Genomic DNA, 72,089 nt, shown 5'->3' with positions numbered 1-72,089 from the left:
TCTTTTTATTCTGTGAAATTTCTATTGATAGAGTTCTTCAGTTCTTTCCTCCCCTCTAGTTTTATGTTTCTTCTAGGACTCTGTTAAGTATATGCTGGGGCTTTTCTTCTATCCCCTATATCCTTTAGCATTTTATATTTTCTACATCCTTATTCATTTCTTGGAAATTTACTGAAATTGATATTTGAACTCAGCAATTTGTTCTTCATCTATATTTACCCTACTATTTATTTCTTTATTCTTTTCTTTAACTTCTTAGCTTAGTAGCTCTTTTGTACCTGCCTAATAGTAGTCATGGGCACAGTGAGTGGCTTAGATCACAGCCACAGATTTCTGTGTCTATGAAATTAAAACAAGTGATAAAATGAATTGTGGGAAATGCAAGATCAGAACTTGCCTCCTGTCTACACTCTCATCCCCTCCCCTGGCAGCTCCCCTCTGGGGTTGCAGGCATTGACCACCCTCTGCCCAGTCCACTGTTCTCAGGTCAGCGGTCCAATCTAGGTTTCAATCTGCTCAGGGAATGGTCTCATTCTAATGTGGTTAATTCTTTGGATGCTTATTTCCCTTTTATCTATTATTTCTCCAGAGTTGATTTTGGGAATTGGCAGCCCCTGTTTGTTTTATCATATTGGCAGTAATAGGATCCATGGTATATAAAACAAATTGTCCTGTTGAAGAAGAAATATTTTGAGAAGATAATACAAATATTTGTCATTTTTGAGCCATACTACACAAAATATTGTTAATTAATAAATCAACTTACGGGCCGGAGTGGCTGAGTCATTTAAGCGTCTGACTGGATTTCTGCTCAGGTCATGATCTCAAGGTTGTGAGATTGAGCCCCAGGACAGGCTCCACACTGGGCGTGGAGCCTACTTAAGATTCTCCGCCCCCCACCGCTGCTGACCCTCCCCCACCGCCGCTCCACACACTCTCTTAAAAAAGAAAAAAAAAAGAAGAAGAGGTCAAATTTAGCAATTATTTACATCTTTCACCAGGCTATCTTCCTTCCTCACCACCCCCCTTAACACTAAATTTCAGCAAATGCTGAATACATAAGCTTTTGATAATAATGTTTTGGAGGAGGAAGCAGCAGCAAAATGTCCTCATTTGGTGAAATGGGACAGAGAGTGCGGGAATTCATAGTGCTTGGCTAGAGAAGAGTTAATAAACACATGCCTCCCTGGATGAGACTAGTTGAAAAGCAAAGAAGTAGTGTACGGAAACCGGGCCCCTTTAACGTTTCTGGGCTGAAAACAGCGGATCCTCGTTGCGGCTCAATGTACTCATCCAGGGAGTAAATGTTTGACTTAGGAGAAACATTTGTCTTTGGAGGTCACATATTCCACGCACTCCCTGTCTGGACACCCGTCACGAGCAGGGCTTGTTCTATTAACTCGATACTCCCTATACCACTGTCCTGATTATTACAGCTTCACGTTCCTTTTTGTTTTTCTTATCCCCTTGTTGTATTAATAACATTCACAATAAAGGTAGAGGCAGACTCTGGTTCGGGACCTTCCAACACCAGAACCTCTGGTTCCCAGGCCCTCTCCTTTCTCCCACTTAGGTGTCTGGAGTAATCTTTTCATTCACACCTCAGGGTTTGCTGGCCAAACCTGACAAGAGAGAAGATAAGAGGCATAGAGAAGAAAGGAAGAAAACAGATGGAGAATTCAGAGAGGAAGTAGTAGTTAGAGGGACGATAGCCCAAACACATTCAAGAACCATTAGAAATAGTAGGGACAGTATGCAGAGCTAATGATTCAAATCACTTCATTTCTTATTTTCCAAAGCCCTAGAGAACTTGGGCATGTTATATGTAAATGGTCTATCTGTCTCCAGCAGATGTGTGAGCTCTAATGATTTTCTCAGGAACCTCAGGATATGAGTAAGTCTGACCCTACTCGATATATCACATGTGATCCTGTTGACTTTAACACAGCAGGTCAGAAATAAAGGACTTCATTCTTTTCCCCTTTGAGGAATAGGCATACATTCAGATGGAATTTGGGGATGAAAGTAGACACTTTTTCCTTGTAAGGGTTTATCATTTGACTTTTCCAGTACTCCTAGCTTGACTCTAAGGGGTTACTTCATTTCTTCAAAACAAGTAATTCAGAGATACTGGTCTAGAGAGTATACTATATATAACAACTATTTTCCAAGATGTCATGCACCTGTTCTCACTTCCCCAGGCTATTGAAAAAGATATTGGGGATGCCAGAAGCTAGATTAGGGTCAGGTTTAGTGATGGTTGATTAGGAGTTGGGTCATTCTTATTCCCTCAGCATGTTACAGTCATGGTGAATGTGGATAGTCTTCTCAATTCATATCCTAGAAGATACCCCATCTGTGGGGTAACTTGAACCAATTTACATTTTCAAAGATAACTGTACTTGAGGACACAAGAAATAATATCTATTTTAATTAAACGTGTGTGTGCTATACCCAGTAACTCAACCATGAAAAGCCATATTGGGTTTGGAAGCAAGTTGAGGTTTAAGTATCTTCACAGCCGAAGTCACAAAGTTAACATAAAAACATTCTGATTCCAAGTGACTTTTGTACTTTACTATTCCAATTATGCCTCTGAGAAGTTTTCAGATTTATCTGTTTTTACTAAGAAATTTCTGAAACACCCACATGAAATCAAATTCCAGAGTCCATGGGGAAGGGGCTGAAATTATGTAAGAAAAGATGATGTAATTAGGACAGAACATTTCTGGAATATTCACATGTTTTCACTGTGATGTCATCTTGAGGAAAGAAATCTCAGACCTGGAGCTGGATTCAGCATCTCCCTCAGTCTGACCATAGATCAGTCACCTAGCATCATTTCACACAGGAGAAGAAAATGTATTTGGATTAAAGCAGCTTGGGCATGAATTCCATAAAAACAGTTTGTGTCAAAGTCTCTAGATATTCACAAAGATTTCTTGATAACACAGAACTGGTCTGAAATGACAATTTATGTAGAAATGGAACACAAGTCGGCACTATCCTATCTGGATAGAGACAGTGATATTTTCTGGACCTCTAGTCTTGACCAAAATGTAGCAGGAGCTTCAATACAGGCATATTTGTTCTTCACATGACAACCCAGAGGTGCTAAGCTCAGCATCCTCACATTGAAGCTCATCTTCATTCAGGAGTTTCTCCGCTCCCAGACATTCACCCCATGAAGATCGTGAAAACCAACCTGCAAGAGCAAATTTAGGGCCTAGTTATAATTATTATAACTCGGAGACTAAACAGAGCCCACTAGAGGCATCAGAATCATGAGCAAGAGGAAAACAGCATCCCTGGGGACCCAGTTGAGATAATTTCTGCACAACATAAAACACATCAGGGAAATCATCAGATACAAACTGTTGATTTCAGATCATTGTCTAGGATATATCTGTAATAGAGACTAAAGAACTCTGTGAAGAGTCAGTCAATATAAACTTAGTCGATATTAACAGCAGAGACAGGAAACTGAAGAAAGGAATGGTAAGTATCCTACTTTTCCCAATTAGATTGGCTGAATCACAGGAATTTGGTGACAGCAAGGTACAATTCTATTAACACCTAACCCCTGAGGTCACTTAGGGACCAGATTCTGATTTCCCAAATGTCCACAAGAATAATCCCAGTCTTTTCTGAAAGTCCTCAGATGGGTATAGCTGCTTCAGCTTCTACTGTTTTTCTCCTCCCAAGGAACCCCACCACCTTCACACAGGCTGTGGTAGCAGATGATCCCATTGGGACTTCCAACTCTGAATTGTGTGATCCAGCTTCATGGACATGTAACTCCATGCTCAAGAAGGCCCTATGCTTGGCCTGCTCTCACCATCTTCAAAGTCTTAATTTTGAACAAGGAATCCCACATTTTCATCTCCCATTGGGCCCTGAAAATTATGAAACCAGTCCTGCCATGGGTCTTAAGGAAATATGGAGTAATTCCTGCCCTTCACCCAAAACCTGTCCCCATGAAAACACATAACTTATCAGAGTAATCTTAATATATTAGTAGCCATAGAATATCAAAAGGTAGTCTAACATCAATGTTTTGACATTTTAACTACAATTCTCACTTTGTCACATTTTGCATTACCCCAAAAAATCTTTTGGTAATCAATGTGATTGTTGTGATTGGGAAAACAGGATCACAGCATCAAAAAATACATGCGTGGCTGTAACTGCAGGGAAGTCTCTTTGACAGAATCCAATCTATTCCCATCCTCCCTAAAGATACCAAGAAATAACTGAAATTACTTGGAAAGCTAATTCTGGTTCTAAAAAAGAAATATTCTTTTACTTGTCTATAAGGGACTATTTATTTTTTAAATTTTTTATTGTTATGTTAATCACCATACATTACACCATTTGTTTTTGATGTAGTGTTCCATGATTCATTGTTCGTGCATAACACCCAGTGCTCCATGCAGAACATGCACTCCTCAATACCCATCACCAGGCTAACCCATCCTCCCACTCCCCTCCCCTCTAGAACCCTCAGTTTGTTTTCCAGAGTCCATAGTCTCTCATGGTTCATCTCCCCCTCCGATTTCCCCCCCTTCATTCTTCCCCCTGCTATCTTCTTTTTTTTTTTTTCTTAACATATATTGCATTATTTGTTTCAGAGGTACAGATCTGTGATTCAACAGTCTTGCACAATTCACAGCACTCATCATAGCACATACCCTCCCCAGTGTCTATCACCCAGCCACCCCATTCCTCCCACCACCCCCCTCCAGCAACCCTGTTTGTTTCCTGAGATTAAGAATTCCTCATATCAGTGACGTCATATGATACATGTCTTTCTCTGATTGACTTATTTCGCTCAGCATAACACCCTCCAGTTCCACCCACGTCGTTGCAAATGGCAAGATCTCGTTCCTTTTGATGGCGGCATAATATTCCATTGTATATATATACCACATCTTCTTTATCCATTCATCTGTTGATGGACATCCTGGCTCTTTCCACAGTTTGGCTATTGTGGACATTGCTGCTATAAACATCGGGGTGCACGTACCCCTTCGGATCCCTACCTTGTATCTTTGGGGTAAATACCCAGTAATGCAATTGCTAGATCGTATGGTAGCTCTATTTCCAACTTTTTGAGGAACCTCCATACTGTTTTCCAGAGTGGCTGCACCAGCTTGCATTCCCACCAACAGTGTAGGAGGGTTCCCCTTTCTCCGCATCCCCGCCAACATCTGTCGTTTCCTACTTGTTAATTTTAGCCTATAAGGGACTATTTTTTTACTTGTCTATGAGGGACTATTCTTTGGGTTACATAATTTATGGGCCCTGGTGCAAAACAAAATACAGATCCTCTTATTCAAACACTATCAAGAAGTTCAAGATGGCAACAGGAAGGCAACAAACCAAGTGTGAGGTCCTTCTTCGTGTGGGGAGCTGGGCAATTGCAGAGATCACATGCCCATGAAGGTGACCCTGAGCAGGTCCATCTCATCCATTCCACATAAATAAGTCTCAGGAAGAATTTCAGGCACAGAAAACCCTTCATTTTTGTAATTGTATTCTAGACCATCTGTCTCTTGTCCTCTAATAGCAGGCTACAGCCTCTGGTGGAGCATATATGTGGAGCAGACCTACCCCCAGGAATCAGGATAGGGTCATTCTGTATCTAATAGTGACTTCTTGCGTGACTTTGAGAAAGTCACATCTTATCTACTTTCAGTTACTTTATTTATGTAGTAGTATTTGACTATACAATTCCTCTGATCCTTTCAAGTACCAATAATCCAGAGTCTACAATTAAAAGCATTCTGGATAATTGGTGGATATATCCACTTAAAAATCTGGTAGCATTATTCCCATAAAACACCAAAATGTTCACCAAATCCCAGTATATTTCAGTAAAATGATATTTCTCGGTTGTCTCTCACCCTGAAGTTTTACAATGTTTTGTTGAACCAGATATCTTGGTTTGGGAAATACAGTCACTTACCTATATATGAAATATGCCTGAAACTATCAGAGCAGCTATGTACACATAGCTCTCTAAGATCATGAGGCAGTTATTGAGGTGTTGGGGAAAAAGCAGTTTAAATCAGCTGGAGAGACAGTCATTCAGTTTCTCAGAGAATGGTCTCCAGGAAACCAGACTTTCCCTCTCAAAGGACTGAGGTTGCAATCTCCCAAAGCTCTATTCTCCCTTCAGTGTTTCTTCCAAACAGACCTTCCTACCCTCACCCCAAACCCAAGACCAGATTGGCCTGCCTTGCCTACACCATGTCCAAAACTAACTTTGTCTTCACACTCTTTGGCACACAGTGGCAGCTTGGCCACAGAATTATCTGCCAGGTAAGAAACTTTCCAAGAACAAACATGAAAAGATAAATTTGCACATGTGAAAACTAAATAAGAGTTCAGAACAGAACCTCAGGCTTGAAGTAATTTCTCTCCAGAGAGAAGACTTAGTGTTCACTGGGGATCAGAGAGATCTGCTGATAGCCTCAGAATGTGGAGAAAGGTATGGTTCTGAGGAGGGACGCAGGAATGCCATGTGTAGATGCTGCACCCACAGCTGCTGTGAATCACCCCAGATGGTGGCTTATGGCCAGAACATGATAGAGAGGGCAGGGACATCCACCTGACTCCAGCTGTTTCTCCTCCTTAGTTTCATGGTCATCTATATCCTCACATGTAGCCTCACATAGATAATATTTACAAGCAGGCAAGATTGATACAAAGGTTCTGAGTCAGACACTCACACCCTAAAACACCTTCATATAGAACCATCTTTGAAGTCTCCGAGGCTGCTTCCAGCTCATCAGAGCCCCTTCCTTGTTCATGCTTTATGAGCATATCCTTGTCCTGTCCTAACCTGTGTCTCTATCCCTGGTTCTGAACTTGCTGCTGTCATATATGATACCATATTTCCTTGGCCCTCCTAGTCCAAGGTCATCAAAGCTTAGAGTCCAGAGCAGTACATGTATCATTTTCCAGAAAAATGTAATAAGAACAAGAGGCAGCTTCAGTATCCCACATCACAATGGGTCCCTTCTTGTCCACTGCCACAACTCTTCCCATCCTCTTCTCCTTTTTAAAGCTTACCTTGGCACTTCATTTTCTTTCTGCATTGCTGAATCACCAGGAAAACGAGAAAAAGGAAGATGCAGGGTCCAAAGATGAAACTGAGGTTACCTATCACAAAGAAGATTCCAGAGCCAGAATTTGAGCCTAAATTGGACTCTGAAAAAAACATATCCTCGGGATGGGAAAGGACATGGGGAAATCCTGCCCCTACTGTCACTTGTTGGGTTTTCAGGATAGTGAAGTCATAGCCGAGGCACAATGGGTCATTGTGAGAGCCTGGAAGGTACTAACTCAGCCTTTGCCCTTCAGGGGCTCAACCCCATCCAATACTACCTTGTGAAGTTACATGAGGGAATGCTAAGGAATATAAGGAAGCTTCACAAATTACCACAGATTCATAGGCTCAGAAGGACTATATTCAACCCCCTTTTCAGGGATAGAGCTCACCCACATCAGAGCAGGGAGAAAGAAAGCTCAGAGCACTCTTGTTTAGGATAAGAATATTCCCAAAGCAAATAAGACCAACATGCATAGCAAATGGTTTGTTTTCCCAAATTTTCTGTCCTAAGTCAACCGAAGGAAGGGGAAAATTCCCAAAAGGGACTACTGATCCTTTTCTGAAGGGTTAAAGTTTCCTCAGGGCACATCCAATCTTGCCTAAAATGTGTGCACCAAAGAGAATCTTAGAATAGCTCTCCTGTCACATGGGACAAAAAGAAGGGAACACTATACCCAAGTGAATATGAGGCAGATTTCCCCTGTTTTCTGGACAGTAAAGAAAGAGCTTAAGGTTGTCCAGTTATCACCAGGACAACCACCCTCACTCCTTTACCCTGTTCCTGGGATGGCCTAGGTTCCCCTCTTCCAAAAGTACCTAGAGAAATCCATCAATTTAGACACAGAGCCTCAGCTGGTATAAGAACTCTTATAGTTCCATCGAAGCACTTTCTGAAAGAACATTTTTACATTCCTACCATGTTTCCTAAGGCTGACATAACAAATTGCCACAAGCTGAGTAACAACAGAAATTTATTCTCTCACAGTTCTGGAGACTAGAAGTCCAAAATCAAGGTGTCAGCAGGGCTATGCTCTCTAAGGAGGTATGAGGGGAGGATCCTGCTTTGCCTAGTTTCTGGTGGTTTTTGGCAATTTTTGGCATTCTTTGGCTTGTAAATTCATCACTCTAATCTCAGCTTCCTTTTTCACATGGCATTTTCCTTGTGTGCCTCTGATCTTTACACAGTGCTGTGTTTAAATGTCCCTTTTCTCATAAGGGCACCTGTCACTGGATTACAGCCAAACTAATCCAACATGACCTCATCTTAACTTGATTATATCTACAAAGACGTTATTTCTAAATGAAGTCACGTTCTGAAGTTCTGGACATGAATTTTGGGAGAATACTATTCAACTTACTATATAGTTCATCCCTAAAATTGTCAAAACTAATCTCCTTTACAGAGTTTCAGTCTACAGCCCAGGCCTTTTCACTCATCAGACAACCTCACTCCAGGATTCTCTTTCCCCTTAGGGTTTGTCTTACAGTGACTGCAAGCACTGGCTTGTGGGGAGGACTGGCTACCCCTGCACTGCACCTCAACCTGCCAGACATTTCCATTCCCCAGACCAAACACAGCCTCCCTAAATACCCAGAGGAGGTATATGCACACCATGATAAAAGTACAGAGAAGAGAAACCACATCTTCAGGAATCCACTGATTTGTATGAACACATCCTGGACAGCATCATGAGTTGTATAATAAAAAACTGTTCAATCCTTTTTGGATTCCCAATAGAATCTATACCAGGAGCCTGTGATCTGCAGTGACCCACATCTCAGGGTATAAATATTACTTTATAGCTTACAGAAATGCACACATTAGTAAACCCTGAGCCAAGTCTTCCAATGCTTCATACCTGGTACCAAAATAAGGACCAGTAACTAACACTTTAAATAGTCACCATGTTACAAGTTGAATACCCCCAGAAAACAGGTTTGAGATGAAGATTTGAGGACAGGAAATTTATTGAGGAATATTCTCTTAGGAGCTCAAGGGAGGCAGATCAGACAGAAGGTTAAGTTGAACTATAACGTAGTCACACAGAGGCTCAGGTGATACCACAGGGAGCTGGAATGGCTCTTCATAGTTGTCCCAAGTAGAGACAAAGGGACCCATGCACTGAAGAGTCACTGGATGAGGACTGTCCCCAGGAAGGGGACAGCCACCTACACCTACAGCAACTGGGAAATGAGTGCCTTAGTCAGAAAAAGGGTCACACCACAGCCTCCATCACAGCCACATTTGCACCTCTCCAGTTCATTTGCTTTATGCATTAAGTACGTATTTTACATTAAGTTATGAGAGCTTATTCTTGTTGGATTCTTATATGCTTCTTTTTCTGGGGTAATTTGCAAGAGGAAGATTAGTTAAGACAAGCTACAGACCCCCATCACTGCAGCTGGGTCTTGAGTCCACAACTATTAATCATCATCTCCCTCCTCTACCACATTCTAGATTTCCTTCATCCTTTATTAGCACCTCTGCTGGTCTAAGTAGTTTAGCTGGTGGGGTGATCCTGACCCTCATCCTGAGGGATCTAAAACTCTGGCCATCATACACTTCTCAGGCTGTGGTTGCTGCACTGGTATATTTATTATCAAAATGAGGCAAGGGAGTGCCAAGAGATACCCAAATATAGGTGTTAAGTATATTTTTGTCTGCACCTGTTGTACAGCAGTTCTCCTCTTCCTGATGATTGGGATCATTTACCCCAGTAGTGAGGTTATTGTTTTCTTGCTTATTGATAATTTGTCATGAATATCCTGATGTGATTGGGAAGCAGCCATAGCTTAAAGTTTAATGTGATGCTTACCATGACCCCTGGTGAAATCATTTTTCCTTCTAGGAACCAGAACTTCTAAATACACAAAGCCTGGACTTGGAAGATAGAAATCTCAAATACCTCAAGGGGACCACTGGGAATGAAGGTAAGCATTGCCTGTCCTATTTCTACTGATTCTTGGATCCATGTATTCTTACTTGTTGGTTATATCATGAATAACCATATAATAGTAACTGATTTTGAGAATATATATTGTAGTGTGGATGGTGGGCCCCATCCTTGCAGGGTATCATCTCCAAGCTGGTTTTCAGCTATACCTTAAATAGACATTTCCATCACTCTGTCAGTGGATAGGTGATAGGGCCCCTGGATCCCACAGTCACATAACCCCTGCCAAATCTCCTTTGCCATAAAATGGAACCCTTGATCTGAAACAATGTGGTGCAAAATCCAACATTAATGAGTTAAACACTTTATAGGACCCCAAATAGTGGTGCTGGCTGAAATCCTGCAGGATTTCTTGATACCCTAAACAGAAAAGGACATTACTGGAAAAGAGAACTACAGGCCAATATCCATGATGAATATAGATGCAAAATTCTCAACAAAATACTAGCAAACCAAATCCAGCAGCACATTAAAAGGATCATTCACCATGAACAAGTGGGATTTATCCTTGGGATGCATGGATGGTCAACACCCCCAAATCAGTCAATATGAAGCATCACATTAATAGAATGAAAGAAAAGAATCATATGACCATCTTAATAGATGCAGAAAAAGCATCTGACAAAATTTAATACCCATTCATAATAAAAATTTTTAACGAATCAGGCATAGAAGGAACATAGCTCAACGTAATAAAAACAATATATGACAAGCCCACAGCTAACATCATACTCAATGGTGAGTCTCTAAGATCAGAAACAAGACATGGGTGCTCACTCTGACTACTCCTATTCAACATAATACTGGAAGTCCTAGCTAGAGCAATCAAACAAGAAAAAGAAATAAAACATATCCAAATCTGAAAGGAAAAAATTATCTGTCTTTGCAGATGACATGATTTTTATATAGAAAATCCTGAAGACTCAACTGAAAAATGGTTACATCTAATCAATGAGTTCAGTAAAGTTGTAATATCCAAAATTAACATGCAAAAACTAGTAGTCCCTATACACTAACAGTGAATTTCCTGAAAAATAAATAAAGAAATGGATGCTATTTATAATAGCATCAAAACCAATAAAATACTTAGGAATAAATTTAACCAAGAAATTGAAAGATCTCTACTCTGAAAACTATAGGACGTTGATAAAAGAAATGAAGAAAACACAAACAAGTTAAAAGATCTCCTGTGTTCATGGATTGGAAGAATTAATATTGTTAAAATGTTGATACTACTCAAAGCCATCTTTAGATTAAACACAATCCTTATCAAAATCCCAGTAAAAAAGAAAAGAAGATGGTAGGAAGGGAAAAATGAAGGTGGGGGGAATCAGAGGGGGAGACGAACCATGAGAGACTATGGACACTGAGAAACAAACTGAGGGTTCTAGAGGGGAGGGGGTGGAGGGATGGGTTAGCCTGGTGATGGGTATTAAAGAGGGCACCTGTTGAATGGAGCACTGGGTGTTATATGTAAACAATGAATCATGGAACACTACATCAAAAACTAATGATGTAATGTATGGTGATTAACATAACATAATAAAATAAAATTAAAAAAAAAATCCCAATGGCATTTTCACAGAAATAGAAAAAACAATCCTAATATTCATGTGAAACCACAAAAGACACCAATAGACAAAGCAATTATGAGAAAGAAGAGCAAAGCACATCACACTTCCTGATTTCAAACTATATTACAATGCTATAGTAATTTAAACAGTATGGTACCATTATAAAAATAGACACAAAAAATTGATTAGATGTAACCATTTTTCAACCAATTTAAACAGTATGTTACCATTATAAAAATATGGTACCATTATAAAAATAGACACAATAACCTGGGTTATTCAATAGGTTAAGCATCTGCCTTCAGCTCAGGTCACGATCCCAGGATCCTGGGATCCAGCCCCATGTCAGGCTCCCTGCTCAGCATGGAGTCTACTTCTCCCTCTCCCTCTGCCCACCCCCCCAAATTGTGCTCTCTCTCTGACTCGCATTCTCTCTCTCTCAAATAAATAAAGAAAATCTTTAAAAAAAGAAAAAATAAAAATAGACACACAGACCAATGGAACAGAATATAGAGCCCAGAAATATATTTCTACATATATGGTCAACTAATATTTGACAAGAGAGCCAAGAACACTCAATAGGGAAAGGATTGTCTCTTCCACAATGGTGTTGGGAATACTGGATACAGGCAGAAAAGTGAATTTGGACCTCGGGCTTACATCAATCAAAAATTAACTCAAAATGAATTGAAAACTTTGACACAAGACTGATAGAGTGAAACTCCTAGAAGAAAAAATGGGAAAGAAGTTCCTTGACATTGGTCTTGGCAATGAATGACTTTTAAAATATGACATCAAAAGCACAAGCAACAAAAGCAAAAATTAACAAGTGAAACTACATGGTAAGAGGGCATTATGCTAAGTGAGATAAGTCAGAGAGAAAGACAAATACTCTATGATATTATTTGTATGTGGAATCAAAAAAAGCAAATTCCTATAAGCAGAGAGTATAGTGGTGCCTACCAGAGGCTGTGAGTTGGGAGAATTGGAAAGACGTTGTTTAAGGGTACAAACTTGCAACCAGTAGATAAATCCTGGAGAACTCATGCACAGCATAGTGGTTATAGACAACAATACTGTGTTATGAACTTCAAAGTTGCTAAGGATTAGATCTTAATTGTTCCCACCACAAAAAAGAAATGATAATTATGTGATGGGATAGGGATGTTACCTAATGTTATGGTAGTAATCCTACTGCAATATATAACTGTATCAAATCAATACATTGCACACCTTAAATGTACACAATATTATATGTCAATTATATCTCAAAAAATAACTTTAAAAAAGTGAAAACATGATGAGTACCTGTTTTGTTGATAGCAAGGGTACGATAAGCAAGTTGTGTAAAACTGACTTCATTTCCAAGCACTGTAATGACAGCCATCTTATTTTTTTTGCTCAAAGACCTGCGAAGAATGTGAAAGTAAACTAACTGGTTAAATGAAAATGGAAAGAAGAAGGGGAAGGGAGGCATAGAGACTGAAATGTTGGAAAGAGGACCTAAGAGTAGGAGGGCAAGTACCTTCTAACCACTGAAGACTAGATTGTCAGGAACAGAGTGCCACAGTGTGAAATAGGGATTCATTTTGTAACTGATTTGTAATCTGTAGGCCCACCATGTCCTGAGGAACACAGTTTAATCCTAGGTGACATGTCTATACTGGTCATAGTAGTCTTGGTGGCAAAAAGTTCTCTGTGATTGAAGGAAAGACATACTTCATACTTGTTGCCCTCAGGAGCCCTGGATCTTTACAAGGCTTTCACTCACCAACGAGAAAGGAGAGGAAAGCCCATGCTAAAACCCAATAATCATGTTCCCTTGATGACCATCACAACTTTTTTCATTTTCCTGATAATTTTTTTATCCTTCTAATCCCAATTTTCTACTTATCTGACTTTTTGTTCTGTTGGAGACTTCTCATTTCTTTGGAGCCACAATATGTTGGTCATTTGACATTGGAGACCTAGGCTTAATTAAACCAAAAAATCATCTTTTCTTAGGTCATATGTGGTAGAACTGACCCCAAAACAGTGCATCGGACTGTCAATTCCACCAGCTGAGCTGAACCAGCCATTGAGCCAGACCCCTGGGATGGAGAAAAGAAAGATATATATATTTTTTGATAGAGCTTTTCTGTAGCATCTTTGGAGACAAAATGACACCTAATGTTGGGGAAAACTTTTATCTCATATAAGGAGATATTTAAGATTCAGCATGCAATTGGTGCTTGTATTTCAGAAAGCTTTCTTTTTATATAGTCTCTGATGGAAGAGAAGATATTAAACAGGGTTTCTGTTGGTTTCCAGAAAATAGTGATGCCAGGGATGGGACTATATAATTCCCTTCCTGCTGTAGAAGTCCCACTGAGGAAGGGCTTCAGGCTGTTGCCTGAAGGCATGAGGATCTAAACAACGATGAGTGGATTCTGTTTTCTCCAAGGAATTCCTTTTCTCCTCTTCAGTGTCCTCACTAGGACAAAGCTCAAGGTAAGCATAGCCTCATTTCTTTTCTTTTTTATTTTAATTATTATGTTGTGTTAATCACCATACATCATTAGTTTTTGATGTAGTGTTCCATGATTCATTGTTTGTGTATAACACCCAGTGCTCCATGCAGAACGTGCCCTCCTCAATACCCATCACCAGGCTAACACATCCCCCCAACCCCCTCCCCTCTAGAACCCTCAGTTTGTTTTTCAGAGTCCATCGTCTCTCATGGTTCGTCTCCCCCTCTGATTCCCCCCCCTTCATTCTTCCCCTCCTGCTATCTTCTTCTTCTTCTTCTTTTTTTTTTAACATATAATGTATTATTTGTTTCAGAGCTACAGGTCTGTGATTCAACAGTCTTACACAATTCACAGCACTCACCATAGCACATACCCTCCCCAATGTCTATCACCCAGTCACCCCATCCCTCCCACCCCCCACCACTCCAGCAACCCTCAGTTTGTTTCCTGAGATTAAGAATTCCTCATATCAGTGAGGTCATATGATACATGTCTTTCTCTGATGGACTTATTTCACTCAGCATAATACCCTCCAGTTCCATCCACGTCGTTGCAAATGGCAAGATTTCATTCCTTTTGATGGCTGCATAATATTCCATTGTATATATATACCACATCTTCTTTATCCATTCATCTGTCCATGGACATCTTGGCTCTTTCCACAGTTTAGCATAGCCTAACTTCTTAAAATCAGCAGAGATATTGGACTAGCTCAAAGACTCGGGAGATGATCCCTGGGATTGTAAAGACAATGCCTTTTTATTGACCATTTGGTTCTGACCAAATGTGATCTTCAGTGACAATGAATGTTGATTTTTCTCTTGTGGGGAAGGACTCTGTTTTTCAAGTTCAGCCGTGAGATGTTGCTGGCATATAAACTTTGTTTTCTGAATCAGCCCCACTCCACTGTATATGATAGGGCAGATATGGAAACCTTTCTGCCTATAAAGAAAGTCCTCCCAGTATGAATTATAATTATACTCCCAGATAACCCTGTACTTGCAATATAAGCCGGATTTTGACTTTCTTTTTCTTCCCCACAAACCTATAGCTCAGATTTTTTTCTGCTTTACTGTGATCTTTCCCCAGCATTGGATTCTTGCCAGAACTTTCTCTTCCTGCTTGTGATGTTTTCCCTTCTTACCTCTTGGACTGATCATCCTTCAACCTCAATTGTGCACCAGAGAAAAGTGATGCCAAACACAGGTGCTCTTAGGTGGACTGATATTAGCATAGAAGGAAGAAGAAGGATCTAGCCTTAGAGACTTCAGGATGTGCCTCTTTGGTCAATTTTCCCCTGCCCTAGTGAGGTATACAAGCTTATTTTGTGACATCCTAATGGATCTGCTATTTAGGAAGAACCCTGTACTTATTAATGTCCTTTGGCAAATTTTCTTTCTTGTAGTTTCCTCAGATCCCATATGAAATCTTGTCTCCATTGGGCCCCTGACTCAGGAGAATGCAAGGTATCAGGGCTTAAGCTCCTGAAATGAGAACAATCTAGTCACACGGCTGGAGAGCCAGCTCTTCCAGGTGTGGGCTTTGGTCCCTGGCTACTTTAGCAATGCTCCTCATCTCTCTGTCCCTTCCCTCAACCACATTTCCTCCTGTTTCAAAGCCCTCCAACCATGAGCCTCTGTCTCTCTTGTTTGGGAAATTCTATGCCTCCAACAGGAGCAAGAGGTTCTGCTCCTCATTTCCTTGTTATATTTCTTGGAACTTCCAGTTCTTTGGGTTTGGGCCATATGCTAATGATAGTTGTCATTTTTAAGGCTTTGCAGGCTCTTAAGGGTAGACTCAAAATGAAATATAATTGATGCTCTGATTCCATGTTGGCCTCTCCAGCTCTGAGAACAATGAATAAATTTCTCATTAGCCTAAGAAGAAATCACATTTCATCAATCAATTGTATTTTTTTCTTGGAGAGAACTTTTTTTGAATCATGTTTTTAGAGTATGTTCACATATTAAAGCATTCAGTTCACACGAGTTTGCCCCATCTACTTGTGGAATTTCAACCTTGTTATCATGGTGTCAAAGAGCATCAACTATTTCCCGAGCCCTGCCACACATTACAGAGTCCCTACAGTACAAGTCAGGATCTGCCAGCTCCCTTTAGATTCTTTCTGAACATACATCTCTGCTTTAATTGAGGGCATATCTCAGTCTCTACACACACATGTGTGCATGCACACGCACACACACACATACGCATAATTGGATCATAAAGTTCCTGTATGCCATTTTATATACACTTTCAAAATTAACAATATATTTTAAAATTCTTTCTGTCTTATTAGAACATCTTCTATGTTATTTGTATGGTTGCCAATATTTCCCTGTATTATTGAATCATAACTTATTTATCTAATTCCATTTGTTGTATATTTATGTTTTCAATTACAATGTTGTGATAAGGTTTTTATGAACCTAATACATTGGTTCTACATTGACCGAATAGAGAAGTCATTATTATTTTCTCAACATAACCATTCATTTTTTAAGTTTTATTTTATTATGTTATGTTAGTCACCATTCATTACATCGTTTTTGATACAGTGTTCTATGATTCATTGTTTGCATATAACACCCAGTGCTCCATTCAATACATGCCCTCTTAATACCCATCACCAAGCGAACCCATTCCCCCATCCCCCTCCCTCTATAACCCTCAGTTTGTTTCTCAGAGTCCATAGTCTCTCATGGTTCGTCTCCCCCTCCGATTTCCCACCCTTCATTTTTCTCTCAACATAACAATTCTGAAGGCCTAATAGCCCATCAGAATAGTTTTCAGTAGCTTTAATTTTTGATAACATTTTTTTAAAGATTTTATTTATTTATTTGACAGAGAGAGAGTGCACAAGCAGGGGGAATGGCAGGCAGAGGCAGAGGGAGAAGTAGGCTCCCAGCAGAGCAGGGGGAGCCAGATGTGGGACTCGATCCCAGGACCCCAGGATCATGACCTGAGCCGAAGGCAGTCACCTAACCAACTGAGCCACCCAGGCACCCAATTTTTCATAACATTAACTGAGAGTATTCTCTTCTTCATAACCTTGCCATAGTGCATTATATCATATTGACCCTATACACAAAAATATTATCTTCTTTCTTATCTTGTAACCCTAAAATGTCTGTCATACCATTTCTATTTTTTCTCTAGAATGTTTTTCATTTTCTTATTTAATTATAGGTATTCTTTATAAACTAACATCATTTACTATTTGTCTTACATATTTTCAAAATATTTCCCCAATTTTGCATATTAATATTTTAAGAGTTATAAATGTGTTATAGGGGCAGGTTATGTGATCAAATCTATAATGCTTTACCTCTAGGATTTCTGCCTTTATTTATTTATGTATTTATTTGTTTGTTTGTTTGTTTGCTTTTGAAAGAGAGAGAAAGAGTATGAGCAGAGAGGGGCAGAAGAGGGAGAGAATCTTAAGCCCGATGCAGGACTCAATCTCACAACCCTGAGATCATGATCTGAGCGGAAATCAAGAGTTGCCCACTTAACTGACTGAGCAACCCAGGTGCCCCTACGATTTCTGCCTTTAATGCAATGCTTCAAATGACATTGTTTATCCCACAATTACTTTTAATCAAATTTTATTTTGTGTAAAGAATTGTATAGTTTCACTAGAGAACATTCAAAACCTTATTGTGTCTGAATTTATTTTACTGTGTGTAATGATGTTGTGTCAATTGCATCAAATAGGAATTACATTTAAGATATGTGATGTACGAACTTATGAACTAATTATTTCTTAATATGCAATATTTATTACCACAAACCATTACCATTAATTTATATTTCCTTTGTTGGGTATCAATTTGTATTTCCTTTATTATCTTACTTATTAGCAAGAATTTAAAGGAATTATGTTTTACTGGATTTTATTCACCCATTCATTCAATAAATATTTATCAAGCCCCTATACATAGTATTTATAAAAGGTTCTCAATGCACACTTGTTGGATGAATACATACAATGTGGCAGGCATGTCCTAATAGCAGAAACACAGAGGTGAATAAGACATGCAAGGTGTTTCCTTTTGTGGAACTTGTGTGTGTTTGTGTGTGTGTGCACATGCACACATGTCTGTGTTTTATTTATTGTGGAATGTGGAAAGTGATAAACAAGTAAATGGATAAAATAATTTCAGGTGGTGATATCGGCTATGATTTAGTGAGTATCTCAGTAACTCAGCCCGTTAGATTAATTACGAAGCCAGTTATTTTCACTTGTCATTTGGACTGAGCCAAGCACTTTAAATAATCTTGTTTGGGGCAAGACCACCCCCAGCTGTCCCTGATCTAGCACTTCCCCCTTGTCTGCTTCTGCAGGAGTGAGACCCAAGAGCTGTCCAACTGCTGCCCCCTGCACAGGTACATCAGCCCTCCTGCCTCCCCTGTTGGCTCCCAAGAGCTCTTTCCTTCCCAGCAGGGGCAGTAACAGAAGGTGCTGCTGCCTTTTCAGACAAAGAGAAGCTCCGACTGAGGGGAGGAGACACGGTGTGCTCAGGGCAAGTGGAGCATCTGGCTGGATGAGGTGCAGTGCAGGGGCAGGGAATCCTCCCTGTGGGCTTGTAGTATAGATCTCTGAGGGCAGAGCAAATGCAAGCAGGAGACAATGCTGGAATGAGGTGCACTAGTGAATGGAAGGACCAGGGTATTGGATTAGGATCCAAGGACACGTGAGCTTGTATCCAGAAGTATTTCCTGGACTAACTTTGTATTGTGCTCTGGCTCCTGATCTGCTGGGATCCGGGAGAGAACAATGTGCCATTGATGTAAGTGCAACCCTATGGCTTTTCTAGGCCAATTCAACACAGTGATCCCATTCTCCTTCTCTTCTCTCCAGGTGAGAGGATAATAGTCTCCCCTTTCATGGACATAAGAGGTTCTTCTACTCTGAGCCATATGATAGAGGAGACACCCTTATTTTCAGGGACTTACACTATGGAATCTACATATTTCTGGAAAAATTAACCATGTCAGTATAAGAAAGGCCTAATGATCAGGTGTTCATAGTCCTATTAAGTTGTGGCAGCTGTAATGCTCCAAAGATTTACCAGCTTTCATTTTCTAAGAATCCCTTAGAACCAGATTCACAAGAGAGTTGACACAGCTCAGGGCAGGACCTAGGTCAATCACATCTTGAGATTCAGGCAAACCCATTGTATCTGAATGGTGACTTCATGGTCTTGAGGACTTGGGAGATGACTGGGATAAGGGGGGGATTCTCCTGGGCTTATGTCCTCTCTAAAATCTCATGGCCCTCTTTTCTCCTCAGGCACCAATTCAGGCTAAGCTCCTATCCCTGGCATCTTCTCCCTACCTAGGATCCTCTCTGTATCATCCTGGGGGACCTTCTTTCCCTGGTCTGTATCATCCCAGTGATTCAACTACACAGATGGAGAGCAGAGCACCAAGGTGGGCCTTAGGGATGCTAAATGATCTGAAAAGTAGTGGGAAGCTTATTAAGCCAGTTGTGATATCAAGAAAAGTGCACAAGTATTGGTCTCCATCCTCATTAACTAACAAAACTCCACCTTCTCTAGAATAGACTTCAAGGCTTGAAAGAATTGAATCCTTGGTCCTGGGTTGAATATAAAATCTCTCAAATATAATGACTTAAGTGAACATTTAGTGGAAACTGAAAAATCAGTGGAAGTTGAAAACTCATAGTAACCAGCTTTCTATTTTGGTTTTGTTGACACCATGCATCAGAAGTAAAATATAATAATCTTGGTGGGTACACTTTATTCCATCATTAACGTCATTACTTCCCTATGGCAAATGGCCATGTATATTGCACTGAGAGAAACCTTGATTATCTTCCAATCCCCATGCCCTGCCAAAAATTATGACAATTGCAAAAGTGATTTTAGGTTGGAACCCCCAACAACATCCAGAGCCATCAATTAAGTACTAATAGGTTGGGCTTGGCTCATGACCAGGTCACTACTCTCAGTTCAGTAACCCCACCACACGTTCACTATATGATGGGATGTTTTGGAGACATAATCTTTCCTTGGCTACTGCTACAGGATAGCTCTCTCTATCTTGAAGAATCACACTTGCATTGTAAATAGTAACCAGATCAAAGGAATCTTGGAGCAATATGTTTTCAGAGAAGAAGCCCACTGGTCTCAAATTCTTCCTCTAATAGTTCAACCATGTCACCACTCCATCCACATCTATAAAACCCATGTAGCCAATAGTTCCTGATTTATCTATCTATATTCCTTCTGGATCTCCTCTGCCTGGGTCTCTTCTTTGCCTTCTTGTCCCACTTGGATGCAGGTCTGTCAGTCAGTGCCAATTTGTCCTTTATCAACTTGCAATAAAGAAAGATATCAGTTGATATAATTCACTTAGAAGGCTTTATAATTGGACAGACAAAAAATGACAATGTCCTGAAGAAATAAGAAGTGATGGAGAGGAAAGGCGGAATTTGAAAGATGATAACTAACTAGATATGAGAGAAGAGTGAGAAGGAATCTGTATGGGCTTGAGTAATAAATGGGAAAAGTAACCTAGGGAATAGGAAGAGATAGTAATGGAGAATTGGAGTTTTAAAAAAATTTTTTGAGAGAGTGAGCAAGTGCTTGAGTGTGGGGGAGGGAGTAGAGGGAGAGGAGAGAGAGAATCCTAAGCAGGCTCCACACTCAGCTCAGCGCTGAGCCCAAGGTAAGGCTGGATCTCATAACTGTGGGATCATGACCCCAGCCAAAACCAAGAGTCAGACACTTAACTCACTGAGCCATCCAGGTGCCCCGAATTGGATTTTTAATTGATCCATGAAAATTTGAGCAGGATAGGAAAGCTGTATCCATTCTCTCTCCTAGCCAACCTCCCACCCTCAACTTTGAAATTCCTACCCACGTCTAGTACCTAGGAATTGTTTAAAAACAGATGATACCACATCTCAAGGAAGAGCATACATGAATGTTCAGGATTGGTTTTTTCCCTGAGTTCATCTTGGTAGGAATGAGGGCATGAGTGTGGCCCAAGGTTAGAGTCCCTTGTCTAAGAAAGAGAGACTGGAACATTCATGAACTCAGGCAAAGTAAGGCCTTGAGTAGCCTATAGGGGAGGTAAGAAAACAGGTCAGTATACTCACCTTATATTTCCTTGGAGGGAAACTGTGAATCGAGATAAAATTGCTAAATAATCAACAAAGCAAAAAGTACTTTATTCAGAATATTTAATTTTAAGTAATTTCAGACGAGATCGGGCGCGCTCAGGGTGGGATGACCGTAGACTAAGTAATTTCATATAATACAATTATAAGTCAGCACTACTCTATTGAAATACAGGCAATTAGAATATCCGAGGCCTTATCTCATTTTTAATGCAACATCATGGGAAAACCATAGTGGATGTTCCAAGGGCATTTAGTTCAATGTCATCATACCCAGAGTTCACTTCTTCCCCCTGGAGCAGCCAGGGATTAGATTCTTCTTTCCCGGGACCAGCAACCCCTCTAGAGAACTGTAAAGAAGAGCCTGAAGCAGTAAAGAGAAGTTTGATTAGAACTGGGACGAAGGGACAGGACAGTGCCCCATGGTGGAAGCAAGTCAAGTAAGTGGTGATGATGAAGCATCAAGTAATGTTCAAGGAGACTCAGACAATTTAATATAGTTACAGTAAAGATATATCAAGGTCATCCTATCAGGATCCAGTCCATGTGGGTCTCTAGGAAACACTGTTATCACAGGAGATCTATGGCCAACACAGGTGCTCTATGAAGACATGTTTCTCAGCAGAGATGGCCCAAGAATGGTAAGAATCATAAGAAGGGACATGAAAATTTCTCCTTTCACAATTTACAGATCTGAATTCAGAAAGAGAAGGGCACAGGAGACCTGGAGAAATCTCAGGTCCTCACTGACAATCCCACTCTGCTCTTGATGGCCTTGACTTGTGTTCCCAAATGCCCACAAAAACAATCACAGGATCTCTTCCATACTTGCCACCTCCCCTGTGTCACACTGGCCCTCAAATGGAGAAACACTCTTCTCTGGAGAATGAGTGTCTTCATTTGACCACTGAAATGTCTGGAACAGATTGGCCCTTAACTGCCCAGAAATTCAGACTCTATAATCCACCATCATGGCTTTAATTTTCAAGGCTACCATATATCACAGACTTCGTACGTATTAGTGCTAACATATGATTGCAGTGCATCTCAAATTATTAAATGCCTCACAAATTCCAATATTGCAATATTTCTTAAATCTCTAAATGCCTTTCACATATGAGACAGCACAAAAATATTATCAGAACAGTCGTTCTATTTTTGGACTTGGTAAACTAATCTGTGTCTTAATGCAATCACCTCAAAGACGAAGTTATGGAGACGCAGATACCAAGAATATAGTGATGCTCCCCCTCCCCAAGGAATGTGAGAGCATGAAAGAAAGGAAGATGGTCAAAGGATATGAGATCATCTGAATTTTGAGATCATTTGAATTTTGAATCTATAGGAAGGATGAGCAATAAAGAGCTCAAATTCACCCTTTCCAGGACAGAGACAAAAGATTACAAGAGATCAACTAACCCCACTCACCTGTCTGAGAGGCCTTCATCCCATTCTCCTCCTCTGGGGGCACTTCCCCCTCACTCATCCAGGAGGCAGGAGGAGGCTCAGGCCCTGGTACCTCTTCAGCATTATCATAATCCTCACTAGGGGCATCAGTCCTCTGAGCTGGGGATTTTAAGGGCAGACAAAGGGGTCAGATGAAACCACAGTAAATGGGTTGGCTAGGTAATACCTAAAATCCCTTCTGCCGCAGAGATTCTGATGGCTGCTAAACAGAGGCACTATTCATTTCGTGTTTTAACAGGTCTTTTCCAAGGTCATATATTTCATTTTATGTGTCCATAAACCAGAAAAATAATCCAAACACCTCAATATTTCCTGATTAAAACTACATATTTCAAAGAAACTCTTACACCATTGTGCCTTACTAAAATATTTGGTCAATTACACTTTCCAGATGTTATTTTTCAAAACAATGTGTATTTGTTGCAACTGAATGAGGGTGGTTCTGGACACAGAAAGCCCAGCCTCACCATGAGGCACATCAGAGCAACCAGAGAAGGAGAGAAGAGACCCCTCTAATCCCAGTCAAAGGAAGACTGTCCCTCTTGAATCTCATCTCTATGAAGGGAAGTCCCCTGCCCCCAATACCCAGCCAAGGCAGATTCACCCCTACTACCTGCAGCAGATTGAAAGTCACTATTCTCCTCACCATCCCCAATGTAATATGGCAGTTTAGTCACGGAGTCATCTGACAGGGCCCCTAATGTGGAGAAAAAACATCACAAAACAAACAGAACACACCCTCTCACACCCATGGGACATGTGGTGAGGCTGAGAAGAAATGCTGGAGCATGATGTGTGGCTCCTGCAGTACAAAGAGAAGGCTCAGAGCTCACAGGGGCTCAGTAGGAACCCATTCTGCTGCCTTTGGAGGAGCTGCTTCTGTGAGCATGAGATAGGTATGGGGTCTGCAGAGAAGCCTTGGCTCACAGACAGTGGGGGGCTGACAACTAGAGGGCACAGGAGGGCAAGGCAGGGATACACACCATTGCTGCCCAGCAGATCTTCCTTCGTTGTCACAAGATAATCAATCTCCTCGTACACAGCCTCATTGAGAACATCTTCAAAACTGGGTAAGGCTGAGCAAACCACCAGCAAGTGAGAGATTGCCCCCTGAGTTCATCCTGAACCAACAAGCTAACCATTCTTCCCAGTGCTCACACAGGGAAAAAGCCTCAGGGCTGCCAGGACTCCTGCAGAGTCTCCTCATACCCCATGTACCATGTCTGCACCTCTCTCCCTTGTCTGACTCTGTGTCCACAGCTCAGCCCCTATTCTTTCTTGTCTCACAGAGAAGCCATGACTTATGAGTGTTCAATCCTAAGAGACTCTATAGATTCAGCCCTTAGAGTTTCATGTGGGGCAGATGGAGTTTTTCAAACACAGTTTCCCCCTCTCACACCTGGCCCCATCTCCTGCCTCCACACACTCCCCATGTCACCCTGTACCCCCCATAGCCCACCTCTGCGCTTTGCTCTCCATCTGTACGTCTGAGTCACCAGGATGACGAGGACCAGGAAGAGAAGGGCCCCCAGGATGAGGCAGAGCATCTCAGACAGGGAGAAGATGCCACGGACAAGATTTGGGCCTGGTCTGATCCCTAAGGAGAAGAAAGCAATAGGACTTGGAGTAGGGCACGGACCCAGGGAAACTCCTTTAGCATTTCCAGAGCACCCTGGACAAGTCCCAGCCTCAGACGTAACAGGATTGACTCTGACCCTGCTGGGCACTCCCCCAGGCCTTGTCCTGAGACAAACTGAACTCCACTCCAGTGAGGTCCAAGGGAGTGCTGGGCCAAGTCACACAACTGCAGCCCCCTTTCTTCGGGCTTCCCCAGACCAGAGCATCAAGCGACTCCTGGGATAGGCATCTAGCTGCAGAAAGGTGACACTCATGTTCTTGCTGTGGAGGAGTGACATTCATGGGCAAATGGGAAAACCTTAGGTTCTGTAACAGGAACCAGCCTCCCTTGGCCCAAGGGCAAGGGAAATTTGAAGGGAACTAGGGGAAGCTTCCCCAAGGAAAGATGCCCTAAGACCTCCCCACCAGCAGATGGTTCTTCAGGATCTTTCCTCTTCTGAGTTGGCTAATTCTGTCGGATTCCACAGAATAGGTCCCGAGAACCTGACTGTTCTGCCCTGCCTACAGATCGTGGCACTGTACCTGCTGTAGTAGACAGCAATATTGTTCTTCCACCTAGAGAGAAAAACAGGAGTGTGCAGTACAGTAACTGGTCAGAGTGCAGGGCAGCCCATTTTCCCTACCTGAGCCCTGAAATCACCCCTCAACTACCCCAACATTAATGTTGAGACCTCCTCCTCTCCTAGATCCAGGGCTGACAGCACCTAGATGCTTTCTGAATGCAAACTTCCCATTTTACCCTAGCCCACCCCATTGCCCCACCCTTGCTCCAGCTCAACCAGAGCCACTCACCAGAGCACCGCACTCCAGCATCCTCCTTGTGGTTGCAGTTGTTCTGCCCCCAGGAATCCGCAGCACAATCCCACAGGGAGGATTCCCTACCCCTGCACTGCACCTCATCCAGCCAGATGCTCCCATTTCCAGGCCCAAATGCTGCATTCTGCAGGGCCTCCAGGGCAGAGCCACAGCCCAGCTGCTGACACACCACCTCGGCCTCTGCCAGGCTCCACGAGTCATCACACACTGTGCCCCAGGAGCCCTCGTGCCAAACCTCCACTCGCCCTGAGCACACCGTGTCTCCTCCCCTCAGTCGGAGCTTCTCTTTGTCTGAAAAGGCAGCAACACCTTCTGTTACTGCCCCTGCTGGGAAGGAAAGAGCTCTTGGGAGCCAACAGGGGAGGCAGGAGGGGCTGATGTACCTGTGCAGGGGGCAGCAGTTGGACAGCTCTTGGGTCTCACTCCTGCAGAAGCAGACAAGGGGGAAGCGCTAGATCAGGGACAGCTGGGGGTGGTCTTGCCCCAAACAAGATTATTTAAAGTGCTTGGCTCAGTCCAAATGACAAGTGAAAATAACTGGCTTCGTAATTAATCTAACGGGCTGAGTTACTGAGACACTCACTAAATCATAGCCGATATCACCACCTGAAATTATTTTATCCATTTACTTGTTTATCACTTTCCACATTCCACAATAAATAAAACACAGACATGTGTGCATGTGCACACACACACAAACACACACACACAAGCTCCACAAAAGGAAATACCTTGCATGTCTTATTCACCTCTGTGTTTCTGCTATTAGGACATGCCTGCCACGTTGTATGCATTCACTCAACCAGTGTGCATTGAGAACCTTTTATAAATACTATGTATAGGGGCTTGATAAATATTTATCGAATGAATGGGTGAATAAAATCCAGTAAAACATAATTCCTTTAAATTCTTGCTAATAAGTAAGATAATAAAGGAAATACAAATTGATATTAATGGTTTGTGGTAATAATAGTGGGTATTTTGTTAATGTCCAGAATCACAGAAGCAATTTGCATTCAGTATTCCATTTATATTTTTAATGGGAAATTATATAACAGATTATAAACTTTCCTTATCTATTTTTCGTTATGACATGTGCACAAGCAAAGATTACTATATTAAGAGGATACTTTTTGTAAAGAACTGGAATAAGGAGGACTCAGAGAAAAATGGTTAAGTAGACAAATGGCTAAGTAGTAAGCAGAAATGTTTGCATGATACTCAAATATACTGACAAAAACTACATGGAGAGGGGACACAGATAACAAACATGGGACCAAAAAATGCATAAAAAATTGAAAACAAAGGAAAAACAGAAATTTGAAACAATACAAGAAAACAGAAGTATACGTGGTACTTGTCATAAAATATCAGAATTGGTATACTCTTTCCGTATCATCCTATCCAACTTTCTACCCTATGAACATCTCAGAAAATGATAGCAGGACCCTTTTTGGGTGGTTGCTCACTTTCAGGACTGGAGACTTCACTATCACTCAACTCATTGCGTTTAATTGTAGAGAATTATCATCAATGTAAGGTCTTATAGCTTAATATCCGTTTGGCTTTTCACAGGAACAAGAAAAGGAGGTGAGGAAAGAGAAGCAAGGAAGAGAGTGAGCCTCTGCCTTTGAAATATCTATCACCACGCTCTCCCTTGGCTGTGGACTTCAGACAACTCCCAAGATATACCTGAGCTGGCAGGGAAGGAGGAGGGGGAAACAAGGAACTGGAAAAGAATGTTGAGGGAGGGGAAAACACCGTAAAATGCAAAAAAAGTAAGGAAGGGAGGGAGGGAGGGAGGCAGAAAGGAAGGAAGGAGAAAGAAACCAGGAGCAAAGCAACTGTTATCCTTATTTCAGAGTTCAAATATTTTAGCATGAGACATAGGTTTTCTAAGCTTATTGATTTGGGAGCTTCTATATCATTTGGCTTTAGTTTAATACTCCAGTTTTTTATAAACCCAAGCATTTTCTCTAGATATGAAGAAGACAATTGAAAAGAGTCCCCAGAAGTAATTTGACAATTCTATTAAAATTTATGTGTGTGTGTATTCTTTGATCTAATAATATCAACATTGAGAGTAATCCTACAGTAAAAAACTCACCTGTATGTAGAAATACATGTACAAAAGGATTATTATGGAAGAGGGAGGAGAATCACCATGAGCTGCTCCAAGGGTAGGACTCTCGCTGATGGATGAAGGGTTTAAGGAGGCAGATTTATATTGTTTATAAAAAGGGAAAATCAAAACCAATCAGACTACCAATAAATAAGTAAATGATTACATGAACTGGACTAGCAATCTCTGATGACTGGAATATTATACCACTGATTTACAAATGAGTTAGATCTACCTGGAGGAATAGCCATGATATATTAAGCAATAGAAGCTAATATAACAATAATGTGTGTGATATAATCCCAATTTTGTAAAATCAAATAACAAGATACCATCAACATAAACCCTTTAAGGATATATGAGTTTGGATATGTTTCAATGAAAATGGATGATTTTGGAAAACAGTACTTACCAGTCCATTAATCCTGTTTACAACAGAAGGGTATAAATAGACAAGGGGTCATGGGCTGTGATTCATTTCTCTTTCTACATTTTTTGTATATATTCCCTGCTTACTATAAGTAAGCAGTGTTTTTGTAATTTAAGCGAACAAGAAAGGACCTGGTCTCTCTCTCTAAGCATAAAAGAAACTAGTGGAAAGAACACAATTTCCCTAGTGCCAAGCATGGTACAACCCCAGCAGGAGCAGATGTCACTGATTCAGGAAAGAAACACAAAGATAGGCAAAAATGGATATAAGGGAAGGTGCTGTCCATCCCATCGTGACTCCAGTGTTCTATTACCTGACAGTATTGTTCATTCCCCGAGGGGCCATCACAAGGTGAGATACCTTTATGGACCCAAATCTGCCTCCTTGCAACCCCCATCCATCAGCTGGTGTCCTGTCCCCTGGATCAGCTACTTCATGGTGATTCTTCTCCCTCTTCCATGGTAAAGTCCTTCAAAGTTCAACAATCAAGTTACATTTATTCTGGCATTTCTGCTAATTAGCCTAATTACAGACTTCTTATGACATGGTTTCTGGTTGTTTTTGCACTGGAGACACATGCCCTCAGACAATGAAGTGTGCCTGTGTCACTTCTCAAAGTAGATCACCCTATTACACAACAACAAATTAATCCACTTGGCAATTAAAATAAATCTATTTCCAGCATCGAATACTACACTTCAGCACCTTACTTCTCACTCTTTGCCCTTCACTGTTTCTCAAAAGCGTTGTATACAGTTCTAACCATCACCTTATTGATATTTTTATTTCTGGTTTCTACCCCACCTCAAAAATGTTCTCATTAAACAGTCAATAACATACAATGCCCAAAATCTATTGGGTACTTTTCAGCTCAAACGTTCTTGAAGCCTTAGTAGAATTTAATATATATCACCATCCCCCTTTCCTTGAAACTATTTTTTTAACCTGAGTTCCAGACATAGTATTTTCTGGGTTCTTATCTCTCTGTCTGCTCTGCATCCGATTCCATGTCAGTTCATAGAGCGTACCAGCTTTTAAAAGTTAGTGTTCCTTGGAGCCTGTCTTAGGAGCGTTTATATTCCCAGTGATCCCAACCACTCTTATCTAACAATGAGGTGGAGTGACTGCCAAGGGAAAGCAAAATGAGAAGGAATGAGAAGTGAACCTGCTGAACACTGCTAAAAGTTCATGAATACTGGAGAGAGAAAAGTCTCTTACCTTACCAATTCAGAGGAATGGTGGACCCTAACACTTAACTGGATGAGTTTAGAATAGTAGAAGAGGGAAAATTGTGAAGACTGTGAGTGGTTACTGACCATAGTTTCAGAAACATAGCTAAGGAGGAGAGAGAAGGGGGATGGGCAGTAGCAAGGAAGTCAAGGAAAACTGTTTGTTCAGGTATTTTTCAAGATGTGAGACACACAAACCCATATATATGAGAATAAACCAAGAGACAGGGGGCAGTCAATGGTGCAAATTAGAGGGAATAGAAGTGAAGACTTGGACAAGTGCAGTTAGGATCCACAGCCTCAGCAGAAGAGCTGGCCTAATACTAGGACTGAGGTCACTGATCCAGGAGGCCAAGTGAGTACAGAGTATGTGCAGAGACCACAGATAAGTAGACTTGGTAAAAAGGAGATGAGGAGTTGGCAGCTGACTTTTCTAGTTTTTCAATGAGATAAGAAGCAGATCATGATTTGAGAATAGATGGTGGGGATCAGGTGTTGACAATGTGAGGAGAGCAGAAAATATGTAAAATATAATTTTAAAGACAGGGCAAGCACACACACACACAAAAAGATAGGGCAAGCAAACATATTGAAGGAGTACAGTAGTACTCAGAGACACTGTGGAACTCCCATTAGAGATTGCGTCGGTGAATTCAAAAGTAGGCTAGCAACTTGACTATGCGTTATTTTCCTGCCTTTGCCTTAGTCCAGTGCAGACAAGGAGTACTCAGGCAGTTCACGTTAACCAGGTGAAGTTTGCCAGGTGCAGTTGACAAAGAGGAGGCAAGGGAGTTGAATAAATTTAAGGAGAATGATTATAATGTTGGATCATATTATCTAATCTGGCTAAGAAAAAAATGTGCAGACATGAGGGAAGTAGAAAAGTAAGAAAAACTGATAGGGGAAAAGACTGGGTATCTCCGTGGGGACAAGAAATTATTTGAAACAGAGCATTCTGGGTTAGGAGCCATAAAGATAGGAAGCATTGGTCAGATAACGGAATAAAGGAATCAAGATTTCAAGTTGTACAGCTACTGGTGGTCAGTGGTATATGCACAGGCAGAGATAGGATGGAAAGAAAGGTGCTTAGAAATGAGGAAGTCAATGAACTAAGAGGCCAGAATGCTGTCTCAGTTGTGTTTAAGGAGGTTGTAGTAAGTACCAATGGTTCCAGGAGTAAGACAGAGATGAGGAACCTGATGAGTCTGGTACTGCAGTCTTCAGTGGACAAGGGGAGTGACCAGAAGATTAGGATGATGACAGCAACAAGTACAAGTACTAGGCGGTATTGTCTCATGGCATGAATTTCAAGTAGCTGGATGTTGAGAAGAGAGACAGAAGGGGAATTGTTGAAAGTGACAACTGAGAGCGAGAAGTATACCTATTCCAAGTCTCGGCCCAGAGAAAAGTGTGTTGAGAGAAAAAAAGGAGCCTCCGGTTGACAGGGAAATCAGTGTTTTCAGGGAAAAGTCAGGTTTTGATCAGAACGTGAAAGTGAAGGGAACTTGGAGGGCATAAGAGAGTTTGAAGAGGATGGGCTCCAAATTCCAGCAGGTTCTGCAAAACATTTTGAGAGGGTGAGATGAGGGGGACAGATTAAGCACATGGTAGTTAATGAAAGGCCCAGAGGATACAGGATCAGCCCCCAAAAACTGTGAACCTGAGGGTCTCTTAGAAGAGACAAATTCAAGCAGAAAGTCATGGGGACATGAGGCCACTGACTTCTCAGCAGTTCTCCATGATGAGGCAGCCAAGAAGATAAATTCCTCTTTAACAGGAATGTCTTCCTGGGCCCTGACTCAGAGAGGTCTCTGGCTCTGCTCATCATTCCAGGGGAACCCTGCAGCCCTTTCCCTCATCCTTTTCAGCTCTGGCCATGATGGGATTTTCTCAGTGCCTCAAAGACACCATGTTTCCTCCCACCTCAGTATGTACACTGACCCAAGTAATCTCTCCACTTTCTTCCTCTGAGAAACTCTTACCCTTCAGCTTTCCATCTAAGTATTTCTTCTTTTACCCCAACTCCACACTTCCACAGCACTTTCTAACTCTTCATGAAATTTCTGCCTAATGAGAGTTTTCAACACTGGACTGTAAGCTCCGTGATAGTGGAGACTATATTTTCTTCTCTTCTCCATCCTCCTACCTGCAGCATAAATTTGTGCCTAGAAGGCACTCAGTCACTATGTACCAACAGACTGACTGAAGAACCAATCTGATTGGTGCCAATTGGCGTCTGGCATTCCAGAGTAAAATACCATTAGTTTAAGAGACAAAACAATCAGGGTTGATTCCTCATTGACCCTTATTTACTTTAATGTGTTGGGATATCACTTAACTATTCCTAATTAATAGCAATTGCTTAGAAAGTTGATCAGGGTATTGCTTATGTTCAATGCAATCCTTCTGGTATTTTTCATGAAACACAAGTTTCCTTATTTTTTACTGTGAAACAAGATTGGAAAATGTAAGTTAAATAATCATCCAAACTTCATTTGTAGTCTTATCTTAAACTCATCCCTTAGATTTGAAGATATAAATCTCACTAACAACATCCTACAGGACTGGGACAGACACATAGAAACAGTAAGTTACCTGCACACGAGATATAAGCTTCCTCTTTTGAAGAGCATGAGTTTCGTCTCCAGGAGTCAGAAGGACATTGCCAGAGAGAGGAATCAGTTTTCCGACACTGGATTTGATCCACCCACCGAAGTCTAGAACCTTCCCTGGGAACTATGGAAGAGTTGAGGGTCCCACTGTTTCCACAGCCAAGCTGTCTACAGATGATGGACAAGGTGATGTCTGCCATGTGGCTGTGGCAGACACTGCCCCACGTCCCATTGTAGAAAACTTCCAGCCACCCAGCACACTGCTGGTCCTCGCTTACCAGCCTGAGGTTCAGGAAGTCTAAATATGAAAGGGGAGAGAGGGGGAAACAGTCCACAGTAAACATTCCACTCAACGCTCTTGATTTTTTTTCTCCATGCCTGTGATTGTGAACACTCATCACTGCCTCTTCTGAGGAAGCACCCACTAGGTGGCAAGACTGAAACTGATCTCCCTTTTAACTGATTTTGTGCGTTTGTGTCTGTGTTTCTATTTCCACCACAATGATGTAGTAGAATATGAACAGAGAGGCATACCCACCTGGGTACTCTACGCAGAGGGAAAGCTGAATCCTGCTTCCTGACAAAACTTCTGACAGAGTATGTGAAAGGGAGTGTGGAAAGTGGGGTGGTAGGCAGAATAATGGCCCCCCCAAGGTGTTGTGCAAATATGTTACCTTACATGTCAAAGGAGACTTTACAGATGTGATTAAGGTAAGGACCTTGGGATGGCGAGATTAACCTGGAGTAGCGCAGGTTAACCAGGTGAGCCCAAATCCAATCACATCTTTAGACCTAATATCCTTAAAAATGGGAAGTCTTTCCCAGCTTCAGTCGGGGAAACATGACTGTGGAAGAATGGTCAGAGGGAGGCCACGCTGTCAGCTTGAAGAGAAAGAAAGGGAGATACCTACCAGCCAGTGACTGCACATGGCCTTCAGAAACTAGACAAGACAGGGAAAAGGAATCTCCCCCAGAGCCTCCAGAGAGAATGCAGCCCTGCTGACACCTTGATTTTAGCCCAGTGAGACCCTTGTTGGACTTCTCACATGCAAAACTATAAATTAGTAAGTTTGTGTTGTTTCTACCACTAATTCTGTGGTAATGCGTTTCATCAGCAATAGGATCTCAAGACTTTACCACCATGGAGAACTGAAGATCGAGCCCTGCTTTCCAATGGGAACTGTAGGAAATGGCTCTGTCAGGAGCTCTTACTGAGAAAGAAGGACCTGAACATCAGCTGCCGCAGAAGGAAAAGAAAGCACCTAATCTTCATTTCTAGGAAGACAGGCAGTGTGGAAGGAAGTCTTCCTCTCCTCTGGCCCTTCAGCAACACCCCTCAGGGCTCAGACTCCCATCCTCCATAGCCCCCACCTCCTGGCCCAGCCTGTGGACAGCGTGCGGGCAGACCTGAGCAGATGACCCCTGCGTCCTCCTTGTGTCTGCAGTTGTGCTGGCCCCAGCCCTGGGAAGGGCACTTCCAAATGTGGGACTCCTTTCCTGTGCACATCAGGTCGTCCAGCCAGATAGGGTCTGATCCCTCCCCGAAGTGAGCAGAGACTGTGGCATTGAGGGCTGCCCCGCAGCCCAGCTGTCTGCACACCACATGGGCATCCCTCAGGTCCCAGCTGTCATCACAGATGGTGCCCCAGGAGCCCTGGTGAAGGATCTCCACTCTGCCGGCGCAGGGACCGCTGCCATCCACCAGGCGGAGCTGTCTGCGATCTGAGGAGAGAATCAGGCCACTGGAGCATTTCACAGGAAAGGAGAAGGGCTTTCTGGTCCCCTGGGACCCCTCACCTGAGCAGGTGGCAGCACTCTCCCGTGAGGCTGCAGAGCCTGCGGGTTCTGACACAGAGTCGTTGCACTGGGGCAGCACCTGGGTCTGGTTTCCTGCAGAAACAGCATGGTCAGAGGGTTGGTAGGGTTGAGGAACAGGAAACTGAATTAAACTAAAGAGGAACCTAGGGCTGAGATGAAAGCTGTAACATAACAGTAATGTTACCATAATTTTAGACTTCACCTCTTTATGGAAAGTTCTGCTTCTGACAATGCCAGATTAGTTTCAAGCCAAGTGCTTCACTAAGAATGAATTTTTGAAAGTAGGGATATATCAGTATTGCTTGAAAGTGGTGAAGAGCTACCAAGACAGTGAGAATTTTTGGAGCCAAGCTCTGAGAGAAAAGTAAAGGGCAGACGTGAGCCACTTGCCCCTTGAGTCCTTTGTCAATTCAAAGATTATAGCTAAGAGGCTGAAAAGTTCAGGAGAGATTTTGCCAGACTCATAGGGCTCAGAGGGTACAATGTATAATTCAGGGTCAGCCAAGGAGGACGCACCCCGAAACCAGAGCCTTTGTACCATAGAAGGAAAAGTGAACTAAAAGTAGACTATTCTTCAGAGGGATAGATGCCCAGTGTCTAAGTGCTTCAATTCCCTTAAACAAAGTGATCTGTCCATAATCATTTGCCAGGAGGAAGGAAAATAAAATCCTTCCTGAAAGATTTCTATAATTTTTCATCTAAGATGTCTGTCAATCAAAAATACCCGGGCAAGGGGTGCCTGGCTGGCTCAGTCTGTAGAACATGCAACTCTTGATCTCAGGGTTGTGAATTCGATCCCCACAGCAGAGGTAGAGATTACATTTAAAATAAATTAAAATGTAAAAAAAATACTCAGCCATAAAAGAGAAGAGATTTGACAAAAATCCAGAAGGATAAAAGAGGCACTGGAAAGAAATTTACAGGGTATCCAGTTATTAGAGTAACCTGACAAGGAGTTTAAATTACCATGATTGAAATGTTCAGGGAATTAAAGATAGAATTTTGAAAGAGAAATATTAACAAAAAATCAAATAAAAATTCTAGAACTGAAAAAGTCAATATTTGAAATAAGAACTCAAAGGGTGAGTATAATAGCCCATTAGATCAGGACAAGATAGAAATAGTAAAATGGAAAATCAGAAGGAAATACAACAAAAATGAGGCCCAGAAAGGCCAAAAAGTGGAAAATATAAGCAAGGACACCAAGTCATGCTGAAAAAGTCTAACATTCATATTTACTAAGTCCTAGATATATAAAGGCACAATGTACAGAACTAAAAGTAGAAATTCAAAAATCCACAATCACTTATTTCATATACCTTGGTGGTTTTTAAACATACCCCAAAATCTTTGATACTGCATCCTTGGAGAGGTGGGCATCTGTGCTTCCTTCCCTTGAATTTTGGCTGGCCTTCACCAGTTGTTTGTAAGCAATGGAATGCAGTGAAAGTAATACTACTTGACTTTCAAAACTAGGTGAGAAAAGTCAGGCAGCCTCCCCTGAACTCACTTAGGACATTTGCTTCTGGGGAAATCTACCCTGAGGAGACTATTGTGCTGGAGAGACTATCATATGCAGGTGTTCAGGTCAACAACCCAGCTGAACATTCCAGCTGCCAGACATGTCAATGCGCCATCCTGGATTCCCAGTTTGTATCCAGCAATGTTATAATTAGACTGTAACTTCTAATAATCTAACTATAGATTCTTTAGGGTTTTCTGCACTTAAGCAATTTTTGGAATCATGTTGTAAGTTTTATTTCTTCCTTTCTAGTTCTTATACTTTTAATTTTTTTTTTGCTCTCTAAAATTGGTAGTAGATATTAATATCATCTCCATCATCCCAGGGAAAAAATATTTCAATATTTCACCATTAGTGTGAAATTTGCTCTGGATTTTTGTTGTATGGCCTTTAACAGACTGAAGGAAATTCCTTCTATTTTCAATATGCTAAGAGATGTTATCATGCTTCTTGAATCTTTTCAAATGTCTTTCCACCTCTGATGAAAAGATTATGTGTTCCTTTTTTGTTTAGTTTTGTTAATTGGTATATTTTATACTAACTGCATTTCTGGAACAAACTCTATTTGGTTGTGGTGTATTAATTTTTGTACATCTCTAGATTCAATTTGCTAACATTTTCTTCATGAATACTGCATGCATATAGGAAAATTGCTCTGCAATTCACCTTTGTTCTAATGTCCCAGTCAGATTTTTATATTTATGGTCCTTTCTGATATTTACATGATTCTTGCAACTTTTCTGTAAGTTTGTGTTTATTAAAAATAAAAAGTTTAGTACACAGGGAAAAAAGAAGAATTAACACCCAATCTTCCAAAGAACTAAAAAGAGAGAATAATTCCTACCTCACTTATAAGAGTTGGAAAAGTGTGTCTGTAGGAGGTGGTAAACTCAGGAGTCTCTTATGTCACCATCTTGGATTAGATCATCAAGGTTTTTTTGGTGAAAAATGACAAGCTAATTCTAAAATTTATATGGAAAAGACCAAGAATGATCAACACAATTGAGAAGAAAGACAACAAAGTTTAGAGGTGTAACTTTACCACATATCAAGACATACTACAAAGTTATAATAATTTCTGAACTGGGGCATTCATGCCAGAATAGACAAGGAAACAATAGAACAGATTAGAGTCCAGAAGAAGACTCAGACATACTATAGACTCATTATGACAAAGGTGGCACTGAAAGTGTCTTTTTACGGAAGCATTCTGAGTCTATTGGATATTCGTATAAAAATATGAAATTTGATGCCTACCACATATGAAAATCAATTCCAGGACTATACAATTATACGTGAAATAAAGATAACTAAACCATAGAGGAATATCTTCAGGATCTTAGGGTAGACAAAGTTCTCTTCAAAGGACATAAGAAGCTCTTTATGCAAAAAAAAAAAAAAAGTTGATAAACTGAACCTTGTTAAAGTGAGGGAGCTTGGCTTATCAACAAACACCATTAAGAGAGTAAAAAGAAAGGCAAGAGTTAAACACCCAAAATAAATACATACATATTTGTACCACAAGTCATTGTCACAACTATCTATAACATTACTACTTGTAATAATTAAGAACTGGAGATAAATCAAAACTCCGCCATCAGTTGATGGCTCAATCCCTGGTGACATGGTCATTCAATGGGATACTTTACAATAATAAAAATGCGTGAGGCACTGCTATAAACAACGACATGCATGAATTGCACACATGGTATGGAATCAAAGAAGTTAGACGCAAAATGAAACATACTATATGATTTTATATGAAGTTCAAAATAGAAAAAACTATTCTATAGCATAGAAGTGAGGAGACTGGTTTTCTTCAGACAGGAGGGTGGGCATAGTGACTCGTAGGGTATGAATGTGGCTTCTGGGGTCCTGCTAATGATCTCTTTGTTGATTTGGGTTGGGGTTACACAATTACTGTGTACACACTTACTACTTACATACTTTCTCTGTAAATAATACTCAGCTATATTTAAATAATAGTGTTAATTTTAAAAGATATCCCTCTTAATATGAAGAGAAATGAAATCAATGAAGAGATGTATCAATATGTATCAATCAATATGAAGAGAAATATCAATGAAAAGAACCATATTTTATCATGGATTATCTCATTTTTAAAATAATTTTTCCACACTCTCTGCTCTTAGGGACATTTCACTCAAGGAGCATCCTGAGTACCAGTTAGTCCTTTCCTCTCTCTTACCTGAAGAGATCACCGAGGCTGTGTTTCCACGGGTACAAGCAGGAATGCCCAGGGCAGTCACAGGGCAATTCCACAAAAAAGACTCAGCCCCTGAGCAGTGAAACCGAGCTTCCCAAATCTTATCACCTCCTTCCACAGAGTATCCTCCTTCTGGAGTAGAGACAGCGACTCCACAGCCAAGCTGTTGACAAACAACATTGGCATTGGCCATATTCCAGTGTGAGGCGCAAAGCATTTTCCAGTGTCCAGAAATATGCATCTCCACTTGTCCCTCACACTGAGAGATGCCATCTTTCATGAGCCGGACTTCTGTGTACACTAGTAGGAGAAGACAAGATTTCAGCCAAATCTCATGTCTTTTTTACCCTGGGAGAGTATTGTGGCGAGGTTGAAGTCCCACTCTGCATCTCACCTGAACAGAAAACTTGAACAGCCCCACGGTGGCAAGCACCTCCTGGACAGGACTCACTGTGGCAAAACCAGAGCTCAGGTTCATGTCCCTTACACTGGAATTCTTTAGGCCAGACTCTATCTGACTCTCTGAAGGACACATCCCCCAGGAAAGAAACAGCTTTGCCACACCCTAGCTCTGCACATATGACCTGGGCGGTGAGTAATGTAAAGTTCCCATCGGACAATGGAACCCAGTCTTTTCCAGAATGCACTTCCACCTGCCCTAAGCAGGGTCCATCCCCTCCAACTAGACGCACAAATCCTAAAAGAAAAAAGAAAACCAAACCAAGTAAGTGTTCATGATTCTTGCTTGGCAGTTAGAAGTGACATGTCATGGACAATGGTATATGACCATGACATGTCATAATAAAAGTTTTCTTTTCCCAGGCATTGGGAATGAGGAGAGGACTTAATAGTTGGTGTCAGAATGGGACCTCCATGAGTCAGTTTCTGAAGACAGATTATTTGGAGTAGCTGAATACTAGGAAAATATATTTTGGGGTTGGTTAGAGAAGCGAATTCCTCATCTGAGCCCAAGGAAACTGCATAATATGTAGGCATTCAAACTTGAGTACAGAAGTATGAAGAACAAAACCAAACCAGAGAGATATGGGCTATAAGACGGTAGAGATCTATCAGCCAGACAAGGTTAGAAAGTCATCCTGAGACTTGTGGGGCTCAAATTCTGGTCAGATTTCTTTCCCAGGAGACAACCCTCAAGTGACTGGAAGATAGGGAAAACCATGAGGTCTGTATCCATGAATGCATGACAGCCTATAGACAGACTCAATATTAGAAATATAGACTTTATAACCAATCTATAATTGTGAGTACAAATTTTATCTATCTGATAATTTTTTATGGCAAAATATTCCATGAACTTCTTATGTTACCTAAGTGGGAAAGAAGATGAATCTGGATGTTAAGAAAGCTCAGAGAGTCGGGAGAGGAAGGGCGTGGTTCGAGCTGTCTCTCTTGAAACCCTAGGATATAAAAATAGCCTCCTTCCAATCCATGAACACAAGATAACTTTTCCATTTATTTGTATATTCTTTCATTTTCTTCATCAATGTTTTACTTTTTTTTAATTTTTAAAGAGTAAGCATTAAAAACATGCAGAAATTAGACAGATGATTGAATTAGCTGACAAAGTCTTTAAACCATTTATATAAATATACTCAATGAAACATAAAGCAGATTTTTAAAAACTAGAAAAAAACTAAATGGAACTTCTAAAACTGAAAAATACAATATCTGGAATGAGAAATTATCTAGATTAACTTACAAGAGATTAGACATTGCAGAATAAAAGAATTATGAAGTTAAACAGAGAACAACAGAAGCTTTCTCTCTGAAGCACAAAGAGAGAAGATAGAAAAATCACCTGTGAAAATGCATTTCAAAACTGAATGAAGATAAAAATGTCTTCAAATAAATAAAAAATGACAGAACTTGAGGCCACCAGAACTGCATTACACAAAAGTGTTACAGAAAGTTCTTCAAGCTAAAGGAAAATAGTAACAGATGAAAACGTGGATCTACCCAAAGCTATAAAGACTACTGTAAATGATAAATCTGTGGGTAAATATAAAAAACTTTGTCTCATTTTTAAAATAATAGAATATTTCAGACAAATATAACAGCAATGTGTTATAAGATTTACAATATATTTATAAGTAAAATCTGTGACAATAGCACAAATGACAAGAAGAGGGAAATGGAAGTATACCGTGGTAAGGTCTCCCATTATATATTGTGATATAATATTATTTGAAGTTAAAATACGATTGAAGAGTAATAATTTTAACATTATGGTAAATCTAAAAAACATTAGAATTACCACAAAGAATACATTAGATATGATATATCTAATAAACCAACAGAGTAAATAAAATAGAATACTAAAAATACTCAAAGATTAAAATAGGAACAAAGAATACATAAGACAAATAGCAAGTTAGTAGACTTAAACCCAAGCATATCAATAATTACATTAAATTGAAATAATTTAAATACTCCAAATAAAAGCAAGATACTGAATAGAAGTAAGACACCACTTCAATTATATCTCAATAAAACTAGGGAAAAGGAGTAAGACTCACCATATACTGTCCACAAAAACATATATACATTAAATATAAACACAGAAACAGGGGTGCCTGGGTGGCTCAGTCAGTTAAGCATTTGAGTCTTGATTTTAGCTCACGTCATGATCTCAGGGTCGTGAGATCAAGCCCTGCATCTGGCTCCACACTGAGCATGGAGCCTGCTTGAGATTCTCTCTCCCTCTCCCTCTGCCCTTCCCCCGCCTCTTTAAAATAAAATTAATATTAAAAAAATAAATACAGAAACATATTTAAAGTGTCAGAAAAGATAGACCATGCAAGTACTAATCAAAGAAAGCTGTTGTTTTCTTTTTTTTTTAAAGATTTTATTTATTTATTCATGAGAGAGATATATATATAGAGAGAGAGAAGCAGAGGGAGAAGCAGGCTCCCAAGGAGCAGGGAGCCCGATGCGGGACTCGATCCCAGGACCCTGGGATCATGACCTGAGGTGAAGGCAGACACTTAACCATCTGAGCCACCCAGGCGCCCGAAAGCTGTTGTTTTCTATGTTGATATCAGACAAACTAAGACTATAGGGCAAGGAATATATTTAAAAATAAAGAAGAAATATTTCATAATGATAAAATACAAAAGAAATCATGTAATATCAAACTTAGTGGGATACTGCTAAAGCAGTGCTTAGAAGAAAATCTAGAGCCTTGACACTTCCTTAATGCATATATTAGAATACAAAACCTTGTTGGTGGGAATGCAAACTGGTACAGCCATGCTGGAAAACAGTATGGAGGTTCCTCAAAAAGTTAAATATAGAGCTACCTTATGACCCAGCAATTGCACTACTAGGTATTTATCCCAAAGATACAGATGTAGTGAAAAGAAGGGGCACATGCACCCCAATGTTCATAACAGCAATGTCCACAATAGCCAAACTGTGGAAGGAGCTGAGATGCCCTTCAACAGATGAATGGATAAAAAAGATGTGGTTCACATGAGAGACGATGGACTCTGAAAAACAAACTGAGGGTTCTAGAGGGGAGGGGGGTGGGAGGATGGGTTAGCCTGGTGATGGGTATTAAAGAGGGCACATTCTGCATGGAGCACTGGGTGTTATACAAACAATGAATCGTGGAACACTACACCAAAAACTAATGATGTAATGTATGGTGATTAACATAACAATAAAAAATCAACTGCCAAAAAAAAGAAAAAAGAAAAAAGAAGATGTGGTTCATATATACAATGGAATATTATTCAGCCATCAGAAAGGATGAATAACTACCATTTGCATCGACATGGATGGAACTGGAGGGGATTATGCTAAGTGAAGTAAGTCAAGCAGAGAAAGACAATTATCATATGGTTTCACTCATATGTGGAACATAAGCAATAGCACAGAGGAGGGGAAGGGAAGGAAAATCAGAAGGTGGAGAAATCAGAGAGGGAGATGAACCATGAGAGACTATGGACCCCAGGAAACAAACTGAGGGTTTCAGAGGGGAGGAGGTTGGGGGGGTGACAGGGTGATGGGTATTAAAGAGGGCATGTGTTGTGATGAGCAGTGGATGTTATACATAACTAATGAATCATTGAATACTACATCAAAAACTAATGATGTACTATACAGTGGCTAACAACATAATAAAAAAAGAGGATAGTTTAGCTAAGAAAATTTAAATAGGGCCACACATAAAAAAATAGAATACAAAGGAAAAATTAAATATAAATATCTAAGAATCCAACTCAAGAATCTACAAAAATAACAGCAAATCATAACCTAAAGAGAAGAATGTAAACTAAGAATTCAAATTAATGAAATAGAAAACAATTACAATAAAGAAAATCAACAGGGTTCACTGGTGATTCTTTTTAAAAGAATAATAAAACTGATAATCTTCTAGTAGATCCGATCAAGAAAAAATGAGAAAATACACAAATTAACAATATCAGGGATGAAAAGGGGGTTATCATTATGGATCCTATCAATATGTAAAAGATAATAAGATATGAACAAGTTTTGTTCTAATTTGAAAATTTTATTTATAATAGGATGAGTCCTTGAAAACTAATTACTTGAAAAACACAATTTACCAAAAACTGGTACAAAAAGAAATGGAAAATCTAAGTACTCCTTTGTTAAAGAAATAGAACTCATAATATATTGGGGCACTGGGTGGCTCTGTCAGTTAAGCATCTGCCTTCAGCTCAGGGCTCAGATTGTGGTCCGGGGTCCAGGGATCAAGCCCCTTGTGGGGCTCCCTGCTCAGCAGGGAGCCTGCTTCTCCTTCTCCCTCTGCCCTTTCCCCCCTGGCTTCTGCTCACTCTCTCTCTCATACTCTCTCTCTCTCTCAAATAAATAAATAAAATCTTAAAAAAAAAGAAATAGAACTCATACTATAAAAATTTCCCACAAAGAAAATTGCAAGCTTCAAATACCTGCACTTCCTCGGAGCTCAAGAACAACTCCTGCATCAGCACAGAGGAAGAGAGGGAGAGAGGAAAGGAGAACAAGAAGTCTAAAACAGAAGCTGTAGTCAATATATGAATTAACATGGACCTTCAGTCCCCAACCTCCCCTCCTGAAGTTAATTGCGTCTTCATCCCCTTCTCATTCTGTACCTCAGTGATGTAGCCCTTCTCAATTTGTGAAGCCCCCCCCAATCTTCCCCCCCTCCCCCGAACCCTCTGAAATCCCCTTTTTCTTTCAAACAAGCTCCTCTATACTCTTCACAGATCATTCTTTCTACCTCTGGATTTCTGCTAAACACAACACTTTATTTCTAACAATTCTACTAGGAGGCTGGAATTTCTCTTTCATACCCCTTTCCTAAAATCGACAAAAGGAATTCCAAGAATTCAATTTAAATTTAAAATTTTGCAAAAACATGGTTTCCTATTCTTATCAATGTTACATCACCACCACTTTGACTTCCCTTTACATCATTAAAACATGTTCTGGAAAATATAGAACCAGATGGAGAGTAGAAACTGATGACAAAGAGATTAGTCAAAGAAAACTGAAACAGTTCATTAAAATATGAGAATTTAAATTAAAGCAATGGTAATGGTAATCAGGGAGTAAAAACCAAAATTAAAGTTTAGATGCCATTCCACTCTCAAACTCTTTTTATTTTTATGTGTACCTTAACTGGAATTAATATCAAAAGCATCAATTTTCTTAAGATAGTAATAGAAGTTCCAACATCACACACTCTATTTTTACTCAGATACTGATTTATCAAAATAAGGCAAGTCCCCTGTAGTGTTTCCACAAGTTTATCTGCAGTTGATACCATGATTAGGACATTGTGACAATCAGGAATGTTACCTGAAATGCCAGAAAACAAGTTTTCTTAAAAAAAATCCTAACTGAAGGTAGTAAACTCAAATGCCCCTTGAAAATATTTTTTTAAATAATAATAAAGAGGATGGGAGGAAACTTTTGAGATTATAGATAGCTTTATGGCACAGATTGTGCTAATACTTTCACAGATGTATACTTACCTCCAAACTCATCAAGTTGTATACATTCAATAAATACAGGTATTTTTTTTGCATCAATCATACCTCAAAAAAAATAAATAATTGTACTTTTAAGGACCTGAATTAATATCATCGAAGATCCACTGAAGTTACAATTTGAAAAAATCACTTTTCCAGTGATCTTCATGCAGATCACAAAAATGCTGACTGGCTATAGGATCATGCTGTTAGGTTGCTATAGACCTAGTCAAATGTACTCATATCTCCACATTTCTCACCACTCCATCAGATGGGATGGCCCTTTTTTAAGACCCAACAACCTACCTTAGGGAATTCACTGTGATATCTGATAATATCTTCCTCAAGTCAAGCTGTCTGATGGCACTGGTGACGGACCTTTTCATCAACCATTGTGACAACTACTGAAAACATCTCTGGCAAATACCAACTCCACCCATTCACACTCTAGTTTCATTGTTGTCTCTACTGCCTCCACTTTGGCGTATGCCAAACACACTTAGGCAGAATGGAGCACTTCTTATGTGCCCCCTCAGGTTTTCTTGGCCTCACTGCCCTTAGTATTTCCTTTGCTCCTGCTACTATATTGTAAATTTTAAAATTGAATGTTTTCCTACTGCCTCAGTGTCTTCACGAACAGGCTGTGAGCACACCACCCAGGTGACCAGGTGTGCCAATGAGATAAGGCTGACACCATGCCACCAGTGCCCCTTCTTTCCCTGCCCTCACTGTGACCTAGGAACATTCAAATGTTTTTGAATTGTTCAAATGTTTTGTTTGTGTACTCCACCTTGACCCCCAAAATGGTCATTTACCCACAGGTCTTTCCTCTCTTTCTTGGCTTTCCACCTGCTTGGTTGAGCCTGCTCCCTTGGCACTTCTTCCATGTGGCCCCCTTGCAACGTTAATGACTCCATCTCTCTAGGACTTGCAAGTAAAATAAGCTTTGTTTCCCTGAATCTCTCCCATGTCCCCTCTAGTGGTTCTACCTGACTGACCATCTCATGAAAGAAAACAAAATAGTTACCATGATGAAACTTATTTCACACAGGAACAACCCAGCAGTTGTCCCTGTATGAAACATTTGACCCCACCTTCCTACCTTTTATGACACACCACAGAGATCTGAAGGACCCAGTGATCCATAGGTCTCGAGCCTTCGCTGTCCAGGGCCAAGCAAGTCCTTATGCTTCCTTGAGCACCTAATACTCTAGGAGTCACTGGGTGACTGGGGTCTTCACCCAAGTATGCGATCCTGTTAGTTATTCTAGGAATGAAACCAAGGCTATTCCTACAGGGCATCCCCTTGACAGATCAGACAGGCCTTACCTGAGCAGACTACTCCAGCATCATGATTATGGAACAAGTATCGCTTGTAGTCTTCAATAGGAGAATGACGACAGTCATTGAGAGTTAATTCTGTCCCTTCACAAACAGTATTTAAAAGCCAAATAGGCCCATCCCCTGATCCAAAATGAGCCCCTCTGGGAGCATCAACAGCATGTCCACATTCCAGCTGTCTGCACACCACATCTGCAGCCTCCATATACCACTTGTAATCATACACCGTGCCCCATTTTCCTTGGTATTTCACTTCCACTCTCCCCTCACAGCGGTGGCCCCCATTCATCAGCCTTAGCTCCGTAACTGTAAGAGAAACAAAAACACAGAACACAGGACACAGGAAAGATTTTAGGATATTAGTGGTATGCTGGTAAGTATTAAAAAATGAGCTCTCTGGGGGAGGGAAAAAAAAACCTCTCATGTATAGCATTTGTTGATTTCTGTGGCATAAATATTCCCACTGTGGTCAATTTTAAGCTACCAATGTGGCATCACTGAACATGGAGTTGGGAAGAAATGCACACAATTATTTCTCACAAGCAAGTAAGATTCAGCTCCATGAATACCCATGAGGACAGGCCTTCAGATGACTCTAACTGCTGCCTTCCCAGTACACATAAGGCTGGTAGGGGCCCAAATTCTCCCATCTCATTTACAGTTCATGGCCCATGAAGTCAGTGGAGGACTATTCCCATTCCTTCTCTGTCCCATAGGGAACATTCTCATCTAGCTTTGGAAGAAAGGACTGTGGTAAGCAGCCTCTAAAATGTCCTGATTATTCCTACTTCCTGATATTCACACTTTTACATAACCCTCCTAGCACTTGAATGTGGCCTAAACCTAGTAACATTCATCTAACAATGGAATTTGGTAAAAGTGATGTGATGTCACTTTAAAAATCAAGTTTCAAGATAATTCTGGTTTCTCCTCTTGACCTGTCTTGCTCTCTCGCTTGCTTGCTCTGATGAAGCAAGCTGCCATATGGTGAGCTGCATGTGGAGAGATCAACATGACAAGAACCTGAGAGAGGCCTCTAGTCAAGAGCCAGCAAGGGACTGAGGCTCTCAGTTTAGATAGTCCTCCAGGGGATCAATGCTGCCACTAACCAGGTAAATAAGCTTGGATGGTATTCAGTCCCATTTGAACCTTAAGATAATTGCAATCTTGTGAGAGATCATGAATCAGGGGACCCAGAGAAGCCATGCCCAGATTCCTGGTCCCCAGAAACTATGAGATACTAGATAGTTGTTTTAAGCTGCTGAGTTTGGCAGTAATTTGTTGTACAGAGATCTATTACTAATTTAGGGGTTCTCTGTGTAGTCAGAAAACAGCAAGTTGGACAAGCTAGAGATTTATATAAGGGGCTTAAGTGCTTCATCCAAATAAGACTTCTTCCTAAGTGGCCAATTCTGCGGCCTTGGTCCTACTTGGAACTGGGACCTAAACCACCTCTTTCTTGTCATATCAGTTTCTTATCCAGTGAAATAGGTTCCTGCTCTCCCATCAGGAACAGAGAAGTGGATTTCCTAAGGTCCTAGAACCATCTCCATTAGCTTTGCATTGGGGTTAGCAAAATGAGAATTTTTTTTTCTTATACTATAATCAAAACGTGGTCCCTGGGGTACCTTTCACACTGCTCAGGTCTGTACCTGGTTCCATATGCTTCCACTCTGGAAATCAGATGTGGTGCATCAAAAAGATGGGAAGATATTGAACTTGGAAACAATCCTAGTGTGCTAGTCTGCTCAGCCAGGCTGCCATAACAAAATACCATAGACTAGGTGACTTAAACAGAAATTTATTTTCTCACAGTTCTGGAATCTGGAAAGTCCAAGATCAAGGTGCTGGTATGTCAGTTTTCATTCTGAGACCTCTTCTCCTGGCTTGAAAGCCACTGCTGTCTCACTGTGTGTGCTCACGTGGCTTTTACACAGTACGTGTACACAGGGGAAGATGGAGAGAGATCACTCTCTTTCTTTCTCCTCTTATAAGGCCACCAATCCTATTGGATTAGGGCCCCACCATTATGACCTCATTTAGCCTTAATTACCTCCTAAAGACCCTATCTCCAAAGATAGTAAAAATGGGAGCTAGGGCTTCAACATATGAGTTTTGAAGGGACACAATTCAATCCATAGCACCTGAAGAGGTACATTCTAGGAAGGAAATAAAGATAAATGGGAAGAAGGTAAAGGAGATAGTAGAAGAAGGGAGACATCCTGTGAAGCTTACTCAGTTTTTTTTTAAAGTCTAAAATTGAGGTGAGAGTAAAAGATTGAAATGGGATCCTAAAAGTGCATAAGAAACTATTATTAATAGTCAAATCATCAAAATAATAACAGTAATAATAAAATCATCAAGGGACACCTGGGTGGCTCAGTCAATTGAGCATCCGACTTGAGAGATCAAGCTCCACATCGGGCTCTGTGCTGGGCGTGGAACCTGCCTAAGAGTCTCTCTCTCCCTCTATCTCTGCCCCTCCCCCCTCAAATAAATAAATCTTTTAAAAATAATAATAATAAAATAATGGATTAAGAGGCAGATCCTGTGCTAAATGCTGTAAACACAGGACTAATTATGACAATATTCTTGTCTTCAGGTAGCTTGTATCTAGTTGGTGACACAAGCAAGCAGATGATTTCATTACTGTGAAAAGTTCCAGGAGACTTTCTTAGGAACAGTAAGCTTGGTTATTTGAATTTATCTCTTCTGCTGAGAATAAATAAAATAAAAAGTGGAATAAAACATACTAAAAATGATCTTAAAAGATTAAATACCTGATAAGATAGGAAGGAAAAATCAGGTCAAATCTGAAGGGAAAATGGGAATTCGTTGGGACACAGGAGCATGGAATGTGCTTTTACCTGACAGCATTAGCTTATTCAAGAAAATGTGTGTAATTTATGGCCTTTGATGGTGAGGAGGCACAAATCAAATCCCAAACCCATACCCACATGAGAACTCTAACAGAAGACAGACTCCACAACAGCTGGGATACTAGTTGAAATAGACGTGCCCTTGTATAAAATTACATTTAAAGTTTGAACCTCTAGATTATCTAGATAATATCAATGTTGCACTTGTATTAAGGTAGCCCACTATTAAAAGTGCCATAAAATCATGGAAAAATTAAAATAAGATCCTCACAGAAGAAATTGCCTTCATGCCAGGCCTCAAATTACTTCTATAAAGAATTTTCATAAATAAAATACCCAGTACATTGTCCAGAATAGACAAATACACAAAGAAACAAAGGTCCATTAACAATAACCAAGAGGGGACGCCTGGGTGGCTCAGTCATTAAGCATCTGCCTTCAGCTCAGGTCATGATCCCAGGGTCCTGGAATCGAGCCCCACATCAGGCTCCCTGCTCAGTGAAGAGTCTGCTTCTCCCTCTGCCTACAGCTCCCACTGCTTGTGTGCTCTCTCTATCAAATAAATAAATGAAATACTTAAAAAAAAAACCAATAACCAAGAGAAACTACTGAAACAGGTAGACATTTCTGATATTAGATATATTAGATGTTGGTTATATAAAAACCACATATACTATATTCAAAGAAATAAAAATACACTCTGAAGGATTCTTCAAGGAACTAAAAAAAAAAAAAATGCATAGAAAAAACTGTAAAACCCAAAAGAACTTCCATGAATGAAAAATATATTCGTTGAAATTAAAATTTTTTCATCAGATTAAATTCAGGTAAAGAGAATTATTGAAGTGAACAATAAGTTAGAAGAAATTATCTAGAGTGGTGCACAGAGAAATAAAAGAATAAAAAGTACAGAAAAGAGGATGAGAGACATAAAGTGGAGCAACTTAAATTAAAATATGAGAAGGAAGAGAGGGAGACAGAGAGCAACACACACATAGAAAGAAATAAAATTGAGCAGAAGCAATATTTGAAAAATATTGGTTAAGAAATTTCCAGAACTCATGAAAGACACTAATCCTTAAAGTGAATAAACCCAACAAAACTCAAGCAAGCCATATAAAAAGGAATTTATTTATAGACACATCATGGATGTGATAGATATGACTAGTGTTCAGCAATATTTCAAGTTTTCTCTGGGGCACATGGAAATATCAATACTTCCTTGCTTGTTTGAAATTAAGCATGAGTTTGTGATCTGTTTTACTGAACAAAGTATGAGAACAAACGAGTGTAGCACTTTCAGAAAGAAATATATAAAAGCCACTATATGCATCTACCACAGTAAATCTTACAGCCTCATGTTAAAGTAGTGGCATAAGAGAGGGAGGCATTCAACAACTTAAGAAGTTGAATAATCATAAGCAGAGGCCCTGCCAAACTGAAGAGAATGTGTAGTGTAAGAATAATAAATGTTGTTTATTTAATCTTCTGAAATGTGGGTTATTTGTTACTACAATATAACCTAATTATTCTTGTTAAAATGATGAGAAACAGCAGAAAACTGACAAAGAAAAAAATTTTAAGACAGAATTGGTACACATTACCTCCAACTGAGCAACATCTATACTAACATTTAAGTCCCCAAAACAACAAGAGATGCCAGTACAGAGTAGAGAAGCCTTAGATGATCCAAAAGAGAAACAAATTATCAATCTAAATTTCTATACTCAAGAACACTCTATTTAAGTGACATCACCAAAATGGCAAAGTAGGAGACACCAGACTCCATCCCCCCCACCCCACAAAATGATCAATAATTAGATAGCTTTCCATGAACAAAGGCACTCTGGGAAAGCTTGGGAGTCCATTTGAGAAATTTTGACAACACAAAGACTGCACATTTTGCCAGCATCATCCTATCCCTCAAGCCAATATTGCTCAGTACAAAGAAGAAACTTCCTAGCTAGAAAGAATTTCCTTCCAGTCTTACCTCTGCCTACCCTGGTCCCCAGCCCCCAGCCCCAGAATCACTCCTGAGGACTCCAACAGCTCTTGCAGCCACCACAGATGCCCTACAGTTCTTGCCAAGGTCCACATAGTTGTCAAAGCTGTGGACCTCAGCAACCTGACCTGAAGAGACATCATGCTCCCCAGACGCAGTACTGCCACACACCCCTGCACTTGGCACCCTCCATCACTACACCCAAGTCACAGCATGCTACAGTGTGCCCTCACTCACAGGTGAAGATCTTCTACTTAAAAATCAGTCTATAAAATCTAGAAGAGGTCACTGCTCCTACAAATGCACAGACACCTATGCAGGGCTACAGGGATCAAGAAGAATCAAGGTGAAATGACTCCACCAAAGGAATACAGTAAACCTCCAGTACATGGTCCAAAAGAAATGGAGACATAGGAATTACCCTACAAAAAATTCAAAATAAGCGTTCTAAAGATGCTCAGAGAACTACAAGAAAACATATATAAACAATATAATAATATTAGGAAAACAATACACAAACAAAATGAGAATTTCAACAAAGAGATAGAAAACATAAAAAGGAATCAAATGGAGCTGAAGAATACAATTACTGATATGAAGAATTCAATAAAGAGCTTCAATAGCAGAAGCTATTGAAGAATCAGTGAGTGAAAAGACAAATCAATGGAAATTATCCAATCAGATGAGCAACAGAAAAAGAATAAAAGGAATGAAGAAAGCCTATCAGATTTATAGGACAGCATCAAAAGAAACTATGTACTAATCACCAGAGCCACAGAAGAAGAGAGAAGAGAATGGGGTAGAAAGCTTATTTAAAGAAATAATGCCTGAGAAGTTTCCAAAGTAAGGAAGAGATTTAGACATCCAAGTTCATAAAGCTAATAGGTCACCGCAAAATTTCAACCCAAAATCATCTCATCCAAGACAAACTATAATAAAACTTCCTAAAATCAAATATAAGGAGAGAATTTTAAAAGCATCAACATAAAAAAAATTCAATACAAGGAAATCCACATAAGACAATCAGTAGATTTCTTAGCAGAGACCTTGCAAGCCAGGAGAGAATGATATGATATATTCAAAGTGCTAAAAATAAAAAACTTCCAATCAAGAATACTTTACCCAGCATGTTGTCCTTCAGAAATGATGGAAAAATAAAGACTTTTGCTAACAAATAGAAGCTAAGAAAATTCATCACCACTAGACCTGCATTACAAAAAATACACTGAAATTAGTTCTTCAAACTGAAATATTTAATTAGTAACATGAGAACATATGAAAATACATAACACACTGGTAAAGTATATAGTCAGATTCAGAATACTCTAACACTATAATATGGCAATGTATTAACTACTTAACTCTAGCATAAAGGTTAAAGGATACAACTATTAAAAATAACTATAGCTAAGGGATGCCTGGGTGGCTCAGTCGGTTAAGTGTCTGACTCCTGATTTCAGCTCAAGTCACGATCTGAGGGTTGTGAGATCGAGCCCCACATCAGGCTCTGTGCTGGGTGTGCAGCCTGCTTAAGATTCTCTCTCTCTCTCTCTCTCCCTCACCCCCTTCCCAACTCATGATTGCGTGCACTCTGTGTGTGTGTGTATGTGAGTGTGTCTCTAAAAAAAAAAAAGAAAAAAGCAACAAAAAAAATTTTAGCTAAAACAATTTGCTAATGGGTACACAATATAAAATGATGTAAGTTGTAACATCAAAAACATAAAAGGAGAAACTTAAAAGGGTAGAGTTTTTATATGAGATAGAAGTTAAATTGCTATTAGTGTAAAGTAGACTGCTTTACATGAAGGTGTTTTATGTAAGCCTCATGGTAACCACAAAGAGAAAACCTATAGTAGATTCACAAAAGATAAAGATAAGAGTCAAAGCATACCACCATGAAAAATCATCAAATTACAAAGGAGGGCAGCAAGAGGAAGAAAGGAACAAGAGAACTATACAACAGCCAGAAAGCAATTAATAAGATGGCATTAATTAAGCCCTACAGATCAATAATTTCTCTAAATGTAAATGGACTGCACTCTCCAATCAAAAGACATAGAGTAGCTGAAAAGATAAAAACAAAAAGACCAGATATATGCTGCCTGCAAGATACTCACCTCAGCTTTAAGTATGCACACAGAATGAAAGTGAAAGGATTTAAAAAGATAGTCCATGGAAATGGAAACCAAAAGAAAGCAGGGGTAGCCATACTTGTACAGACAAAATAGACTTTAGTCAAGAGCTGTAAAAGAGACAAATAAGGCCATTATATAATGACAAAGTGGTCAATTCATCAACAATTGTAAATATATGCTTCCAACATTGGAGTACTAAATATATGAAGCAAATACTAACAGATCCAGAGGGAGAAATAGACAACAATAAAATAATAAGTAGAGTTCTTCAATATACCATTCCAAAAACGGGTGGACTATCCATGCAGAAAATCTACAAGGAAACATGGGACTTGAATCATACTTTAAACCAAATGAACCAGAGACCGATACAGAAAATTCCATCCAACAGAAGCAGAACATATTCTTCCCAAGCACACATGGAAAATTCTCCAGAATAAATCACATGTTAGGCAACAAAACAGCTCAACAAATTTAAGAAGACTAAAATCATAACAATTATCTCTTTCAATCACAATTGTATGTAACTAAAAATCAACAAAAGAAAGAAAGCTGGAAAATTTACAATAATGTGGACATTAAACAACACAGTTTAAAATAACTAATGAGTCAAAGAAGAACTCAAAAGGAATTCAAAAAAATATCTTGAAACAAATAAAAATGGAAACACAACATATTAAAACCTATGGAATACTAAAGCAGTTCTAGGAAAGACGTTTATAGCAATAAATGCTTATGTTACAAAAAATAAAGATCTCAAATTGAAAACCTAACCTTATACCTCAAGTAACTAAGCCAAAGTTAGCAGCAGAAGGAAGGAAATAACAAAGATCAGAGCAAAAACAAATGAAATACAGATCAGATAAACAAGAGAAAAAATTAAGTAAAGTAAGACCTTTATCTTTACCTGAAAAGATAAAATTGACAAAACTTTAACTAAGAAAACAGAAGACATGAATAAATAAAATTATAAATGAAAGAGGAGACATTACAACTGAAACCACAGAAAACCCAAGGATCAAAAGAGATTCCTGTGAATAATCATACACCAGTAAATTCAATGACCTATAAAATGGATAAATGCCTAGGGACATACAACCTACCAAGAAGAAATCATGAAAAAACAGAAATTCTCAAAAAACTAATAATGAGCAAGGACACAGTAATCAATACCTCCCCAAAAGGAAAATACCAGAACCAGATGGTTTCACTTACTAATTCCACCAAAAATTAAAGAATTAAAGGCAATCCTCTGAAACTGTTCTAGAAAAAAATTAAAGAGGAAGGAACACCCCAAATTCATTTTATGATGCCTGCAATACTCTCATATGAAAGCCACGTAAGAAAAGAAAAACATCTGATATAGATGGAAAAATTCTCAACAAAATATGAGCAAGTCAAATTCAAAAGCATTTTATTTTTTTAATTTTTATTTATTTTTTTAATTATGTTAATCACATTATGTTATGTTATGTTAATTATGTTATGTTAATTAATACATTACATCATTAGTTTTTGATGTAGTGTTCCATGATTCATTGTTTGCGTATAACACCCAGTACTCCATTCAGTATGTGCCCTCTTTAATACCCATCACCAGGCTAACCCATCACCCCAGCCCCCTCCCCTCTAGAACCCTCAGTTTGTTTCTCAGAGTCCATAGTCTCTCATGGTTCATCTCCCCCTCCGATTTCCCCTCCTTCATTTTTCCCTTCCTACTATCTTCTTTTTTTTTTTTTAACATATAATGTATTATTTGTTTCAGAGCTACAGGTCTGTGATTCAACAGTCTTACACAATTCACAGCGCTCACCATAGCACATACCCTCCCCAATGTCTATCACCCAGCCACCCCATCCCTCCCGCCCCCCACCACTCCAGCAACCCTCAGTTTGTTTCCTGAGATTAAGAATTCCTCATATCAGTGAGGTCATATGATACATGTCTTTCTCTGATTGACTTATTTCGCTCAGCATAATACCCTCCAGTTCCAACCACGAGGAATTCTTAATCTCAGGAAACAAACTGAGGGTTGCTGGAGTGGTGGGGGGCGGGAGGGATGGGGTGGCTGGGTGATAGACATTGGGGAGGGTATGTGCTATGGTGAGCGCTGTGAATTGTGTAAGACTGTTGAATCACAGACCTGTAGCTCTGAAACAAATAATACATTATATGTTAAAGAAAAAAAAAAAAGAGGACAGTAGGAAGGGAAAAATGAAGGGGGGGAAATCGGAGGGGGAGATGAACCATGAGAGACTATGGACTCTGAGAAACAAACTGAGGGTTCTAGAGGGGAGGGGGGTGGGGGGATGGGTTAGCCTGGTGATGGGTATTGAAGAGGGCACGTACTGCATGGAGCACTGGGTATTACACGCAAACAATGAATCATGGAACACTACATCAAAAACTAATGATGTAATGTATGGTGATTAATATAATAAAATTTAAAAAAAAAAGAAAAACAATCATGAAGTGATTTACATTTAAATGCAAGGAATTTCAGAACAACATGTCTCATGAAAGCCAAAACACTGAAAACAACTAAATAACCAAAGCGGGTGATTAGGTGACTATATTGCATTTTGGTCATATAATGAAATAATTGGAAGCAACTAAAATTTTCCATAATACCCCTATAATAGTCCATATTTTTGTCATACTACCATAAAACATTTTAGTGTGTAAAATAAGAATAACAAGATGTCCAAAATATATTGTTAATTTTTAAAAAGAGTTTACAAAATAATAAATACTGAATTGTCCAGTCTCTGAGGGTCTATGTTTCTGTGTATAATGGCATAAACTGTGTTTCAAAGGATAATCTTTTGCCAATGGCCATCATGCATTTCACAGTGGAGACTCCTGAAATGTGTGCCCAATTCAGAAATCATGAAATGCTTTGAAAGGCCAGGACTATTGTTTTACAAAGAGCAAGGCCAATATTGTATGAAATAGAATAAATTTTTAGTAGGATAACACTGAATGGTGTTGGTTCTGGGAACATAAAAAGAATGCTTGCTTTGGTGAAATGTTCTTGCAACCTAAGTTACTACTGAAGAAATTCCCTATAGTTTTCCTAGTGAGCAGAGGGGGCCTTATATGAGAACACGCATTGTCTCTCACCTTCATGGGACCAAAACCTCTATCTGCACCTCAGTCATCAAGACTCTTCACTAGCATCTGGCCAACACTCATGGAGCAGAAACTTGGAGGGATGGGGTTTCCTGAGGAGAATCATGGAAGGACAGAGACTGAGCTCTAGGCGGAAGACAATGAGCGCTGACAGCACTCAAAGCTGTAAGCAACCTCAGCCCGGACTGGCACCCAAATCTGAAAGAGCTGCCTCCTCTAGGCTTAAGGCAAGGGTTTTTGCAGCCTATCCCGGACGCCTGCAGTCCTCTGAGTCCAAGGCTCAGTGGAAACCAACTTTCAGAGAGGGATAGAAGAATGCAGGAGAGAGAAAATGTACCCTCCAGAATTCAGAACGGACCAGTCCAGGATCCCGGTAAGTCAGGAAATGATTCACAAGGACTTAATATAACTATGCTGGGCATCAGTTAATCTCTATTAACAAAGGGCCTCCTGTCATGGCTGCAGGTGCCTCTGCTCTACAACAGACACTTGGTAGGAATAGGCGAGGCCCGGAGGCAAAGCCTCTCCCAGAACCCAGTGCGGGGCAAACACCACAGTCAAGCAGAGAGAAGGCCGTGGGACTGAAGGAGAGGAGCCAGAGAGGAGAGGCAGGTGTGACATTATCTACGATCTGGTAACATACGGGACATGGCACTCCCAACACTGTGGGCACCGTGTGCTTCACAGAGCAACCGACTCAGTCACTTCTCAGCAGCCCTGTTCCTCCCGCACAGACAGCCCTCACACGCTCCTCATACCCCCCTCATACTCACTCTACACGCACACACACAAGCACATAGCCTACGGTCACATAAACATACAAAACATGGAAACCCTGAGGGGTGGTCCTCTGCAAAGTGGACAGTTGCAGTGTGCAAGGAGCAGCCCAGGGACACAGCTGAGGTCTATCGCTGGTCCTTCCCACACACAGGGAGCCACCGGGACTAACCAAACACTCCCTGAAAACAAGGAAGACTTTGAATCGGACTGTCACTGACCCATCTCAGTCTGGGTTCAATATCATTGCTCTGCAAAATCTGCCACTATGACCAGTTGACACCCCAGAGGAGAAGACCCAGTATTCACAGTCAGTGTGGTTCCTTTTTGGTCAAAAACACATGGTTTACACTGAGGCTTTGGCTCCCTGTCTCCAGAAAACTTTCCCTTCACCCCTTACTGTTGATCCCAGGAAACTCACTTTGAGCAGCCACCATGGTGCTGAGGAGGAAACAGAGTCCCTGAAGAGAGAGATTCAAAGTCATTCTGACTCCCATGTCTTCAAGGTCACAGTCCCAGCTGCAAAATAACCCTGCAAGGAGGTATCAGGACATCAGCAAAGGTCTACAGTAATGGGAGGGGAGAATATAAACACATCCTCTGACATCCTCCCTACTGAGAGCCAATAGAGACACATTTTACCATCTAAGATGCGATCGGAGACTTCATCTGCCACTTTCTGAAGCTCAAACACCAATTAGATTCTGAATCTCAAAAATCTCCTTATATGAACAACATGGCCTTTTGACATCATGTTTCCTTAGGTCTCTGAGAACCAGGACCCCATCATGGGGGCTAAAGTAGAAAAGTTACATCAAAAAGCATGAGTGGCTTTCTCTCCCCTAAGGGTCCTGGCAGCTGGTGGCAGACTGAGATCTTTGAGGGTCAGGGTGCTGCGATCAGTCACCATTTGGCCCGGGAGAGGAAATTTTTGGTGCAATCGAGCATTGTTCTTCCCTGTGACTTAGCTCATGGCTGCAACAGAGAACCACAAGGAGGTTTGAAGTACAAGAATAATTATCAGATAAGCCAGCAGAAAATGAGGACCAGCAGCATAGGAATTCACAGGTGAATGTGGAGGGGTGAGGTAGGAATCAAGTGGAGCAGGTGTGATTATTGGTCTTTCTTCCCTTCTCAGAACGATCTGGAAACTGGGGACCTGGAGCACAGAGGGGTTCAAAATAACAAGGAGCTTTGATAGAATCTAACTTTTCCCCTTCAGGGATCTTTGTTAGCCTTTAAAACCACTCTATCCTGCCCACACATGTCAGCTGGGGCTAAATTCTCCTTTACCGGGATGAGAAGGGGCTATAATCTACAGTTTATTTACAGACCTAAATTTCTAGAGAGCCAGGCTGGTGCCCAGGGCTCAGAGCCCATGGCCTCTCTGTCCCCTGCAACCCCTTTCTCATTCCAAACCAGTCCTTGGGCATCCCTCACTTCCCATCTGCTCTAGCTAAATGACTGATTCACTTGCACCAGTTTTCTTCCTGCATTCCCAGCCCCAACCCCCACCCCCACCCCACCACCACCACCACAACTCTTTTAGAATCTCTAAATTCCTAGTTGGGTGTAGCGTGAAGTTGAACCCTGAATCCATCTTATCCTTGCTATCCCTAATACACAGATTCACTCTTTTCATTTTTAATGGTTTTACTGTTAGTCACACCAGAAAAAGAAACAAGGGGAGACAGAACCAACAAGCACTCAGAAGGTATGAGTGCTCACTGAGGTAAAATTTGTGAGTTACTGGGCATCATGCATAACACACCATCAGCATTTATTAACATCCTCTCTACATCATCACATCTAAACACTGTGCCACAGGCTCGAAATAAAATAATGAGCAGGTCAGGCACCATCCTGCGCTCATGGGGTTCACAGTCTAGCTGGTGGTCGAAGATGTTAAACAGACTAAGCACGTATGAAACTGTTTCACAATAGATATGAAAAATCTATAATGAAAAAATCCTGTGAGTAATGAGAGGTTACAACATGGAGGCTGTGGGGGAAGCCGACTCTCGCCAGGGGAAGTTTCTCTTTGGAAGCGATATTTCAGCTGATACAAATGAAGGAGCTGGAGTTTGCCGGGAAAGTAAAGTCCCTCAACTCAAGCCTCATGACCCCTCCCTAGACCCTGCCATTGCTGGTAACCACTCCCTTCCAGATTCAAAATGTTTGCATACCGAAATTCTGTTCTTCTAGTTCTTGGTCTTAGTTCAACCACACGTCCTTCACCTCAACCCCTCTCCTCCTTTGAATCTCTTGCTCTACTTGAGATAAAATGAACTAAGAGTTGGAGAAAGAATTAAAAATTAGATCACCAAGAGGTGTATTTGAATTGACTGGGGCATAAAGATGTAGAGCCAGGCCCCAGGGGGCTCAGAGTTTGAAAGAACTAACCTGATATTATTGAATTTGTGGGGAACGGTGAACCAGAGCAAGAGGACAGTGACACTACCATTTTCTTCAAATGTGTAAAATGCCACAAGCAGCGAGGCTACTTAACTGGCCCTGCTATGTTCACGTTTTTATTGTGAAACATGACTTCCCATAGAGCAATGCTTCGGTGCAGTCACAGGCGTGAAGAATCAGGAAGCTCCAGCCAGTAGGAGCCTAAAGTTTGGGAGAAAAACATGAAACTCTCAGGTTGAGGCAGAAACTACTAGAGAGGACAAAGACAGCTGTAAAATCTGTACCGTCTCTCTAGAATAAAAAAACAGATAACCAATGGGAATCTGTCTGATGGAAGAAGAATTGCAAACTAGTCTCTACAACGTGCAGGTTCACAGCAGAATGAACTCAGTCAAGCTGACCTACTGATATTACTTATTGTCAATAGATACCACTATTAAGAGAATCCATGCCTTCATCCACCTGGCAGGCATCAAAGCAAAAGAAAAGGAAGCTTCCGATCAAGCAGGGTTTCAAATTCACTGCTTCTCTTCCCTTCGGCATTATTTGATGTTAGTTCAAAATCACACAGAATCCTTGCACCCCAGCCAACATGTTGACAACTCCACCCTCTTGCTCCAGCTCACACTCCATTGATAATTTTGTCCTCCCTGTCACCCACAGAATATGAGTGGCACCCTAATACTGTACCGACTCTGTTCAAAGAGTCCTCTTAACATCAGACCCAAGGTTCATCAGCTCAGTACCCCCGACACAAGTAGCTCCGAACCTCGGGCCCATTGCTGGTTCTCTCATGTGTCAGTATCTGGCAGTGAACGCAGGGGTCAGCCTACATCCTCTGGGATTAAACAGTTACTTCCTGTGCCACCAGTTCTAGCTGGATCCCTCCTCAACACTCCACTGCTCCCCACAGCTGCCTCCCAATCCTTACTGATTGGCGTTAACCGCTATTAATCCAGAAGCCTCTGAAGCCACTGAGCCAGGCCTGCAGGGGCTCATGGTCAAGCCTGGATCAAAGGCAGAAAGACCCATGGGCAGTCAGGCAGCAGTCCTAGCCTTTCCTCTCCTGCTGGCCCACTGAGTTAGGGTGGGCCCTAACACCTTCACTGCCACTGAGCATAGAAACTCCCAATTACTCACTTCCATGTTCAACCATTTTTCCTTGGCAGCCATTTTCTCTACACTCAATCAGGAGAGAATATAGTAAGGCTACGACATCAGGTTTAGTGGTAAATGTGAAACTTCTCAGGACTTTGTAAATATTCCTGTTCAGGGTCAGTGCACATCTTAGATGGGATATGGATGGTCCACACGGCCCTCAGAACATTCTGCTCCTTACCTACTTCTGTCGAGTAGATGGCACTGGATTAGGCGCATTTCCCATTTGGTTCTTGAAGCGATTGAGTTCTAGAACAGGAGCAGAGAGGCCTTGAGCTGAGAGGAAACGATTCTGGTCTTGGGGACAAGAGGGATGAATAAGCACTGGTGCTGCTAACACTTGTAGTGAAGGGAGAAGATAAATGTATTAAATCATTGTCTGATTACTTCTCTCAGTGAAATAGAAGACAAAACTACTAGAAGGAAGGAAGTGGTTTGTAAAAGGTTTAGAGAGAGAAGCAAGTTTTCAAGTGCACCTGATGAGAACTGCATTATTATTATTATTCAAATTGCATTATTTCATTTATCTGTTAGAACACTGAGCTTCCAGAGTTCGAAACCCAGAAACCCACCTGTTGACAAAACAAATACAAAGTTTATTGAAAAAGGCCTGAAGCAGTTCACTGAGCTATTGAACCAAAGGAAGAACCTCTGGGTATGGAAGCTGGGACCAGCCACTGCCCGGAGTCTCGGCATTGACCTCTCAGCTGTCCTGTTCTTGCCTGGTTCCATTCTTTTCTACTGCAGACCAACTCTATCCCGTTCTTACCCCAAGAGGCAAAGGGGTCTCTCCTTCTAGCTGCAGTTTGACAAACCCAAAAGAGGACACTGGATGGCCTGGCTTAGTCTTATGCCCATCCTGGACCAGGAGCTATGTTCAGAAGGATGAGCTACTCTCTCTGGCTCAGCGTGCATCAGGTGCTCAGGGTTTGGTGTGTTTCCAAAAGTTAAGAGGAGTAAGAAAAGACAAAGGGATGGATGGGGGCATGCTGTGCACAATAAAATGCCAAAGTTCCTCTTTTGGGTTCTTGGACTCAATTCTAACAGGGGGTTGTGGAGGGGAGGGCTTCCCACATAACACCAAGCAATTCTCCAACACAAGCAGGGTGTCTAAGAATTCAACTCAATTCTGACACTATCTACCCAGAGAGAGCATCAGATTCCACAGGTTAAGTAAGGGTTCAGTCCTACAAGACTGTCCCCGCCACACACACACACACACACACACACACACCACTCAGGTGCCGGTCCCAAGCCTAGAATGTTACCTGTGCTCCTGACAGACCAGCTACAGATGGGAGGTTTACAGGACCTCCTCCCCAGGTTTGTTTAATTAGCTAGAGCACCTCACAGAACTCAGAGAAACATTTTACTTACTAGACCAGTTTATTACAAAAGGATACAACTTAGGAACAGCCAGGTGGAAGAGAGGCATGGGGCAAGCTATGGGGGAGGGAGGCAGAGCTTCCAGGCCTTCTCCAGATAGGCCACTCTCCATGTGTTCACCAGCCCAGAAGCTCTCTGAACCCCCAGTCCTTTTGAGTTTGTAAAACTAATAAAGGGAAAACTTACTAAAATGCACTTGGGAGATTCAGCAGGGGGAACTTTCATGCCCTACCACTAGTAGTCAACTGTAGACCCAACAGGAAGAACAGACCTTACACTTGGATATTACTTTACTATCCCAACAGGAAGAAGGAAAGAAGGAAAGAAGGAAAGTTTCCTCCTCCCCCAGCAACAGCCCAGCCAATGAGAGACAGTCACAGTTCAGCCAATGAAAAGCCACTATACTTAGAACCCCCAGTTTACTTCAGTGGACCTTTTGTTAATAACACCCTCCCAACGTCCCCCTTTCCTCTGTAAAAGAGCATTCCTCTTCTTTGTTTGGCAAACTTGCCTATGGTTTTGCTTTAGATTCCTTGTCCCAGATTACAATTCACTGTTATTCCTGAATAAACCATCTTTTGCTAGTAAGATAACTGGAAGTTTTGTTTCTTTAAGGTTAACAGGTTCTATGGAGACTTCATTACATAGTCATGATTGATTATATCATTGGCCATTGGTGATTGATTCAGCCTCCAGCTCCTCTCCTCCCCAGATGTCAGGGGATGGAACTGAAAGTTCCAACCTTCTAAACATAATGGTTGTCTCCACTGGAAACCAGCTCCCATCCTTAGGTGCTCTTCCAAACTCACCTCCTTAACATAACAAAAGATGCCTTTATCACTTTATATCACTTATCCCAAGGGTTGTGGGAGCTGTGAGCCTGAAACTGTAGATGAAAAACAAATATATATGAAAACTATATATTTGGTCATCTGAGTGATGAAATATGCATTTCTTATAAATCAGAAACCTAATGGAATAAATCAGTTACCTAATGGAAATGTTGAATGAATCCTGGTAAAGACCATGTCGTTAAGAAAGATTAGTCAGCCATGGAACATAAATGGAACATTGAGCAAACACAACTGATGAAGAAATGAAAATTTTTTTACTTGACTCATTTTTTAAAATTAATTCAGAAGGAAAGTTTTCCCAGCCCCCATGGCTGATCCCAGGACTTCTCACTACTAAATAATGGACAGTCCAAGGTCACTTTAAGTCACAAAACACAGGCTCAGAGCAGTAATTAGACCGTATCCAGGCATAACTCCCCTTAGACTCAATCCAGAGGATCTTGCACTTTATAGGACACTGCTCTGGCTGTACCCTAGCCAGCCCCTTTCTGCAGGGAGGAGTGTCCAGAGGCTAAGTGAATATCCCCACCAAGACAGAGTCCATGCCATCCCCTACTAGACCACCTCTGGGTTCTCAGAACCAGGAATTCCCTGCATCAACCTCTTCCCAACACATCCTCCCAAGAGTGGACAAAGAGTAAGCAACCCTGGCCCTGAGAAGGCCTGGTGTTTGCAGTGGAAGTAGGGGAGCAATTTAGACCAGGGCTCCTCAAAATATGGTCCATCCATAGGCTTTATCAGTATCACCTGGGAGTTGGTTAGAAATGAAAATTCACAGGCCACACCCAGACCTACTAAATCAGAATCTGGTTGTCACAAACTTTCCAGGTTATTCTTATGCACATCAAGATTTGAGAAGCCCCAGGTTATATGGAGCAAGACATACAGGCTGGACTGAACATACTTGCTCACAAGCCGGCCCCTTGCTGTGTGGACAGGTGGGAATTAGAAGAGCAGGAGGACAGGCCTCAGGCTGGCTCTCCGCACAAGGCCATGTTCTAAACCTAGCTTTCCAGCCTCAGGTTTCTCTGAGGGTTTAGGAAACCCCAGTACGTTTTGGGCAAAAGATGCCTGCCCTGGACTGAAGAAAAATATCTAGCTTCAGCACTGAGGCACAAATGGTGTCCAAATCCTCCTTCAAAAAATCCTCCTCTCTTGACACTATGATCTCTTTCATATCCATAATCTGCTTAATGGGGCCAAATGCCATGGAACCACGTCTAATATATTACCTTTGCAAAGTCTGTATTACCTGTCTGACTTCAGAATTTCAGATCTATTATATTTTGATGTCTTGGTGGCAATTTCAGTTTTAACATTCTACTCCAGAAGCATAAGAGAGCTGTCAAAAACAAAGAGTGGCTATGCCTATGCAGGGTTTATTGAAGCCAGAGGATGCCCTTACTGGCCAATATGATGGTCTGGTCTCCTGAATGCATCTGACACTGTCTTGTTGGAATGGAAGTGCCACCCATCTTTGTTGAAAAGATGGGTTTGTCAGCTTGCAGAGCTTGAGGCCATTAAAACTTCCAACTAAATATCTACCTTCCCCTGTTCATTAACCAGGTTTTTCAATTTTCTCATACCAACCCCTCTCCCACCCCAGGGTTACAGTCAGAAGATGCTTTGGTCGTATTCAGGTAACATCTGACTGTCAGGCCAATCTGACAGTTGCATTTCCCAGTGTAAATTAATAAAAATGGTATTCTGACTTAAATTTAAATTTTTTTCTGAAAACTCACAGTCAGTAGACATATAACAGTTAGCTCTCTTAATGGTAATAATGTATCAATAATTATCAGCAAGGAAAAGGAAGAAAAGAACAAGGATAAGGAGGAAGGTGGAAAAGAAAATTCCACATATTCATTTTCGTCTAATTAATGTTATCATAAAAATCTTTTCACATAAATTTGTCCACATCCCAGGTTATTTACCTGTAATAATACCCAGAAAGGGAATTATTATTATTATTATTATTATATTTGTAGAAAAGCAATTTATTATTAGTTAAATGACAAAAATATTGTTTCTTACCATATTGCCATTGAAGTACCTGGAAATCCTTCCATTCTCCTCTAAATCGCCCAACCTTCTTGAAGGAGGAGAAAGAAAAAGATAAATTTATCTCCTTCATCCCACTCCACGTCTAAGTCACTATCTCTTCTAAGAGTGGCTGGAATGGGGAATATTTCAGGCACAGGAAATGTATTGATGACTCCACCCCCCCCCCCAAGCCCCAAGGCTCACTGCCCGCCCTCCCTACACCTAGACATGAAATCTTTACATAGCCTTCGTTGGGTTCTAGGCTTCTGAGTTGCAAATACTTAAATGATTAATTTTTACAAAGAAATGTTCAAGTCAAACTGTAATCCACCCCCTGTATCAGTGTACTTGTCCAACATGTGAGACCAGCTTCTGCGCAGGTGCCCAGATTCCTGGTTGCAAGTGTTCTGGTTACAGGATCGCCACAAGATGGCAGAGCTGGGAATGACAAGTTCCTGGAAGCAGACGGAGCCAAGTCAAATGTCATCACTTGCTTTTCAAAAAGATCACAATATCTATTTCATATTCAAATGTCCTAGAATGGTCTACCGACTGAGATTTCAAAGTTCCATTGTTTGAACTCTGAAAGGAGTTAACGAAGATAGAAACATAGACACTAAAGAAATGCATTAGTTATTTGGTATGATTGATGATGGTGGTAATGGTGATAGATGATGATAGATAGATGATTGATAGATAAATAGATACATACCTACATACATACATACATACATAGACAGTTGATAGATAGCCAGATGGATACAATATCTAGACATAAGGGACTTTTTAATTATGCTACCCTTTTCTTTTATTGCATCTCATTTTATGTGAACTATCCCTTTCAGCTAGTCACCAAATGATCTTCAGGTGAGAAAGAGACAGTTATTACAGCCAATAGAGAAAGAAGGAGTGAATGTTCAACTCTAGCCCTCCAAAATAAGATTTTTAGGTCCCAAAAAGAAAATAAATAGTTTTGAAAGACTATGGTTTTCTAAACTTCAAATGTTTCCCCTTTGTATATTAAGATTTTGTTTGGTAGGACTCAGAACACAGTTATTATAAACCACAGCTAAAGAAGACATAAAATATAATTTAAGAGAACTGCCCCAGACAGCAAGGGAAAAGAGAAAGTCCTTTGCTAGGGGGTGGCTGCAAAGAGGAAGGGTCAAAGGAGAGGCATGTGAAACAGAAAAGAGAAGGGGGCAGATGTTGTCTGAAAGCACCAGTGACCCCCTCACCTCCTTAGACCTAAGATCAAGAGGAAAGGTGGGGGCAAGAATGAAAGCCCAAATAGGTTGAGGGGAAAGCCAAAATCAGATGGGGCTTGTACCCAATTTAGCCATTGCTGCCTTACTCTGGTTCCCATTGATCAGAGATGTTCCCAGATGTTCCCCCAGAGAGTAGCCCTAGGGTAGGTAGAGAGTGAGAAGGGCAGTAAGTAAATGTAAGAGACAGCCTCCCACTTCAAAATTCAACCTTAGTAGCACACACTACCACCCCATTCTTCACGCCCCCTCAAGCTCAGGGTTCCCATAATGCACCCCTGCAGTCCACACAAACCCACTGGAAGGAAGCATTCTGTGACATCCCCATCATCCCCATCCCTGGAGTAACCCCCCCCCTCCCCCACAGCTCAGAGACAGCTTCGCGCCCTGCCCCATCCTACACAGGAAGTTCTCAGTGGGACAAACACTGTTAATCAGTCCACAGCCTTGTCACATTCTCCGCTTGAAGGACCCATCTCATCCAGGTCAGCCAATATAGGTTCTTTGTCCCTGCCGTGCCCCTTCTTTGTCCTTGAGGCTTAGGTAAATTAAAAGGAAGAAAATACAATTGAACACATGCACTTCTTCTCCTAAATATTCTGTTACTTATTAATTTCCCAAGCATCACTTACTTATCATCTGTTTCTGCCACTCCTAGTCCCATGGCTACACGTGAGCCCTGTCTCCTCCCATGTCTGTCATCTTAACATTGTAATGATAATAACTGATTATAAATCTCAGAAACGGGATTTGATCTCAGGTGCCACAGCTAGGATGAGGATCTGGTCACTCACAGTCGATGCTATCCTCCGTCTGGGGCCCAGATTTACCATTCCTTCCCCAGTTTGAGACTCTACATCCTCACCAGAAACCATTCACCCAGACACCAGGAACACAGGATACGCTTGCTGGAGTCCAGCCATCCCTTCCCACAGGATGACATAGGCATGCATTTAGTGTAACCAGTTTCACAGGGTCTCACTTCCCTCAGCACTGAGATCTCATAGAAAAGGCACTGTTCTAGGCTCCAGACCGTGTTCTAGGGAATGATGGGCTGGAAAGGAGGAGCTCAACTCAGGGCTGGCGCGCCATCTCCACATAGCACCCTGTACTCCAGAGCTTAAGGTACAGGGTCAACAGGAGCCTACTTGCCATCCGATAAAGATAAGATCTTTGACACATGAGGAAATATCATTGTCCAATCTCATCAAAGATGAAAAGGAGGAAACTTTGAGAGGCTACTGATCCAGCTGGGTCCCACAATGAACTTGGCAGAGTACAACGCAGTTGTCAAGGGAACAGACTCCAGAGCCAGACTGGCAGATCTTGACTCACTGCTCTGCCACATATTCTATGTGTGACCTGTGTTAAAAAGAAAACCACAGCGGGGCGCCTGGGTGCGTCAGTCAGTTAAGCCTCTGCCTTCTGCTCAAGTCAAGATCCCAGAGTCCTGGAATCAAGCCCTGCATCAGGCTCCCTGCTTAGCCAGGAGTCTGCTTCACCCTCTCCCTCTGCCCCTCCCCCCATCTCTTGCTCTCTCTATCGCTCTCACTCTGCTCTCTCTCTCAAATAAATAAAATCTTAAAAAACAAAACAAAACAAAAAAACAAAACAAAAAACAAACCACAGGCCCAAAATGGCATCCCTTAGGCCAAGTCCCCAAACTGGGGCTTAATAGCTAATCTAATTGCAGTCTCAACCTCCCTCAGAAATGTAGTCTTAACCGGTCAGTCAGGAATTTTCTGATCAGGCCAATGAGTCTGCCACAGGGGCCCTCTCCAGGCCAGAAAGGAAGATGAGGAAATCGCATAAAGCCCCCTGCTCCTCCCCGTAAGGGAAAGCTACCTTGCCTGGAACAACTCTTTTCTTTTGCTAGTAACTTTCTTACCCCAACCCTCCTTCCCAAAAAAAACCTTCCATTTTTACAACTCCTCCGAGCTCCTCTCTGCTTGCTAAGTGGGATGCTGCCCGATTCATGAATCATCTAACAAAGCCAATTCAATATTCAAATTTGCTAGGTTTCTTAACACCTTGAATGGATTTCTTAAACTCTCTGCCTCGGTTGCCCAATTTATGAAATGAGGGTGACCACTGTGCCTGGAGAATAGAGTTTTGGTGAGGATGAAATGAGTCAGCATTAGTAAATGATATTTTAAGTGCTAGCTTGTAGTACATGGGAGTAGTGGAGAAGTAGTATTAGGGCATCTTTCTCCCCCCATCCCAGGAATCACAGGACTTTAGAATGTGCAATTAAATTCTTTTGCCCCTAGCCTGTCAAAAATCCATCATGGAACCACACTGGTGGCTCGATGATGTACTGAGAATTGGTGCCATTCAGATTCGTGCACTTTCTGCAGTTGACCCCCCCTCTCTTTTGTGCTCCCGTCCTACTGATCATGAAATTACCTTAGCATCTACAACTCTTTCTTCTTTTTTTAAGATTTTATTTATTTATTTGAGAGAAAGAGAGAGAGCAAGCACGAGTTGGGGGGGCAGAGGGAGAGGGAGAAGCAGACTCCGCACTGAGCAAGGAGCCCAATGCAGGACTCAAACCCAGGATCACAAGATCATGACCTGAGCCAAAAGCAGACTGACTGAGCCACCAAGGCGCCCAGCATCTACAATCCCTTTATTAACTCATTTATTTACCTGCCCACTTTACCTCATAAGTTCCAATGTTCTGGGTAAAATTTCTGGTGTCTAATGTACCTCTATATCCTCAATGCCTGGCTATTAAAAAATCCAAATTATATCTATCAAATGAATGAATAAATAAAATGGCACTCAGGCAGATGTTTTACACAAACCATCTCAACTAAAAAGAACTGTTTTGAGACTATCATTCAACTCGATGTCATGAGAGCTTCACATCACAATGCAAATTATATCACTTGAGAGAATGATAATCCAGTAGCACTGAGTGTTAGTCTATTAATATAGTTCATACAATACCATTAAATGATATAAGTGAGTGGTCAAAACAACGCAATGTTTCTGCAATGAATACAGTCAATTCCAAATTCCAGAAACCAATGCAGCCCCATTCCCAGAGCAGTGATGAGACCACCAGTTTCAAAATATAGATGCTATAGGTTTCTCTGTGTACCCCAAGATGCAGAAGACAAACCACAACATATCGACAGGTGAAGGCCATGAAGCCTCTTACTCTAGTCTTAATCAGATAGGGCTAAGTTGGCAGGATGTTACATATTTATCATTTGACACATTTCCAATTAAAACCACACATGACTGTAACAGGAAGAAAATTTTGTTATAAAAAATATTAATTCAGCATCTTCTATATTGAATACAAAATATAGAGGTAAAGAGCAGAAAGAATTTTGTTTTTTTACTTAGGATACCTGTTTGATTGGCCTTATAGATTGTAAAATAATGCAGTATGTTACAACAGTATTGTACCATACTGTTATTATTCCCAATTTGCCCGTGAGAAAGTGGCTTAAGAGGTTAAGTAATCTCTTTTCTGGAAAGTTAATAATTTTTTTTTTTAAAGATTTTATTTATTTGACAGAGAGAGACACAGCGAGAGAGGGATCACAAGCAGGGGGAGTGGGAGAGGGAGAAGCAGGCTCCCCGCGGAGCAGGGAGCCTGATGTGGGGCTCGATCCCAGGACCCTGGGATCATGACCTGAGCCGAAGGCAGACGCTTAATGACTGAGCCACCGAGGCGCCCCTGGAAAGTTAATAATTAAACATTCTTGCATAAGGGACAGTTTGTCAAGAGCTATCAGAAATAGAGTGACCAAGATGCAAAGTAGTCCCACTAAGATATAAAATATTCCTTATGAAAAAAATAAAATATTCCTTATGAATTAAAAAAAGATTTATGCAACTTTAAAAAGAAATTATTAATTGACTTCTTTTACTCAAGCATTGGAGATCCGCCTCACCAACCTGTGTTCTCTATATGGATGGTGCCAGGGATAGGAAAGGCTCCTTTAGCAAAGCCCATTTGGTTTCAAGGGACCAGAGGCATGAGTGGGCTCAGGTTCAGCCCATGCTTATTCAGCCTGTTGCAGTCTATGGGTGGCAACATCTAGCATAGAGCTTAGCACTGAGTAGGCCTCATTCATTTCTCCACAAATCCAGTGCGTGATGCCCAGGAACCAGATCAGATCAAACCTATTAAATCGAAGACAAGGAGACACTAAGTGGAGAACAAGGACCTTTTCTCCACTGCCATTAGGGTAATAAAAAATCCCCTGGTCCAGACACCACCTTTGGAAGGAGAAACAGAGGAAATTCTTCCCTGAAAAAAAGAAACTCCAATCAAGAGTTTCGATCTAGAATTGCACTGAATCTGAGCGAACTTAAAGAACACATTTTAAATGGGAGAGTATGAATTAACTTTATGGAAATTTTTAATCCACACAAACACCCCTTGCCAGTGAGCAAGATGAAATCAGTTATAAAAATAGAAAACACTATGTTTGTGCATATTTGAGTTCTAGAGGACATTCTCAAGTGCACTAAAAATAGATAATTCCCAAATCTTCCCAAATTTTTTTGCATTTCTTTTTTTTTCATCATGATAAGTGTACTCTTTAATCCCCATCTCCTAATTCCCCTGTTCCCCCCCACACACATCTCCTCTCTGGTAACCAGCAGTGTGTTCTCTGTAGTTAAGAGTCTGTTTCTTGGTTTCTCTCTCTCTCTCTCTCTCTCTCTTCTTTTTCCCTTTGCTCACTTGTTTTGTTCCTGAAAATCCACATTTCCAGTGAGATCATATGGTATTTACCTGGAGTTCTCTGACTGACACATTACACTTAGCAATACACTCTCCAGTTCTATCTATATTGTTGCAAATAGCAAGATTTCATTGTTTTTATGGCTGAGTAATATTCCATTGTGTATATATACCACACCTTCTTTATCCATTCATCTATCCATGGACACTTGAGCCGCTTCCATAATTTGACTGTTGTAAATAATGCTATCAACATAGGGATGCATGTATCCCTTTCAATTAGTATTTTTGTATTTTTGGGGTAAATACCCAGTACTGTGATACCTGGATCATAGGCTAGCTCTATTTTTAATTTTTTGAGGAACCTCCATCCTGTTTTCCACAGTGGCTGCACCAGTCTGCATTCCCACCAACAGTGCACCAAGGTTCCTTTTTCTCCACATCCTCACCAACACTTGTTGTTTCTTGTGTTTTTTATTTTAGCCATTCTGATAGGTAGGAGGTGATATCTCATTGTAGTTTTTGTTTTGTTCAGTTTTTTTTTTAAGTAAGTTCTATACCCAACTTGGGGCTTGAACTCACAACCCCAACACCAAGAGTCACATGATATACCCACCCACTGAGCCAGCCAGGTGCCCCTCTCACTGTAGTTTTGATTCGCATTTCCCTGAGGATGAGTGATGTTGAGCATCTTTTCACATGTCTGCTGGCCATCTGTACGTCTTCTTTGGAGAAATTTCTCTTCATGTCTTCTGCCCCTTTTTAATTGGATTATTTGTTTTTGGGTTATTGAGTTGTATCAGTTCTTTATATATTTTGGATACTAATCCTTTATGTGATATATCATTTACAAATATCCTCCCATTCAGTGGTTGTCTTTCAGTTTTGTTGATTGTTTCCTTTGCTGTGCAGAAACTTTTTATTTTGATGTAATCCCAACAGTTTGTTTTTGCTTTTATTTCCCTTGACTCAGAAAACATATGTTGCTATGGTATGGCTGATGTCAGAGAGATTATTGCCTGTGCTCTCTTCAAGGATTTTTATGGTTTCTGGACTCACATTTAGGTCTTTCCTGAATTTATAAATGCTCTGAGCTATCATCTTGTGAAGCATTTTCTTCCAGTCAGAATTCACTGTTGTGTCTACTTAATCTGTACAAATGTGCCTACTGTCTCCAAATTGGAAACTTTTTGAGAGCAGGGACTGTGTCTTATTCTTCAAAGTCCCTTTAGGGCCAAGTAGAGGCCCATAGTAAGAGCTTAATAAATATTGGGAAATGGGGTGGCACCTGGGTACTCAGTTAAGCATCTGTCTTCGGCTCAGGTCATGATCCCAGGGTCCTGGGATGGAGCCCCACATCCAGCTCCCTGCTCAGAGGGAAGTCTCCTTCTCCATCTCCCTCTGTCGCTCCCCATGCTTGTGAGCTCTCTCTCTCTTCCTAACTCAAATAAATAAATAATAAAATCTTAAAAAAAAAAAAAAGAAATGGATGCATGAACAAAGGATGAAAAAAAAACCCTGCAGTTCATAACTACCGGGGTTCATGGGAGCTAGGAAACAGAGAAGATACAAATCTGACTAATCACATTCATCACAGACTAAAGTGGAGGTAAGGAGTCAGAGATCCCACCAATCAGAGGAATCAGATATAAAATATCTTCAACACCCACTCTGGGGAAGTTCAAATGGTATTCAATTTCTACACAAAGCTGTACCTCACAAGCTTCTCCAAGAAAAAAAACTGGCAGCATTGCTATCAAAAGTTTGATTGAAGGGTGTGCCCTAGGCAGTAACATACCCATCAAATATTCCCTTTCCTAGGTGCTAATGACTAATTCTGGCCAATGAAATGCAGGTAGGTATCACATGTGTCCCTTCCCAGTGGAGGCAGTGAGAAGCCCAAGTATGACTCTCTAGTCTCTCACATTCTTGCCCCAGAAGCTGCATGTTCCAGATGGGACATCAACAAGATGGCAGAGCCTTCAGTCAGCCTCGGTCCCTGAGGTAGTAAGGAGAGCAGAGCCCTCGGGGCGCCTGGGTGGCTCAGTTGGTTAAGGAGAGCAGAGCCCTCCACTGACCACAGTAGATTTGTAGCACAGTGATAAATAAATCTGTGTGTGTGTGTGAACTACTGAGCTTTTTGTGTAAACTTGTTCCAGTGTATAATGTAGTCTATTCTAACTGATGTCAAGGAGAAAGAAGACCTGGAAAGAAGATGGAATCTGCCACATGGAGAAGATGCTTCTTCATAGTTTCCTGGGTCCAGGCTTCGTCCTGGGTATTCATTCCAAGCTGCTCTCTCAGATATCAGCGTACTTCCTCTGTTGGACTCTGTTGGTTCCCAGTTACCTTTTCTGATTTACTGACAACTAGATCGAAAACGCTTTTAAGAGCAGCTGGGCCTGGCAACATCTCCTTTCTCCTTTTACCTCAGTCTGTGCTAATAGCCACACTCCCATTTCCCTGCTTTCTTCTTTCAGCGTCTTAACATTAGTCCTTAACCATCTCTCCTTTCCTCTAGGTTAGTCAATTTATCACCTTTGACTTTATTTTTATCCTTCCACATTCCCATACTAATGAAAAGGCAGTGTGTCCTTTAAACCTCTTCCATTGCTTCTTGGTTTCCTGAGCGAACCTGATTCCTGGATTTAGTGCTCCATGCTCAGGCTTTAATTACCTTCGTGGCCTTTGGGTAAGAAATAACTTCCCTGAATTGCTTCTTTTCCTCAACCCAAGAAAATGGCACATTCAAAACATATGTCCTTGTGAGCACAAGGTTGGGGCCCCTACCCCTTGGAAGGGCCCA

At 40.9% G+C, this 72,089-nt stretch overlaps 1 protein-coding gene and 1 long non-coding RNA gene across 2 annotated transcripts in view; both read right to left on the bottom strand.

Moving 5' to 3' along the window:
* Nucleotides 1-828, bottom strand: part of LOC144382340 (uncharacterized) — an 8,132-nt gene extending 7,304 nt beyond the window's left edge. Inside the window, exon 1 of the long non-coding RNA XR_013449068.1 lies at nucleotides 767-828. This is a non-coding gene — a long non-coding RNA (uncharacterized LOC144382340). The remainder of the gene's footprint in view (nucleotides 1-766) is intronic.
* Nucleotides 829-21,337: 20,509 nt separating this feature from the next.
* Nucleotides 21,338-56,000, bottom strand: LOC118550880 (antigen WC1.1-like). Its single transcript, XM_036116298.2, has 15 exons — nucleotides 55,876-56,000; nucleotides 44,518-44,835; nucleotides 37,581-37,883; nucleotides 37,169-37,486; nucleotides 33,417-33,509; nucleotides 33,027-33,341; nucleotides 31,603-31,917; nucleotides 25,610-25,651; nucleotides 25,203-25,517; nucleotides 24,933-24,965; nucleotides 24,232-24,369; nucleotides 23,756-23,848; nucleotides 23,386-23,469; nucleotides 22,734-22,871; nucleotides 21,338-21,669 (listed from the first exon to the last, which is right to left on the bottom strand). The coding sequence occupies exons 1-15, from the start codon at nucleotides 55,949-55,951 to the stop codon at nucleotides 21,524-21,526; spliced, it is 2,727 nt and encodes a 908-aa protein (XP_035972191.2). The 5' UTR covers nucleotides 55,952-56,000; the 3' UTR covers nucleotides 21,338-21,523.
* Nucleotides 56,001-72,089: the final 16,089 nt, after the last annotated feature.

This window comes from Halichoerus grypus, chromosome 6, assembly GCF_964656455.1.
Source record: "Halichoerus grypus chromosome 6, mHalGry1.hap1.1, whole genome shotgun sequence".
NCBI lineage: Eukaryota > Metazoa > Chordata > Mammalia > Carnivora > Phocidae > Halichoerus > Halichoerus grypus.
The sequence above is the reverse complement of the archived record's forward strand: the minus strand, read 5'-3'. Positions and strand labels throughout refer to the sequence as shown.

Bases quoted from the DNA above. Each gene is read 5' to 3' on its own strand.
- LOC118550880 (XM_036116298.2), bottom strand. From the start codon at position 55,951: ATGGGAGTCAGAATGACTTTGAATCTCTCTCTTCAGGGACTCTGTTTC. The intron at 33,510-37,168 runs GTAAGAGAGAGG...CTGTTTCTGCAG, and splicing joins AGCCTCGGTGATCTCTTCAG to GAAACCAGACCCAGGTGCTG. The intron at 21,670-22,733 runs GTGAGTGGGGTT...TTACTGCTTCAG, and splicing joins GATGAAGGCCTCTCAGACAG to GCTCTTCTTTACAGTTCTCT.